The sequence below is a fragment of the Phoenix dactylifera genome, chromosome 14 (assembly GCF_051530095.1).
Source record: "Phoenix dactylifera cultivar Ajwa chromosome 14, Ajwa_hap1_PhDact_Kaust_v1.1, whole genome shotgun sequence".
NCBI lineage: Eukaryota > Viridiplantae > Streptophyta > Magnoliopsida > Arecales > Arecaceae > Phoenix > Phoenix dactylifera.
The window spans coordinates 11,758,604-11,830,692 of record NC_143203.1 but is presented as its reverse complement, the minus strand read 5'-3'; the positions used below and the strand labels follow the sequence as shown (position 1 = coordinate 11,830,692).

The following is a 72,089-nucleotide window of genomic DNA, read 5'->3' as shown; positions in this document are numbered from 1 at the left end:
CTTTTGCTGACTTGTCAACTTATCATTCAACCCCCCCCCCCCCCCCCCCCCCCCCCCCCCGCTATAATGCATTGTCTTGAAAGTTGCATGATTCCCCTTTTGCCTTGTGGTGAAGCGGACTTTTCATGCACACAAAATAAGAGCCTCATATAGTTACTCATTAATGAATTCCCAAGGGACTTTGTTGGGTTGAAAGTTTTTAAATTCGGACATGCCTTCCCACTCAAAAATGCTTGAATTAAATGTATCTAGGTTAGGATTTTTAATAATTGGGTTGGATTTTTGGGTTCTTGAAGACCTTGATTTTTAATGGGTTGGCTTTAGTTTTGGCCCACATACTTGAGAAGTCACCATAGGTTAGACCATGAATTCAAAAATCATTGGAATGGGACAGTGCCATCTGTATTGTATCATTTTAATGTGAAACCAGCACTGGTACGGGTGTTAGGATGTCAAAATCATCCATGCCGGTACATACTAGCTGTATTAGTTTGTACCAGTCTGAACTAATGGTACCATACCGACCAAATCGGTCAGTGCCAGTTGTTTTTCATTATTTTGATTTTGTTAGTTTTGGATATATTGTCAGTACCAACATTTAAAACCTCAGGTTGGACAAACCCTTATAACCTAGTCCCAAGGGCTCGAGGCCCCTTGGATGGTTGTAATAGTGCGATGGACAATGAGCTAGTCAAGGCTTGGTGAGGGTAATTAGGAAGCCCATGCAGTTAACAGTTAAAAGAACAAATATTCTTAGAGAAAAATTGAGTAGATTGCATGTTCAGGATTTATTAGTCTTCTCCACTTTAATTCGTTCTCCTCTCTCTCTCTCTCACTTTATTATGATACCATACCCTATCGCCCCTCTTATTGTCCAGTGAAATCCATAGTTTGGTTGGTGGGTTTGGTATTAAGTAAATCTAAAATAAATGGCTCCCATATGGGTTTTACTCTTTCCAGCTTCATTATAAATGGGTTGGATATATGTTGAGGACTTTTGACCTGAATCTGACCTATCAACATTACCACCCCTAAGCATTTGCTAGTGCAATCAGTGAGAGATCTACAATAACAAGATCTAGACATGTGCAATGCGTGTTTGCCACCGCTGGGTTCATTATAAGGAGCATTTGGTGAATAACTACAATTCTATCAATCTCATTGTTTAGGGTAGATATGCTAACCATACTCTTGTTTAATATATATATATATATATATATATATATATATATATATATTTCTTTATTCTCTTTTGTAAAGTGAAAATATATATTATATTACAAGAAAAGTGTATATAAAATAGGAAAGTGGTATCCATATTTTTCTTTGTACTCTCCAAATAGCATGGGTTTCTTAGAGGGAAAATGAGGAGTTTAGAATGAAATAATTTAGCTTCCCTATCTTTCTATTTTACTGGGCTCCAGAACTACTGCATGGCTGATAATGGAAGGGGATAAAAGCTCGCGGTGGATTGCTTAGGGGGTTGAAGTTGCACCCATGACCATTTCCATTATATGCAGAGGTAAGAAGAATAAGTGGCACAAATTATTTATTTATTTACGAACATATAATGAGTAAGTTGTGAATAACAATGGGCGGACAAAAGCAATTAGCTCGTGAAAGAAAGGAATAATATTAGGAATTTCTCACTCCTCTTTATCTCAGTAAAAAAAGAGGTACTTTTTAGAATTTATTTCTTCATTTGGGTTACATAATATGATTCCTATGAGCTTATCCGATTCTATCTCTGACTGAGATTATATATGTCTATTTGGTAGACGTAACTTTTTAATGGCACTTTTTAATAGCTCAATGCAGAAGATCTGTGACTAATTTCATTTATGTAGGTTTGACAGTTGGTATGTTTTTATTTCCTTTTAGGTATATTGAGAGGTTGCAAAATCCCTAATCCTATATGCATCAAAGGGAATTCTTGTCCAATGTATCTATTAAGTATCGTTTTTAGTGCCTGCAGTTTATAACTTGTTCTCCAGTGTGTGGGCAATTGCAAAATCTGTGACGTTTTTAAGCTGTTCATTTTGAGAATCCAAAGAAAGAAATGGAAATGCAAGATTGCAAGTCATCAACCATAGTTGTTGCTCCAAGATGTGTGCTTTCACAACTTTTAAGATTCTTTGATCAAGACCATGGTTCTTCCCAGAAGTACATTTTGGCTTACATGCTGTTGGCTAGAAATTGGAATTTGTTGCAAGAGGTTGAAAGAAATATATATGAGAAAGAGTCGTATATGCCTAATCTGGACCGTCCAGGACTGAAGAAGAAAAGACATGCTGCAAGGACACAGACTGGTAGTGATTATGGTGATCAGAGATCGAATGACCGTCTCCTTCCAGGACTTCATGATGATATTGCATTAGATTGCCTGACCTGGACATGTAGATCTGACTACCCATCACTTGCTTGTGTGAATAAAAGGCTTAATTTGTTGATTAATAGTGGTTATCTTTACAAATTAAGAAGATTTCTTGGTATTGTTGAGCACTGGGTATATTTGGCATGTAGTTTGATGCCTTGGGAAGCATTTGACCCTTTAAGGCAGAGATGGATGAGGTTACCAAGGATGCCATGTGATGACTGCTTTTCGTATGCTGACAAGGAATCTCTTGCTGTAGGGACGCATCTTCTTGTTTTTGGTCGAGAATTGACTGGTTTCGCTATTTGGATGTATAGCTTAGTCAGACGTGATTGGTCTAGATGCCCACTGATGAACATACCTCGTTGTTTGTTTGGATCTAGCAGCTCTGGAGAAATTGCTATTGTTGCTGGTGGAAGTGACAGGAATGGCCATGTTTTAAAATTTGCCGAGTTGTACAATTCAGAGTTGAGGAGTTGGGAAACTTTACCTGATATGTATTTGCCGAGGAGATTATGTTCTGGATTCTTTATGGATGGGAAGTTTTATGTTATAGGAGGCATGTCAAACCATATAGATTCTTTAACATGCGGCGAGGAGTATAACCTCCAAACAAGGACGTGGAGAAGAATTAGAAATATGTACCCAGGTGGTAATAGGGCCACTCAGTCTCCCCCTCTGGTTGCAGTTGTAAATAATCAGCTTTATGCTGCTGATCAATCCACAAATGAAGTTAAGAAGTATGAAAAGGAAAATAACACGTGGAATGTTGTAAGGCCATTGCCTGTTAGAGCCGACTCTTCTAATGGTTGGGGCCTTGCATTCAAGGCCTGTGGTGACAAGTTATTGGTGATTGGGGGTCGTAGAGGGCCTCAAGGTGAAGTCATAGTGATGCATTCTTGGTGTCCTGAGGATGATAATAATGGTGAAGCAGAGTGGGACATTCTTTCCGTCAGGGAACGAGCCGGTGCTTTTGTTTACAATTGTGCAATAATGGGTTGTTGAGGCATGCACGGGCATGCTGGGCATAAATCAGAGTAGATAGGAGGGCAATTGCCTCATTTAATTGTTGAAGCAACTTATGTTTACTGGGTAGTTTCTGTTTCAAGTTTTTACATTAACTTGTATTTATCAACGACATCTCAGTTATGCTCTTTTAATCGAGGTCTCTATGAGACAGACTAGATCGTTGATTTAATTTGGAGGCTTCTTATTTACTTTTCCTTTAAATTTGGTTTCAGTAGCATGAAATTTTGTGATATTAGAATATAGCAAGGAAGCCTAGCATTGGCATGCACAATTATAATTCTTATTCTTGTAACTTTGTTAGGCTTAATTTACTTACAAAAATTCTCTTTTTCTGCATAGTCCTTGGTTATGCTGAATTTAAACTCTAAGATTACTTTCTGCATATGGAGTTGGTTTGCTTCATGTTCAAGAATAAATTTTTCTGCTTATCGGCAATACTTCTTGTAACTGCTATCTGAGAGTCTTGTCCTTGAAGGGAGACAGGTAAAGGAAGAAAATCAATGGCTGGAAAACTTTAACAGGGTGTCATATTTTTATCACTTTTGAAGATAGTATTACATTTTGACATATGAAACAATTAGTTTTGAACTTTTGATTATATTGGTCCATGACATGCAATTTCATAAAACAAGGAAAGAGAAGAATAAAGAAAAGGAATAAATGGATAAGTTAATCCCATGTTACATAATGAGACAAATTTAGCGACAAGAAGACTATCTGGAAGCTGATAGGACACAGCTCTAAAAGATTATATGATTGTTGTTTTTCTTTATGTTTAGCTCCCTTATTGATGAATGGATATGGGTGCTGCGGCCAAATAGAGGAATCCGCTAGGACAGCTCATTTCATCATTATTCCTGAGTATTTTGACAGTTTTGAATGTTTATCTTTGGCATATCTGAAGTCATTAGACTATTCTTCTCAAATTATTTTTTGTTAACAGTTCAGAGATTTCCAAAATTAGTCACCACCATTATCTGTTTATGCTGCATCTTCTGGTCTGATTTAAGGAATGGTCATCACAAAATGATTTGCTCTGCAAGGATTATTTGGTGACTTTCAGGAAGGTGCAATTCTCTGCATTATCTGGTAAAGGCTATTGGGACTGGATTTTATGTTATAAAAAATTAGAATCCATTTCTTCATTATACTGCTTGATATTTACACACAGGTTTTAGTACAAGATGGATTTGAGATTAGGTGCAAGATCAGAAACTGCTGGCTGAGGATGCCCCTCCTGGAGTTTTGAGTCCAAGAGTTTAAAAAGATAAGAAAGGTGACAGATTCTTGTGCTACATGTTAGGCTTTCACCTCGATTGGAGTATCCATGCTTAGTGAAATTATCCTGCATAGAGGATTTGAAATCCTATTTCTAACTCACAAATTCACATGTTTTCTGTGTCTTGAAGAAATTCAATCAGAAGCATAGAGTTGCTTTTGCTGATATTTTATTTAGCAGGGGGACAGCACGCATGGGGATGATAAATACATAGCTTTATTTTAGACGAGAGAGACTGCAACCTCTATTGTGAAATCTAATTGCTTGAATGAAGTATTCTTTTGTAGTTAGAGGAATGGAGCATCGATAACAAATAGGTGGTCTCGGGGAGTTTACTTTTCAAAATATACCAAATTCGAGTACAGCCAGAAATGATATAATTCATAGGTTTGCCCATCTTCTGATGGAAAGGACATGCCGGACATGAAGTAATATAAATTGTGGAGATGAGAGTGAGGTCTGAAGGACATTTGAGCTGAATTGGTGTAATTAAGCACTCAAAGTTGGTGAAAGTTTCAGTGCGCTCACGTTAGGTTGCATGGATCATTCCAATCCCACATTATGAGATGGGAATACGCTATTTGGTAGGCAGAATTATTGTAATTGGAACATTTTTGGAGCACTACATGTTGTGATCAGCAAGGAAGTTGCACAATTCTAAAGTATTTCATGTACAATTCATGAGAAAGGAAGTTGCTTGCTTCTCCCATCTTGCTCTTTCTTTCAGATCTAGGTGAGTGTATTTTCTTGGACGATGCGATCCCATAATTAAAATGCGGCCCCTCATATTTAAGTTTTTTTACAAATGGGGCAAGGCTAAAATTTATTATTGCACATGTTGTGTAAATGAAGGGAAGACCCTCTCTTACTTCCCAAATTCCTGAAAGGTATTTTAGTTTTGATGCCTCTGCTGGTTACACAAAGATCATCTAGTGGCTATCTCTGCTGTTTTACTTCATTAAGATAGTAGTTGAACACATGCTACTTATCAAAATGGTCTTTGATTGTGGTAGAAAAGACTATATGCAGTTAGATGGGATGGGGGACTCCTGGCCCCTTAAATCCTGGTAATTGAGGGGTTTAAATCCAGGCTCCTAGTATAATCATCAAGAAGCTTTAGTAGCAAGGTAAGTTGGCACCCTTCACTATCTTTAAAGAAGTTAGTGCCTAGTTGAGGAGCTGTATTTTCACTCTATATAATTAGATGGCAAGATTAACCTTAACGTAAGCCAAGCAAGCCTTATTATCGCCCACATATTAATGTTTATATGAATCTCGATGAGATAGATCAATAACTGATAACATTTGGCTCTTTTCTTAGCACTAAACCTAGTGCTAACACCCTAAATTGACTTTAAACCCTGGTAAAGTACTCTTGGTGGAGTAGGGGCTAGCTATGCAACTGATGGGCTATCCTCCAAGACTTGGTCTTGCAAACAGTGTAAAAACTTGACAAAAATTAGGACCCCACCTTGTTCAGTCTCCAAGTCTACATTCTGACAGTACCAGCGCTTTTAAAGATTGGATTAGCTAAGTAGCAGAAGCTGAAAATCACTTTGGCAAAATTGAAGCCTGCCTAATAGGATTTCCTGTCTCTGAGAGCATATCTCTAGTTTTCTGTTTCCCTTTACCTTATTGGATGCCATATTTTAATTATCATAATGTCATTAAACCAGAAAACTCTCCACCTAGAAAGAAAAAAGATAAAATTCTTATCAGCAGAAGAGATTCTATCCTTGTCTCTTTTCTTATTACTAATATTTTCAATCTAGTAGGATAATAGAAAATCCAGTCTGTTAAGCTCACACAGTTACAGTCTTTAGATACTTCCAGTACGCATGGAAATAATGCTTATATTGATAACCTTGTGTTCCTTTTGTGCTCTCTCCGAGCACGTAATATGTGGATTAATTTGTGAGCTTGAATTTCAACTCAAATTCCTCACCAATGAGCTGCGACAAGCCTTCAATCTCTGCGACTCCAAGCCTCCCATTCATTTGGTACCTAGCACTTACCTCTGAGTTACTACTTACTTCCATTCCGTTCACAAATATGGTAGCCATTTTAGGTGTTTCTTTCAACTCCAACCCCAGGAACACAACCTTCTCTAGTATCAATTTCTGATTCAAAGCATATGCACCATTCACAACCTCTGACCTGACCTTGACATCCTTATCTTCTATCACACTGCTGAACCTCACTAAACTCCACTGATTCTCCTCACTTGCCATCTCCACCACCTCTCCATCATCCAAATAAACCTCCCCAGTTGCATTGTTATCCTCGTCGAGCACCACCAGGAGCTCGAATCCACTCTGCCGTGCCAGTTGCAGTGTCATTGCCTCTTCCTGCATTACCAAGATGTTTCCTCCCCTCACATGCACGTTTGTAGTATCCTCTGGTGCATCGAGCGTGACATACTTTCCAGAATCACTACTCACTGTCTGCGAGTGGTTGAAGAGGTTGAACCATTTCCCCTTTGGAAAATAAGCGTCGACTGAGACAACTCCTTGTTTCAATACTGGGGAGACCACCACACCTTTTCCGATCAGAAACTGCATGCTGACATCATAGGTCTTGACATCTTCAGGGAATGAGAAGAAGAGGGGTCGTGCAATTGGTGCACCTTTGACATGTGCCTCATACATCAGCGTGTAGAAGTAGGGAAGTAGGCGGTATCGGAGGCCGAGTGCCTTCCTCGCCGATCGGGCGACGGAGTCCCAAAGATAGAGCTCCCGTCGGTTGCTGTCTATGCTGGAGTGGTCCCTCGCAAAGGGATAGAATGCACCAAGCTTCATGGCAAAAGAAATTTTGATGCATCAATCCCCCCTTGAGCCATAGGATCAGTATCTACAATGTAAGATAATAGACTGTACTATTTGTATACCTGAATCCATCTTCCACAGAGCTCCTCGGTCGTGTCTCCGCCAAACCCGCAGATGTCTGCTCCTACCATTGGAATACCAAACAGTCCAGAGTTCAGTATGGATGAAATTGAGTAGCCGAGATCCTCCCACTTGGCTGCATTATCACCGGTCCAATGAGCTGTATACTTCCCTGAGCCAACAAAGCTCGATCGACTAAGTACAAATGGCCTTTTCCCTGTGGACTTCATCAGTCCATCATGGGTTGCCTTGGCTTCCAAGAATCCATAGAGGTTGTGCACATCATACTCTGATAGGTTCCCATAGTGAAGAGCAGAGGCTGGAACTGTTAAATTGTTGATAGGTCTTCGAACACCATCGTTGTTGATCTTGTAAGGAGGGTCATCCAGGGAATTGAGCGGCGGGGAGGTGATGAAGTTGGAGATCTCATTCATGTCAATCCATAAGCCATCGACTGGAAGAGTCTTGCGGAATATATCGATCTCTCTGGCCCAGAATTCAGCAGCAGCTGGGTTCAGAAAGTCAGGGAAGTAGACAGGTCCAGGCCACACTTTTCCAAGGTAATAGTCTCCATCTCTCTTCAGAAAGATGCCATCTTTCATTCCTCTCAGGAATGTATCATATGTATTATTCACACTGATACCTGCAGGGGTTTGTCATTTGTGAAGAACCATGTCTCATTTCCTCTCTAGGTTGTCAATAGTAAGCACTGATTCTAGAATTGCTAAGGGTTTTACCTGGGTCCAGTATGACCACATACTTCTGTCCATTCTGGTGCAGCTGTTCGACAAATGCCTTCATCTTGTCTGCAGGAAAGTTGATAGGATCAAGTGTGAAGTCCTTGAATCCATCCATGTGATCAATGTCCGTCCACATTACTTCGAGAGGGATCTTAGCCCTGGCATATCCTGCTACGACGCCTTCGAGATCGGATACATTCTTGTAGCCATAACGACACTGATGGAATCCTGCACTCGTAAAGGTATGCAATATGCATGCATCTAATGTCATCCATACTATGGCTTTTGATGTCAAACACTTGGAGAACAAATATTAGTAGGATCACTCACCAAAGGACCAATACGGCATTGGTGCTGGCCGGCCAATGAGCTCAGTGTACTGATCCATGACTGATAGAGGTAATGGACCTGCGAAGAAATAGAAGTCGAGAATTCCTCCAATCACTTTGTAAGTAATGTAAGATCCACCATAGATGACATCCATGCCATTGCTGTTGAGGAGGAGCACGCCATGAGTCACTCCTGGCGGGTGTGTGATATTGGATGATGATGATGATGATGATGATCTCACATCAACGTAGAATGGGTGAGATCCATACAGATTTACATCTGTGTTTGCTGCAGCTATGTCGGAATTCCACATCGTCAACGTGTCGTTGGGGACCAGCCGGAATGTCTTCTTGGTATGCTCCCCGAGACCATAGAGGGATGATCTCCCTGCAGGGAGTGATGATGAGATCTCTAAGTATCGGTCTTTGAAGACAATTATGGGCGAAGTGTCAAAGAGGATGTCGCCAGTGGAGCGGCGGGTGATGGTGAAGGTGAAGGGAGTTGTTGCATGGAGGGTAAAGAGGAGGTCGGAGCCTCCGAAGGAGAGAACATGGCTTTCCGGTTGAGACTGATAGGCTTTCAATGGCTTGCCTTCGGGCATTGCTCGATAGGAGAGATTTGGCTTGCGTGGGATGATGCTCGGTGGAATTTCCCATCTTTGGCGATCGGAATCGGTTATTCGGACTCGCAGGCGATCTTTGGTTTCAAAGCTGCAATCACAGAGAATAAAGTTAGGAGAGTCAAAAGGCTGCTCAATTGTAGCTGAAAGCATGAGAATATGGAAGTCAATAAAAGTTGAGAAATTGCAAAATTTAGCAAGGAGCTCGACGAAAATAAATGATGGTCCCCACGAAGTTTTGGAATCAGTGCTGATGGGATCATGATTTATTGAATAGGCTTCGAGTAATTTTACTGTTCAAAAAGGATCAGTCTGACCAAATAAAAAGAGAGCGAAAGAGAGACAACAATTAGAATCCTCAATTGTTTAAATATGATTATGAGTCTATAATTTATCCATCTTGAGTCCATGATTCAAGGTTATCAATAATTGCCTATATGTTTGGCATTTGCTAACTGTAGTTTGATGATGCTTACTTGAAGAGAAGAAACAAATCATTCACTTACGATGCGAAGAGATTGAGGTTCTGAACATCTGGTCCATAGATCGACGACTTCTGAATAAGCTGAAGCTTCGCAATCAGTGACTTCCCTGAAGGGTTGACATTGATCGATTGGAGCTTGTAGCCAGACCCAGCAGCTGGTTCTTGCTGAGAATGGGATGGAGAACAGAAACAAAAAGAGATGAAGAAGTAGAAGAAGAAAAGGGGGAGATTATCTGTGGATAAGGCTCCCATCCCTCTCACAATCCTCTTTCGGCTTTGTGAGAAACACCACCACCGCAAGTGTAGCTCTATTTCCTGCCCCAAGACCATCCTTTTATAATGGCAGCCAAGGATTTTAATTTTCTTCCTTTGGAACACCCAAGTCCACTGTGTTGTTTTATTTGTTAAACCACAGCAATAACGTAGAGACCAAAACTATTTCCCTGCACCGCAAGCAGGCGAGATAGCATGACCAAAATACTAATATCCTTGTGCCAAGTGGAATGAACTGCTTCGGGGAAACAGTTTGGTAATAGTTTTGGGCCTCGTAGCTTTCTTTTTTTCCCCTCTGAACTCCCGGTCAAATACGTCTGCTCTGGGGAAAAACAAAAGGTCCGGAGATAGGCTTTGATAGGCTGGCTATTTTTACGTGTCACTTTCTGATAGGCTGGCTATTGGCAACACGTGTTTGCGTTGATAAGTGTGTCGTTTAACAAAAGAGATATTTGGGTGTTGGTGGGGTCGGATGAATAGCGTGTGGTATCTCGCGACAAACACGTTGGGCCGGCCTATCATGGCAACTGGACGTCAAGCGAAGTTGGTAGTGTGTTATTCCTCTTATTATTCAGCAGTCGGTCGTGGGAGCTGGACCACCTTATCATTTCGAGCAGGAATCCACAAGAAAATCCATGCTAAGTAAGTAGAAAATTCTCATGAAAACCCGTTAGAGAAGTTATGAAGGTTATTAAGGATTTTTTTTGGTTGGTCGAATCGGTTAAACTAAACCACAAGAGAGTAAAGACACCACCCGTAGGATTTAGAAAATAAAATGCCCGAAAATTGAGATGGAAGATTTGTTGTAGAGTTCTAACATATGGTTGTAGTGTGATTGGCCACACAAGCAGCTTTTCACTATTCGCTTTCTTATAAATATGAGATACCTCGAGCGAGTGTAAAGTGCACATCATTTGCCAATGGTCCAGCAAAAAGGGATAACATCTGACACCAAATGATCGGAAATCTAAAAGCGATCTAATAAATGTCAAAGAATCATCCTCCAGACAAATGTGGGAGGCCCTCAATGTCCGTATAGCAAAAGTTAGCCTCTCCCAAGCCGCACGTAACTCGGCCATTGGGACTATAGTGTCAAAGATTCTGACGTCTCCTGCAGCTAATAAAGCTCAACTAGCGCTCCCTATAACAAAGGCCAATCGACCAAAAGCACCTCTTTCATGTACAGTGTCATCAAAATTAACCTTAAGGAAGCAGGGAGTGGTGGACCCAAGAAAAGTATATTACCTACAAGGACATAAAAACTGCATCGGAAGAGCCATAGGTTATCTCTACTATCCATGGTCTCTCTGAAACAGATACATGTAAAAATTCCTAGGCTTGGACGGATGCTTCAAGGATAATCACTCAGTCTCATACCCTAAAAAATGCTATCATTCCTAACTAACCAAATATGATAGGTAATATAAGACATCAAAACTACGTCAGATCTTCTATCATCACTAGAAGATCTCTCTAATAATCTATAGAAAGTCATCAAGTGATAGAGAAGAAATAGGAGATGAATCACTGAGTGGGGCTTGCCTCCAAACTTAAGATGCCAATTTGCATTGCAGAATAACATAAACTATAGATTCATCAACATGCATGCATAAGTCACAATGACTCGGTTTGTGAAAACCATGCTGATGTAGGATAGCTCGACAAGGGAGCCCATGCCATGCAATCTTCCATATAAATAGAGAAATTGTAGGATGGACACCTAGTCTCCATACCCAATCAATACAACAATTTGATTGAGGTTAAAATAAAGGGATTTTATAAAGATCAGATACCTTGACCCTCAAATCAGCAAATAAACCCCAACCCAACATATCAACACTACACCACTATCAATTTGGATAGAGAGTACCTTGTCGACTAATTCCTTCGCAAAATGTTAGGAGACAAGTGATTGATTCCATTTCTTTTCTTCAATGAGCAAGAGATCCTTGTCTGTAAGGCCTTGTAGCAAATTGGTATCAATAGGAGCAGGCCACCGAGCTAGAGTTGTGGATCATAACCATGGATCATAAGGCACATCAATAGATGCAGAGCAAATATAAGTGGAGCATAAGAGCAGATTTTTGTTGACCTAAAAGGTTTGATTTTGATAATATAAAATGTTTGAGTAAAACTTTACTAATTATCTTTTTGGAGTGTGCTAGAATGCTCACAGGATGCCAAGAATATATCAACTCAAAACTCTTAATATGGAAGAATAAAACTTGGTGCGCTCGCAAAATTGCTCTCCCAAGTGCAGGAGAATCGTACAAGCAGTAAAACTCGGAAGTCCGAGGTCGATTCCTCAGGGAACGGTCTATGAAGTATCAGTTTAATTTCAGATTTAATTTCAGTAGTTTAGAGAAACTAATTAATAAATTAAGTTCGATAATATGGAGATGGTAGGGATCCGGAATCCCCCCTTGACTATATTACTTTCAACAAATAAACTCGACGATTCTCGATTAAGGATCGAATAGATAAAATAGTTTTAATCATGGAATATATCGATTGAATACATGAACTCAATGTCTAAGCTTTCATCGTGCTACTTATGTCTACGACAAATCAAATATCAGAGCGATACATGCATCAATAAATATAAAACATAATTAATTTATCTAATAAATAAATATGTGAGAATCATAACATACCAATGGATATTAAACAATTAGAATACAAGTTTAGAGTGTACTTGATGAAAGCAACATGACAAGGGTTCATCCTTCACCCTTTGCCAAAGGAGTTAGCCTCCCATTACAAGCATCACCTCTTCCTTTTTTTTTTTTCTTTTTCTTTTCGGAAACAGGGCATACCCTGTTTCCTTCTTCTGTTTTCCTTCAACCGTAGCAGCCGGCTCCTTTGTTCTTCCTCTTCTTCTCCCCTAATCCGCCCCCCAAACGAGAACTCCTTCTCCCTTTATATAGATCGCCCCCACCCCAGCGATAGATCCCCTGATTCTGCGTGGAGAGGAGGAGGAATGGGTGCCTGGGATTGTGCGCGGGAGTCTGAGAAGGCAGAAGAGGCGGACACGGAGGGGAGCTGAGAATGCATCGCGTGATCACTAGGATTGGATCTCCGAGAGCTGGCCGTGGGATTGCTGGGCGGATCACGGAGGGGGTCGGTGGCTCCTTCATGGCGAGAAACGGGAGAGGATGATGCGGCGGGACCACTGGGAGCCTCGGTCTCGAACGGCCGCGTGCTGCTGGATGCGGCGTGTGATGCTGGGATTCCGGAAGGAGAATCAAGAGGCAGGGGATGCGGGATGCTGAGAATCTGATCCGAAGGAGCTGGGACGTTGGAACGGAGGAGGCGAATGGTGCCGAGATGCTCACGATTGTTGGAACGGAGGAGAAAGCTGGGCGCTGATCACGGGACCTGCGGGAGGAGCGGACGGCCGAGAATCAAGAAGCTGGGATGCGGATCCGGAGGAGGGGGTCGGTGATCTCAGCTGGGAGGAAGGTTGAGATGCGGATTGAGGCTGTGAACGGCTTGGGACGCTTCACGGATTGCCGGGACGCTTCAACACGTGAGATGGAGATGCTTGCGAACGGAAGGAGGATTGGACGTTGGTTCGTGGACGCCGTGACTCACTTGCGGGAGGATGGGTTGCACATGGGTTCCATCAGAATGAGGTGCACGGGCTACTGGGAATCGGTTGCAGTGAACTGAACGGCTGAACTTAGCCTCCTTCTAGTGTACAACTGGGGTTGACCCATACGGTTGGCTAGTCATCCGCAGTGATGCATCTTTTTGGACCCGATGCGCATTTTTGTTTTGATTTACGATCACCTGCACCCCACAAAAATATAATATTAATGCAACACTTTTATCATTGTTTATTAGCAATAATATTAATTTAAGTGATGTGTAAATCGTACTTTTGTGCTCTCATCACACCCCCCAACTAGCTTATTGCTAGTCTCTAGCAATTAACGGGCAAATGAAAAAATGAGAGTGTAAAAGGTGTGGTTTAAACTATGACTTTTTATTGAAGCTAAAGATAACTAAGATACGTACCCACTTTCGTAGGGCATCACGATTGCACTTAACACGTGCAACAAGCCGTTAAATCCCTAGGTTATCCTAGTGGACGAGTGTTGTCTCGTGAGGGTTTGCAGAGATGTTACCCACAAACATCATGAATGATATGACATGAGATCCTAATAAAAATGTGAAATAAATTCTAAGCTAATACACATGTAATTAATTAATTTATATTTTCAAGCATGGCAACTATCAAAGCAAGGGAAATACTAAAGTGTAGTGTGCATAAACAGAATGACTTTCTTAGAGCACTAATACCTCCACCACAACATGGTACTGCTTGAATTTTTAGGTGCACTACTCAAGTTCACAAGTGTTTACTACAGTTTTTTAGAGCCTGATCCATCAAATTTTCAGAATATCTCATGTTGTCTAAATTTGTCAAAAATGGTTCGCATATAAAGAAGGAGCTATCAAGCCCAGCTAAACATCCAAAGTACACAGAGTTCCAAATTAATGGAGTCAAACCAGCCATTACCACATGTCACTGGGTTCAATCCAACCAACCTTATTCATGCTTATTTTTATTTTTAAACAAATATGACGATTACAATAGTCCAACCCCCTTAGGCTTTAGTAAGGTCCATGTAGCGAGTTTTCGGCCAATGACTCCTGATCCAGTTGGCTCAAGGCATTAGGTGAAACATCCCTCGGGCTTAATTACTCGAACCAGACTATGCCACGAGATCAGACTTGACATCTCTTTCCCTTTTTTTATTTTTATTTTTATTTTTTATTTTTTATTTTTTTGACATAATCAAAAAAGTAGGTAAACTGAACCATATAACGTGACTGCATCGTGACTATAGGTCAACCAAGGTCGGAACATAAGGCACTTAGGTGATCTAGCCAGGGTATTCAACCTCTATCTTTATGTGAAAACCAAATCATGAACCTTATAGTACGGACAAGGATACTCGTACTTCTTTTACAGATACGGCTTAATAAAAATGCATTAAACAAATATGAACTCCTGAGGCCTTTCTGTAATTATTAAGTACATGTGCGGGATCTAATAATAGGTCTCTGATTAGTCATAGTATGCATGTGTTCCATGCCTTAATAGTTACACAAACTCAATATGAAATACACATGCATTTGCTCAGAAAAGAAAGTAATAGAATAAATCAAATGCAGAAATATTTTTTTTTTAACTAAAATATTTCCCTCCCTCCAACTTAAACATTGCATTGTCCTCAATGTAATAGATACAATAGAGAAAATAATATTGGGGAGAAGAGCAATACCTTGAGCTGTTGATATCTAAAAAAGAAGACCTACAAAATAAGAAGAAAACTAGAAATAAAAAAAAAAATAATTCTAACTAATATACAGATACCTTTGCCGTCATACTCAGTCGTAAGAAGGCTTCCCCAAGGAAAAGGAGTCCTCTTCATTTGCAAAATTCTCAAGAAAAGGTTTTAACCTGTGTCCATTCACCTTAAAAGTCGTACCATCTCGTGGATTCTCAATTTCAACCGCCCCATATGGAAAAATAGTTTTTATAATGTAGGGACCTGTCCATCTAGATCGCAACTTACCAGGAAACAGATGTAAGCAGGAGTCGTATAAAAGGACTTTTTGCAAAGGTTCAAAAGTTTTTTTCAAAATTGATTTATCATGTAAGATCTTCATTCGTTCTTTACAAATCTTAGCATTATCATAAGCATCTCTGCGAATCTCGTTAAGCTCGTTCAATTGCAATTTTCTAGCTAGACCGGCATCACGTAAATCAAAATTCAATTTTCTAATTGCCCAATACGATTTATGCTCTATTTCTACAGGCAAATGACACACTTTTCCATAGACTAGCCGGTAGGGAGACATGCCAAGAATGGTTTTGTATGCAGTACGATAGGCCCATAATGCATTTGATAGTTTCAAGGACCAATCTTTTCGTGATGAATTTACTGTTTTTTCTAAAATACGCTTGATCTCCCTATTGGCTAATTCTACTTGGCCACTAGTTTGCGGGTGATATGGGGTAGCAACTTTGTGGGTGACACCATACTTTTTAATAATGTCTCAAAAGGCTTATTACAAAAGTATTTTCCACCATCACTAATTATGACCTTAGGTATCCCAAATCGTGAAAAAATATTTTCTTTCAGAAATTTCAAAACAGGTTTGTGATCATTGGTTCTACAGACGACAGCTTCTACCCATTTGGATACATATTCGACACCGACTAAAATGTACTCATACCCAAAAGATGGTAGGAATGGACCCATGAAATCGATGCCCCATATGTCAAAAATTTCAATAGCAGTAATGGGCTGAAGAGGCATCATTTGCCTACGAGTTAGACTTCCAACATGTTGACATGGGTCACATGTCCTACAGAATTCGTAGGCATCTTTAAATAGTGTAGGCCAATAAAAACCACATTGCAACACCTTAGCTGCCGTTTTCTTAGAAGCAAAGTGTCCACCACAAGCATCAGTGTGACAGAAAGAAAGTACGCTTTGTATATCATGATCCGGTATGCATCGTCTAAAAATTTGGTCATTGCAATATTTAAATAAATAGGGTTCGTCATAGTAATAATTCCTCACTTCGTGCAAAAATATTTTTCTATTGTCGATCCCCAATGCTCCGAAATTCGGTTCGTGACAAGAAAGTTTACAATATCAGCATACCATGGCATAGTAGAAAGTGCAAACAACTGCTCTTCGGGGAATGAGTCCTTGATGGGGAACTGTGGTGCCGAATCATTAAAAACTAATCGTGATAAATGGTCAGCTACCACATTCTCTACTCCTTTTTTATCTTTGATAGTGATGTCAAATTCTTGGAGTAGAAGTATCCATCGTATTAAGCGTGGTTTGGCCTCTTTCTTATCCAACAAATATTTTAGTGCTGCATGGTCCGTGAAGATAACAATAGGAGCACCAAGGATATAAGAGCGAAATTTATCTAAGGCAAATACTACTGCAAGCAATTCCTTCTCGGTGGTGGTGTAATTCATTTGAGCATCGTTTAAGGTTTTGCTTGCATAGTAAATGACATATGGCTTATTATCCTTGCGTTGTCCTAGGACAGCTCCTATCGCATAGTTGCTAGCGTCGCACATAATCTCAAATGGTAATGACCAATTAGGTGGTCGCACGATGGGTGCAGTGCTAAGCATAGATTTCAACTTTTCAAATGCCTCTTGACAGGTTTCAGTCTAATCGAACGGTGTATCAAGGGATAGGAGGTTACATAATGGTCGAGCTATGACACTAAAGTCCTTGATGAACCTCCTATAAAATCCGGCGTGACCCAAAAATGATCGAACATCTCTAACCGTCTTGGGTGCAGGTAGCTTAGCAATTAAATCGATCTTAGCTCTATCTACTTCCATGCCCTTCGATGAAACAATATGTCCTAAGACAATTCCCTTTGGCACCATGAAGTGGCATTTCTCCCAATTCAGTATCAAATTCTTTTCCATACATCGAGTTAAGACTGCTTGTAAATGTGACAGGCAATCATCAAATGTGTCGCCAAAAATGAAGAAGTCGTCCATGAACACTTCCAAAAATTTTTCGTTCATGTCTTCAAAAATGCTGAGCATGCATCTTTGGAATGTTGCAGGTGCATTACACAACCCAAATGGCATTCGTCGGAAGGCAAATGTGCCAAAAGGACAAGTGAAGGTAGTCTTCTCTTAATCTTCTGGTGAAATTTCAATCTGATAATATCCCGAATAGCCATCGAGAAAACAATAGAAATCATGCCCTGCAACTCTCTCCAACACTTGGTCTAGGAAGGATAGAGAAAAGTGATCCTTTCGTGTGACCAAATTCAGCTTTCGGTAGTCAACACACATGCGCCAACTCGTTGGGACACGAGTTGGAACTAGTTCACCTTGTTCATTTTCTACGACCGTCAAATCCGACTTCTTAGGAACGACTTGAGTAGGGCTTACCCACTTGCTGTCGAAAATTGGATAGATAATACCCACGTCAAGCAACTTGAGGACTTCTGCCTTAACCACATCTCTCATCATAGGATTCAACCTTCGTTGCATTTGCCTTGTGGTTTTGGCATTGTCCTCCAAATATATCCGGTGCGTGCAAACTAAGGGGCTAATCCCCTTCAAGTCGGTAATAGACCACCCTAAGGCTCCTTTATGATTATTTAGAACACTAAGTAATTTTTTTTCTTGGGTATGATCAAGTCCAGATGAGATGATTACAGGAAAAGTATCTTCGGGTCCAAGAAAAGCATACTTAAGTTCCTTTGGTAAGGGTTTCAATTCGAGCTTGGATGCTTGCTCATGGGATGGTACTATTTTCGCCTCTCGAGGCGACAACCTCTCAAATTCCCCTACTTTCGGTCTCCACCCATTGACCATCTTGATATCCAGACTATCCACAATAGGTGTGAATGACAAATCATCATCATTGGTGCCATTAGGACACCAATCAATTAAGCCATCATCGGATGGGTTGTTAAATGCTTCAGCTAACAAATATTCTTTCGTGATGGTTTCAACCCAATCAACCTCCTTACTCTCTTCGGGATCATTGGGTTGTTTGCACACATTAAAAATGTTCAGTTCTAAGGTCATGTTACCAAAAGAAAGCTTCATGACGCCATTCCTACAATTAATCAATGCATTAGAAGTTGCAAGGAATGGACGTCCTAAAATGACCGGAATCTGAGACTGTGAGTTCGAAGTCGGATGTGTGTCCAATACGATAAAATCGACAGAAAAGTAGAACTTGTCTACTTGGACTAATACATCCTCGATAATCCCCCTTGGAATTTTAACTGACCTGTCAGCTAATTGCAAAGTGACAGAGGTTGGCTTCAACTCACCTAAACCAAGTTGCTCATATACAGAATATGGCAACAAATTCACACTCACCCCTAAATCTAACAATGCTCACTCTATCCTAAAGTCGCCTATGATGCATGAGATGGTTGGGCAACCTGGATCCTTAAATTTAGGGAGAATGTTGTGCTGCAAAATAGCACTCACATTTTCAGTTAAAAATGCCTTCTTCTTAACATTTAATCGGCGCTTGACAGTACACAAGTCCTTCAAAAATTTGGCATATGAGGGTACTTGTTTGATTGCATCAAGAAGAGGTATGTTGATCTTTACTTGCTTAAAAAGCTCAAGAATTTCAGAATTAGGTTCGAGCTTTTGCAACGGCTTTAACCGTTGTGGAAAAAGTAGAGGAAAAGGACATTCAACTTTCTCGGTAGAAGTCGGGTCTTCAACTTCTTCTTTGTCCCTTTCATCGACTTTGGGAGCATCAGAATTAGAAGTGACCTGCGGTCTCAATGGGACAGTCTGATCAATGACTTTTCCATTACATAAAGTCATGATGCTCTTTGCATGTTCTGTATGTGAACTAGAAGGAGCCGTATTATTACTACCGTGCACTTGTGGGTTAGGTTGGGGTTGAGCTGGAAGCTTACCCTTCTCCTGAGTACTTAGGACGATAGTCAACATTGACAATTGGTTCCTTATATCTTCAAAATTTCGAGTATTTTGAGCATTGATATTAGCTTGACCTTGTAGAAAAGTTTGTATAGATTGCAAGGTATCCTCGATATTCGGCTTCTGAGAGGGTGATGATGCAAAAGTAGGATGTGCAGATGGAGAAGCTGAATGGTGTGACTGTTGAGGATGATCATTTCTCCACCTAAAATTTGGATGATTCTTCCAACCAGGATTATAGGTATTCGAGTATGGATCGTTATAAGGCTTTTGGTAGGAGTTCATAGCATTTGCTTGATTGTGTAAGACTTCTTTGAATGCCGGTATGGTGGGGCAATCTGTAGTGGTATGACCCGACATATCGCAGATACCACAACACTCGTTTCTAAGCTCTATAGTCTTGACAGGCTCAACCTTTCTAAGCTCAATTTCTTCTACCTTCCTAGTGAGGGCTGCCATTTTAGCATGAAGATCATCCTCAGTTCTGAGGTTGTAAAGGCCTCCCTGTACAGAGCTAGTAGGCTTAGGCAAAGACTTATTGTTTCTATCCCCGTTATCCCAAAGTTGGGCAGTCTCAGCAAGGGAATCCAAATACTCCCATGCCTCATCAGGTTGTTTTTCTAAAAATCTACCATTGCACATGGTCTCTACAAACTGTTTCAACTGTGGAGATAAACCTTCATAAAAGAAGTTAATGGTTCTCCAAGTTTCAAACCCGTGATGAGGGCATGAGAGAAGAAGGTCTTTAAATCTTTCCCAACATTCATAAAATGTTTCATTATCTTTTTGTTGGAAATTGCTAATATGTCTTTTTAAAAAGTTGGTCATTTGTGTGGGAAAGAACTTCTTCAAAAATTCTCTCTGCATATCTTGCCAAGTTCTTATTGATGTAGGTCGCAAGGAGTTTAGCCATGTTTTGACCTTATCCTTTAGAGAGAAAGGGAACAATGTCAACTTGAGGACATCCTCGGTGACGTTCGGCACTCTAAATGTGATGCTCAATTCTTCAAAATCCTTTAAATGAAGATACGGACTCTCGAACTCTAACCCGTGAAACTTGGGCAGCAATTGAATTACCCCTGGTTTGATGTCAAAATGTCCTACATTATCAGAAAAAATTATGCATGAAGGTTGACTAGTCCTAGCCGGTTGTAGGTATTGTCTTAGAGTCATAACATGGGGTTCACGTTTTCGATCGTGGTGGCTTCCCGCATCTTCATTTAAATCAGCCATCTCACAAGGTGTGAGATACTGCGAAGGAATTTCAGGGATGTGTCCTAAGGGATAATCTAAAGTTGTACGACTTAATCGACCGGTGTCGTCCCTATTCCACTTTAGCATATAAAATATTTTCTTCTCCTTTTTTTTTATAATATAAGTACCACCTAAAGATATCTAAAAAAGGACACCCTAATGTAGTAAAACAAAAATCTATTCACAATCAAGCATGCATCAAAACATTACACCTCAATTCCTAATGTTTTTCTTAAATTTCTAGACAGCTCCTAACTGGTTTGAAGAGGACACCTAAGCCTCCAATCCGGTTTAGTAACCTAGTCGACCAGGTAGCTCCCAGGTAAGTGGAGGGGTCACGATGCGTTTAGCAAGGGTCCCACTTAAAACCCACTTTCCTCGAATAGAGACTGTCTCCCTTAAAGGGACAAAGCTTGCCTAGACATCGACTGGGTCATAGAGCGAAATTGGTGCAACTTTCGGTGGTCTTCGTCCTATTGAGCTCGAATGTCCTTAGGGGCCAACGTCTAGTTGATTTTAGTTAAGCTTAGGATATTTATGCACTGGGGTGATTTTTGGGCTAAGGACGAGTGATGAAATCCCGACCTTATTTTTTATAATGGGTTCAGCCCTTAGAATATTTTATGCTGATGCCTTATGCTATATGCAATAATCAAGAGATTTTTTTTTTAATGTTTTATGACATGACATTAAATTTTATTGAATAGGTGATCAAGCAAATTATTTATTTTTTTTAAAAAAAATTTATGAGTTGAAGTTTGAAATTTAAATTCTGAAATTTGAAATTTAAAATTTGAAATTTTAGGTTTTTCCTCTTTTTTTAAATTTTTTTGAATAATCATCCTTTATATTTTCTTAAAGTTTTTTTTTTCAATTAGCAACAAGGGTTAATGAGATATGATAACAATAAAATTCTGATTCTAAAAAAAATTAAATACAGAAAATTCAAAACAGAAAGCAGCAAGGTTTCGTATTAATCTAATGGTCTTAAAAGTCTCAGAATGTCAATCAGGTCGTTCAGATTATTGAAAAATGTGTCTTGCACTAGCTGACCAAATTTGAGTCCAATCAGACGGTAAATGTTTATGATATCAGAGTTTGATGCAAACTGTGCAGGAAATTAAAAATAGTAGTAAAGATTTAATTTTTTTTTAAAAGAAAAATACTAACTACTAAGGTAAAAATTAAATCTAAAATTATACTAATAACTCAGCCGTTCCCCAGCAACGGCGCCAAAAACTTGGTGCGCTCGCAAAATTGCTCTTCCAAGTGCAGGAGAATCGCACAAGCAGTAAAACTCGAAAGTCCGAGGTCGATTCCTCAGGGAACGATCTATGCAGTATCAGTTTAATTTCAGATTTAATTTCAGTAGTTTAGATAAACTAATTAATAAATTAAGTTCGATAATATGGAGATGGCTAGGGATCCAGAATCCCCCCTTGACTATATTACTTTCAACAAATAAACTCGACGATTCTCGATTAAGGATCGAATAGATAAAATAGTTTTAATCATGGAATATATCGATTGAATACATGAACTCAATGTCTAAGCATTCATCGTGCTACTTATGTCTACGACAAATCAAATATCAAAGCGATACATGCATCAATAAATATAAAACATAATTAATTTATCTAATAAATAAATATGCGAGAATCATAACATACCAATGGATATTAAACAATTAGAATACAAGTTTAGAGTGTACTTGATGAAAGCAACATGACAAGGGTTCATCCTTCACCCTTTGCCAAAGGAGTTAGCCTCCCATTACAAGCATCACCTCTTCCTTCTTTTTTTTTGCTTTTTCTTTTGGGAAACAGGGCATACCCTGTTTCCTTCTTCTCTTTTCCTTCAACCGCAGCAGCCGGCTCCTCTGTTCTTCCTCTTCTTCTCCCCTAATCCGCCCCCCAAACGAGAACTCCTTCTCCCTTTATATAGATCGCCCCCACCCCGGCGATGGATCCCCTGATTCTGCGTGGAGAGGAGGAGGAATGGGTGCCTGGGATTGTGCGCGGGAGACTGAGAAGGCGGAAGAGGTGGACATGGAGGGGAGCTGAGAATGCATTGCGTGATCACTGGGATTGGATCTCTGAGAGCTGGCCGTGGGATTGCTGGGTGGATCATGGAGGAGGGGGTCGGTGGCTCCTTGATAGCGAGAAACGGGAGAGGATGATGCGGCGGGATCACTGGGAGCCTCGGTCTCGAACGGCCGCATGCTGCTGGATGCGGCGTGTGATGCTGGGATTCCGGGAGGAGAATCAAGAGGCAAGGGATGCGGGATGCTGAGAATCTGATCCGAAGGAGCTGGGATGCTGGAACGGAGGAGACGAATAGTGCCGAGATGCTCACGATCGTTGGAACGGAGGAGAAAGCTGGGCGCTGATCACGGGACCTGCGGGAGGAGCGGACGGCCGAGAATCAAGAAGCTGGGATGCAGATTTGGAGGAGGGGGTCGGTGATCTCGGCTGGGAGGAAGGTTGAGACGCGGATTGAGGCTGTGAACGGCTTGGGACGCTTCACGGACTGCCGGGACGCTTCAACGCGTGAGATGGAGATGCTTGCGAACGGAAGGAGGATTGGACGTTGGTTCGTGGACGCCGTGACTCACTTGCGGGAGGATGGGTTGCACACGGGTTCCATCGGAATGAGGTGCACGGGCTACTGGGAATCGGTTGCAGTGAACTGAACGGCTGAACTTAGCCTCCTTCTAATGTACAACTAGGGTTGACCCATACGGTTGGCTAGTCATCCGCAGTGATGCATCTTTTTGGACCCGATGCGTATTTTTGTTTTGATTTACGATCACCTGTACCCCACAAAAATATAATATTAATGCAACACTTTTATCATTATTTATTAGCAATAATATTAATTTAAGTGATGTGTAAATCGCACTTTTGTGCTCTCATCAAAACTCAAGTTTATGAAGCTCTGAACTAAGATAAGTCGACCCCAAGAACACTATAAGCTGACTTCTGAATGTCTATAGGAAAAAATAGAAGACTTCAATTTTGGGCGGTTTCAAGAGTCGACCCTAGAAAAATACGAGTTGACCTCGGTACATTAACAAAGACTAGCACGCATTTACGAGTCAACCCTTGGATCAGATGAGTCAACCCCAGGATAGTTTCAGAGCAAAAACAAAGAGAGGTAAAAATATGCACTTTCATAAGTCGACCTTTAAGGATTACAAGTAGAATCCTTTTGAAAATGTCGACCCCAAAATGGCTATAGTTAAAAGATAATAAGCAGCCTAAATCAACATGTTTGTCAACCCTAGTGGACAATGAGTCTATCCCTGTCAATAGATGAGTCGACCCCACAATGACCATAGGTGAAAGATAGAACGTAGAAAAAATAAGAGCAATCTTAAGTTGACCCCAAAAGATCACGAGTCGACCCCTGAAGAAGTCGAGTCGACTCGTCTATGCCTGACAATAGTAATAGCTAGTTTTTCTGTAAATCAAAATGGTCATTTTTATCTCAAAATAGCTCTTTCAGCCTATCTAACGACAAGAAATATCTTCCAACTATTTTAGAAGCTATAAATGCATGGGAATACCTAAGAAAGACAACAAATGAAAAAGGAAGAAAGTGATAAGAAGAAGAAAAAAAAGAAAAAAATTCAAGTGTATTCAGCGAGAACTTAAATATCACATCTTTCACTATTAAAGAGGGCTGGTGAAGAGTATTTAAGTCCATTCAAGGCCAATCAACTGCTTTCAAGAGCTCCAATAATTTTATCAACTTTTTAAGGAGCTTTAGTCTCTTTTTATTACAATTTCTTATACTTTGTTGTAACAAGTTTCAGAGATTGAAATTTGGAGAAAAGATCCATCCAAACTATGAATTGGATTGTATTAAGCCTAGGAAAGGCTTGATGGTGGTTTTGGTTAATTTTCAATAAAAATCAACTGGGTTTGTTATGATCCCGATCAAAACAATAGTGTTGTAATATTGAAGGGATTATAGTGAAAATCTCAATAAGGATGTCTTAGGGAGTAGATATAGGTGTAGAATTGGCACCGAAATACTATAATTTTTTTATGTTTGTAGTGTTTAGTTTGTGCGCTCTTTACTTATTTCTTTATTTGTTGCTCGTATCCCCACTGCACATCACATATGAATTAATTTTTTTTTGTTGCATTTTTAGTTTATAGTTTTGAAAAGCCCAATTCACCCTCCTAGGCTGCACAGCTGAGTAACAATCTTTCTCCACAATGGAGAATTGCTTGAAATATAAATTGAAAGAGACAATAGACCAAAACCTTGGGGCTAGACGGCTTTCCCCTTTTCTTCTTTAGGAGGTATTGGTGGATCATCTAGAGGGCGGTAGTGGAGGCAGTCCAGTTGTTCTTCAGCACAACATCGATGGCGGATACGTGGAAGTCAACCTACATAACCTTCATTCCAAAGTGACGGGATACGATGGAGCCCAGTCATTTCAGGCCGATCTACCTTTACACTACTCTCTGCAAGGTAGTGGCGAAGATCATGATGGGCATGATGAAGTCGTTGCTGCCCGACTTATCAGCTAGGAATAGGGGGCATTTGTGGGGAGTTAAAGTATTATTAACAACGTCCTGATTGCCCAGAAGATAATGTGGGATCTGCAGCGTGCCTCGAGGCAGCAGAGCTACATGGCAGTGAAGCTGGATATGGAGAGAGCCTATGATAGAGTCTGCTGGGACTTCCTTATGTTTGCGCTGGAGAGCTTTGGCTTCCACAAGACTTGGATCGGGTGGGTGTTTGCCTGTGTGTAGGGCCATCCTTCTCCATCTTGATCAACAGGACGTCGTCGCCATTCTTCCACTCTACCATTAGGCTTCATCAATGTTGCCCCTTGTCCCCTTACATGTTTATTATCTACACTGATGTGTTATCTTGCGCCCTACGAGCTGCGTGTCGTGAGTGGGAGATGGATGCCTATGTGCTAGCCCTTAGTGCCCGACCGATCTTCCTTCTCTTGTTTGCAGACGAATGTTTCCTCCTAGTCAAGGCAAGGACATGGGACGCGTTGGTCCTCAAAAGTATCTTGGAGGACTACTATGAGGCATCAGGTTAGAGGGTGAACCTTCACAAGTCTACCATTTGCTTCAGTCTGAAGACGGAGTTGCAGATGAAGCAGGTTATCAAGAGACTCTTTGGCATGAGGGACCAGGAGGGGTCATGAAGTTATCTGGGCATCCCCATCATGGGGAGGAGACCATGGGTGTTGGAGTGCCTCAACATGATGTAGCACATCCAAGAGTGGCTAGAGGAGAGAGTCTCGTTATTTATGATGGGTAGGCCAACACTGGTGAGATGCATCCTGAGCTCCATGCCGGTCTATCTCATATCTAACATAGTCATTCTGAAGCTTCCTGTGGGGCTCATATGGCTGCAGACACGGAGTGCACCTGTTAGCGTGGGAGACAGTCTATCATCCGACTCACGAGGGAGGGTTGGGTGTTCAGTCTGTTTTTATGAGGAGAGAGGCATTGATTGGTCGACATGCGGTGAGACTAGTACTTGAGCCGCAGTGTTTTTGTAGTCGGGTGATGATTGCATGCTATGGATCGGTTACAGTAGCCGGTGTAGCTCAGAATGGCCGGAGGTGCTCCTTCCTCTAGTGGAAGATCTACAGCTATGTGCCCATTATCTTGGCTAATACCTAGTGGCTGATTGGTGAAGGGTGCAATGTGAATGTTGTCGAGGACTTTTGGGTAGATACTCTCTAGGTGAGGCTCTGGACAACTATGGTCAACATTAAGGCTGTGGACGATCTATAGGTTTGCGATCTCCTTCGCCTTGATGGAGTAGGGTGGGATACTTGTCAGATCGGCCATCTATTTGGGGAACACCTCACAGAGAGAGTTTAGTCGTTGGCAGCTCCGGAGAGTGCTGATCTAGATGTGAGAGTTTGGTGTATGTCCTATAGCCCCAGGGTCGGAGTGAGAGACTTCTATAGCCTTTTTCAGTATTAGCAGCACCTAACGTAGGATTGCGCCTGAATTTAGAGGTTCAGTTTTCACCCGAGGGTTGTCTTTTTCCTCTAGATGGTGGTTTGAGGCCGGCTACCGACGAGATCTGTGTTAAGTGAGAGCGGTCCGGGCATCCAACCGCAGTACCCTAGGTGGGTTAAGGAGACCGTAGACCACGTTCTATTTTAGTACGATCGAATTAGAAGAGTTTGGAGGCTCGTCAATATCTCGCCATATGCTTGGTGCCAGTTGGCCCCCTTCACCCAAGTGCTCTAACGATGGGTCGTCGCTCCTTAGACCTGGTATGTAGTCATTGGGTGACTTACTTTGCTTACCATATTTGGCTGGCCAGGAATGTCTAAATATTTGGAGAGAGCAACCCTACACTCTAGTTCGTCGTTGAGCGATCCTGTGTACAAGGGGCGGAGATCACCCATGCAGGTCCATCAGACAGGCTCTTGACAACTTGGGGCATCTGAAACTCTACATCTGCTCTTGTAGCGCCACAGATAGTGTTTTTCACCTAGGAGCCTCCACCACCGAGTTTCCTCAATGTCAATTTTGATGGATGCGTGTTGTATTGTGGCATAAGAGGTGGTGCAGGCTTCATGATCAGAGGCTCGAACTCTAGGGTGGTTATTGCTGGTGGGTGCTAGATCTTTGATATTTTTGTTCCTAGGGCGAAGTTGAGGGCAACTTGGCATGATCTGTGTCAAGCCTGGCATGTTTTGCGGGCCAGTGTAGTCCTGCTTTAGGATGACTTAGATACGGTAATCAATTGGATCAGGAGGCACCGACGGTATAGGTGAGCGTGCCATCCGCTACTCCGAAATATTCGGGGGGCATGCTAGGTGAAGATGTTGCCTTGTAGGCCAAGTATGTTTACTAGAAGGTCAATGAAGTGGCTTTGTATATAGCGGACTATTATGAAAAAATTCTCGGATGCAGCTGCTTAGAGTGTTTCAAGATTTATTATTTATTTTTTTTCTGATGTATTTGACGGGAGGTGTATGAGCCATCGTTTGCAGAAGAAAAAAAAGGAGAAAAAAAAGAGCAGCATCATCAGCGTATCACGCTGCTGAGGCCACTTACCTCCGTCTCCTCCGGCGCTGCCGCCTCCATCACCTTCTCCATGAGGGCCGGCGGCGAGCAGGTGGCCGCGCTCGAAACCCTCACAAAACAATCGGCCCTTCGAGTCGTCTAGTTCTTCTACGGCCTCGCCTGTCCCCGAAAGGCGGCGCCTTGGGACGTCTCTAGTCCGATTCCGCATTTGATCGAAATATCTCTTTCTCCTGCAGAGATGGATTGGGTTGTGAAGTATTTTTTTCTTTGGTGGATGGAGCAATACATTCCTTTTTATCTCGATGTTGCGCAGTTGAATCTCTTGCTACATAGTTTGATTCGAAATTTCTTAGGTGAGTGCATTGCTCGATAATTAGCACACCAGCTTTGATTTTCCCGAATGAATTGTATTTTTTTGTTCGAGCATCGAATCTGTTGCGCTCCAGTATTTTTCCTCGAATCTGCTTTCGCTTTTTGGGCATGCTTGCTCTGTCACTTGGACTTTTTTTTTCAATTACCGTGCATAATTTATTTAATTTCGAAATTCTTCACCTATTGATGGTCATGAGAGGCTAAAGAATGAATTTTATTTATTCCTCAATAAATATTGTATCTGATCAGGTGCATCGTGGAAGGCATTGTCGTAAATTGTTTATCTACTTAAGGGTGGAAAATCGGGGTTTGTTTGCGGCATTGATGAACCAAATGTTATTAGAAACTATGTTGAAGTGAAATATGATTTGAGTTCACTGCAGAGCTGCACTTCATTTTTTGCTTCTATTCTCTTGAAGAACATCTTTGAAGTTTTAATAATGTTAAAATAGTTGAAATTATAGAATTTCTGTAAAAAAATGGCATCCATGGGGAAAGGCTAACGATACATAATATCTTGTTTTTATAGCCATTAACTTTCATTATGGACCCTTATTTTTTTTTACTCTATTAGGTGGACATTTCTCCTATAGCCACATAGCAGAGGCAGTGTTCGGTTGCAGGTTATGCAAGGGTTACAGGTAGGTTATCATGCTAACTCCCCAAAAAAGGGCACTTTTTACATGGGTTAAAATTAGTCAGTCAACACCAGAAAATTGTTTTAACCAGGTTGATATCATCTTGCAGGGGATGCCCGGGGGAGGAGTTGAAATGATATTAACCCCCTATTTACTCCACCACCCTCTCTTGTCCATCATACATATCATCTTTTTCCTCAACTTATGTTGCTAACCCCAAAAGTTCAACAAAATAGGGCTTTTTCCAAGGATAAAGGAATCTTGGAGCATTTAGTGTTGGTTAGGGATAGCTAACCCAGGTTGCTACCAATCATGGCCTTAAAAGTCTGCAAGTTCTTTCTCATGAAATACCGTGGCGAATAATCTTGCAAGTTATTTCTTTCTTTATAGCCATCTAAAGGGTTTAACAAAATGAATTATGTATTAGATGAAGGCATGTATCTAGATGCTATTATGCTTTTAAATGCTGTAGTTGCTTTAATGATGCCCACTTGTTGACCCCCTCCTATATTTGGCATTAGTTGTTTACTCATGGCAATATCAAGCTTACACTTTCTCCATATTTTTGGCCTTCTTATCGATTGCCACTGCTCTTTTATATTTTTTTAAGTGTATAGAGAACATGTTCATGAAAGTAAAGTCTACTGTGCTGGAACCGGAGTCTGGACCGGTTGCCCGACGATACTGGTTGGCATGCCCCTGTACCATTCCGTGCCGGGCCCTTACCGACATAGTAGAGGAGGTAGGAGATAGGGAGAACGAGAGAGAGAAAAAGAGAGAGAGAAGGGGGAGAGAGGAAGGAGAGAGAAGGAGAGTGGCGGAGGCTGGTAGAGAGCTGGCAGAGGCTGACGAGCTATGCGGAGGAGGAAGAGGAGGGGTTTTGCCTCTGGGTCCCCTATTTCATTCGAAATAGGGGTCCCGAATGGGGGCTCTTTTTAATTTGGCGATTTTTAAGTAAAGTCGGCAAATCGCTTTTCGACTTCACTTAAAATTGCCAAACTAAAAAGAGGTCTCCATTTTACCGACTTCACTTAAAAATCGCTAAATTAAAATGGAGCCCCTTCTGGGACCCTTGTTTCGAACGAAACAGGAGACCCATAGGTCGAGCCCCTCCTCCTCCTTCTCCGAGCTGCTCGCCGGCCTCCGGGATCCTCTGTCGGCCGCCCTACACCTCCCTCCCTCTCTTCCTTTCTCTCCCTCCCGCTCCCTCCACTCGCTCTCTCTCTCCTTTTCTCTCTTTCATTCTCTTTCTCTCTCTCCGTCGACGGTTTTTCATTTCAGTTGCCAGAATCGTTCTGGTCCGCCGCCGGTATGGCTCCATATGCCCCGAACCGTCCGGTTCGGGACGGTTCTACGGACCATATATGAAAGCTTCACTCTATTGACTTTTGAGGTTTAGTTTTTTCTAAAGATAAAACATTTTCGTCTGGATAGGAACAAGGCTAATGAGGAGTATGGAGAGAAAATTCAAATCACCAAAATAAAGATCCGTTATTGTATTCCAAATGATAACTTTAATTAGATTACTTCTTTGTTTCACTTGGGTTTTCCTCAATTCTACCTCTTTTACTTCTCCTGAGTTTGAGTGTAATTGCTTCATAATTATCTATAGCAAGGTCTGCGGAACCATCCCAAACCGTCCGATTCGGAGCATCCCGAGTCGTACCGGAGGCAGACCGGAATGGTTCCGACATTGATATCGAGACGCTGTCGTCGGAAGGGGAGAAAGAGAAGAAAAAAGAGAAAAAGAGAGAGCAGGAAAGAGAGGGAAAGGGAGAGGAAGGAAGAGAGGCCGACCAGTAGAGGCCGGAGAGCCTCTGCGTGGAGGAGGCGGAGGCCGGGGAGATGCTGAGGTGGGGCTCCGCTTCTGTCTCCTGTTTCATTCGAAATAGGGGCCCGGAGGGGGGCGCTTTTATTTTTGCGGATTTTAAGTTGAAGTCTCTCCGGCCTCCTCCTCCGTATGGAGGCTTTCCGGCTGGCTTCTCTCTTTCTTCCTCTCCCCCTCCCTCTCTGCCCTTCTCTCTCTTTTTTTCTCTCTCTTGTTCTCCCTCTCCCCCGTCTCTACTGTGTCGGTACTACACGACACGAGGCCGTATCGACCCGTACCCCCGGGCAACCGATACGGGGCCTAGTCTAGCAAGCGCACAGAAGGGTCATCAGTCCAGCAGTGTCCGTTCAACCAGAGCTCTCAGCTAGAATAGTCCCTTCCTACCTGTGTGCGTTGGACAACACATATTTTTCGGGTCTCTTTCCGAACTTGATACTAGCTTCTTCTCTGTCTTACCTTGTTCTTGAGCCCACCGAATTCTCCTTGTACTTCATGACAGGTTTGTCTTACCTTTAGAGCATGATTCACCTACCTTTGCCTGTGACTCTGCTTGCTTCGCCAATTATGGGGATTGGAGATTAGCTGGGACGAATAACCAACTGTAGGGCTTGGTCAAATCGATCGACCAGGGAAGGATATGGGAAAAGGTCAAACTCCATATCATTTTTTTCCTCAGTTGACAACAGACCTTGGTCTATAGTATTACTGCTAGAGGGTATGGAAGAATTATTTTTGATAGGTAGGCTTTCGGTCTTATTGTTTATAGCAAATATATTCTCAAGATGATTGTATCAGAATCAAAGCCACTAACTTCTGGTTTGATTACTAAAAATGTATAAATTATGCTATTTTGGGATAGGCTAAGAACATACATTCCATTATTTTAGGGCTCAACTTCCTCTTTTGGTGGATGGAACCCCACCAACAGACTATAAAGAAGTCAAATTTTAATTTATGACACTTCGATAATCAATAGGAAACTTTATCAGAGGTTTTACAGGGGGCATAATTTAATATGTGATAGGCCATTAACAAAGCTACCACCCACAAGTTGTTGGGTAGGCCAAAATTAGCTAACATGGCATTAAGGATGTCAAGAAATATCCTATTCCACTCTGCCATCTTATTGGGTTGGGGTCGAAAAGGATGAGTTATTTCATGGTTTATACCCATCTTCTCACAAAATGAGAACATATAAGTTAAGGTATAATCTCCTTCCCTGTGGGGTCTCAAGATTTTGATTCTCTTATCTGACCAATTCTCCACCTCTAATTTATAAATTTTGAATTTTTCAAGGTTCTATGTTTTTCTTATCAAAAACACATAGTCAATATTCGCCGTCTTAGTATCGGATTCCGTACCGATGCCACACTACCACAATATTGGTATGGTATGGTACGGAGTTTTTGGGTACACCGAATGTCGATACGCCGCCAGTATCGAATACTGGTACCGAATTGGTATGGTACGGTACACTCTACATCGTTCAGTACAGGTTGGTACAGCGTACCTTGAATATCATAGTATTTGGAAGCATCATCTATAAAGATATAAAGTACCTTTTCCCTCCTCTGCTTAAGGTATTATTCATATCATATCTTAGTGTGTCAGCTCTAGCAACTCAGAATCTCTTTCCAAATTTGTTTAGCCTCAACAGATGACATTTCTTACTCATATCCATATATGATGTGGGTATGAATTCCATAGTCATCATCCTTTAAGGTAATTTTGTTCACATGTCTCAAACTTTCGTGACACAAATAAAAACATTTAATATGAACAGCAGTAGAACAATTGACTTTATTATGATTATCATAAACTTATATCCAACGAGACGGTGAACCTTGGATAGGATCCTTCTAAAAGTGATCTTTAGGTCCACTCATTCCTTCTTCCACCACCTTTGCAACACTTGAGTTCTCTGCCCCCATGCCCCTTTCTTCAATACCCTAGTAGTTCACATAAAGAGTGACTAGAAATGATGTGAACACTTGCACCTATAACCAAGATTCGTTTTTTTGGTACCGGATCTCGTACTGGACCCCGTACCGGCGCCACATTAGCACAGTGTCGGTACGGTATGGTACAGAATTTTTTTGGCGTACTGAGTGTCGGTACGCCACCTGTATTAAATACCGGTACCGAATCAGTACAGTACGGTATGCTCTGTACCATCTGGTTCGGGCTGGTACAGCATACCTTGCCTATAACAATCCACCAATCATTAGATGATTCAACCAGATTTTTTTTAGGACAAATTGTTATAACCCCATCATTGATGCTAGCATGGCTAGCAATGGTGGTCACAACATTTGCTTGAGCCGTATGGGTTCTAGTTGCTTGGGCATCACCCTTCTTATCCTTCCTATGGCAACATTATTTAGCGAAGTGGCTACACTTTCCACAAACATAGTATACCCTCTTAATTTGGTCCTTTTGAGTCCTAGTGTTGGGTTAGTGTGCATTCTTTTATTTCTTTTGGGTGGCCTTTGTCTTGGTTTTTGGTTCTCCACTAGATTGACCTTATCAGCCATTTCATTTTCAGATCACTATTTATCCATTTTTGTCTGCTTCACTTCAATTTAAAATGATGCCAAGAGGTCATCTGGGGTAACTCTCCCTATTAGCAATAATACCAAGAGGTCATCTGGTGGAAGCTTGTCAATAAGAGCAGGCACTTGGAGGCATTCACCCAGTGATATCTTATTTGCAATATTGCCTTGGGTGAGGTTCTAGATTTCATGGACTTGGTCTAGGACAAATCTCCATCTACCATTTTGTAGTCAAAGTACTTGCTTACAATGTATTTTTGCATTCAGATGTTCTCTTTTCAATATTTATTTTTTTAAAGAAGATCAAGATCTTGTAAGGATTTGGTAGAATAGAAGATGTCATAGATGGCCTAGATAAAGCACTCAATATCCTACCATGGCAAAAATAATCATCTCTTAGGTATGCATTTGTAGCAAGAGAATATGTCAATTTGGATCATCTCTGGTGGGAGGATCTTCAGAGATGATATAAGACAAGTTAAGAGTGGTCAGCCAAAACTCCATTCTACACCTGCCACCTCTTAAATAATTGGCCTCCAAATCTGTCAGGCCTAGAGGAATTTTCCTCCCCCACAAAAGCCATAATAACAAAAAGCAAAGCAGGTAAACCATAAACGTCTGTAAGATTGTAAAGAAAAATTGCTAAGAATAGCTAATGTAGGTCTCTAAAGGCAAGGACAAACCGAGAGTATGTTGAGGTGTGTGGCAGTGTACACCATGGTGTGTACCACAGTGTACCAGCTTTGCTGCACAGCAGAAAACAGATGAGAAATATGTAGGAGCCAAGGTGTGTTGGGCACTACTGTTAGACAAGTTCTGGCCACATCCCCAAGCATTGGTTTTTGGCTCAGCTTCTCTATGAGATACAATGGACCTGATCTGCACGGGTAATACTGGCACACCATTAGATCCTTAGTAACTCGCATTGATGCACCTTTACCCAAGAAAAGATAGAATAGTGGAGAAAAACTCAGTGTTAGGTGTGTCTCTATATGTCCTCTGCCTAAGGCCTGTCCTGTGTAAAGAAGTCCAGGGATCTGTAACATTCCCAAGTGCTTAATGATATAAGGACCTATTAACACAATAGAGTAATGGCACCCCAACAGTCAAAAACCTATTAACACCTACCCAATGGTCATAAACAATCAAAAACATGATAAAGAGAATTAATATTCACTAATGGTGATAAAAGATAGGGTCTTAGGCATGCATAACCCAAACCTGCACCCACAATTGCAGCAAAGCACAGTGCGGCATGGCTTGTCTCGGCGCGTACTCCCTAAGCCTCCATATTGCTCGAGTTCCCTCCCCTTTATGTGTGGAGGCTTTAGGAGAAGTCTCTATCCAATGTGGGCCTAAACTTTGTGATAGAGAACAAGGACACAAGACTTCCTCAAAAAGGACTCCAAAAGTTTGGAAATCTTGAAATCTTCATCTTGAAAATTTATCTCATAAATCAAACAACATATAACAAAATGCAGGTTCATGTCTGAAATGAATATATCATTGAAAACATGGTATATAATGCCATCTATTTTTTTTACCAATTTTAAAATATAGAGATTTTAAAACTTGTTTTAGTTATTTTTACAGTCAAAAAAGGTTGTTTTTTCATATTCTTTAAGTTGTTGTCATTTTCAGATTTTTCTTATTTTATGATTTGGTCTTCTTATTCTTCTTCTTCCTTTTCTTTTTGGGCATGTTCTTGTTTTTCCTTCTTGGTCTTCCCTTGCACCAATGTCCGGCATCTATCTCTATGCCTATTGAAGTATGGGTGCTAAGACATTAGGATGGAATCTTTTTATTTCCCAAGTTATTGTTTTCGAGCACAATGCGATGAAGATATTCTTTGAGAGTTTCTTATAAAAAGATAATAGAGCCCTGGTTCTTTTTCTTTTCATCTTCTACCAGCAATTATTTCCCCTTCTTGGAAGTAACTGCTTCATGCAGTCTGGATCAACTTCTCAAGTAAAGTGCACTATCACAGGAAAGAAAAATCATTATATCTTGAGGAAATCTACCAGAAGTTTTTGCACCTTTTGCGGTGTATGTTCTCTGAGGACAGCATGTTCTGATGTGCCCTGATCCACCACGCTTCTTTATCATCTCTCTCCCTATCTATTAGCTAGCTCTTGTCTTCTGTCCTTCTCACTGGGATATCATTCTTAACCTAACATTATAGAATATGTGACCAACACTTTTAATCTTGCTGAGGTAGAGTTGAACAATTCTGGCTATTTTTTGATGTACTAAGTATGTCATTCTAGTGAAGAGCTAATATTGCTGGGTCAGAGTATTGATTTACTGAATTTAACATTCAAACAAAAATAAATATTGTGGAAGTATAAGAGATTGTTGTATGCTAGAAGGCTGTAAGTGAGACCCTCAAGTACATTAGTGTTCCTCTTGTGGTTAGGCGCACCTATCAGATGTTATTGTATGACTAGCTTATTCGTGTGGCTTTTTCTTGTTCTAATTATTTAAAGGTTGAAATGTGCATGGGTTGGTCGGCTTAATAACAATTTGTTGTGGGGATGCCTTCCCTCAGCCAACCCTTTCTGGCTTGACTGACATCACATTATTTTCAACCAAGGGTATGGGAAATTTAGGATATCATTAGGTGGACCCGTGGAGAGTTGTATATAGGTCAGTGAAAGAGGGGATAAATTTAAGTTTCAATGTGGTGTTTACGGTTCCTTCTTTGGGATGGTTTCAACACTAAATGTGTTCACTGCATCAGCTTTTTGAAAAACATCTGGGAATACTCAGAAAGTGTTCTGAATGATAGAATGGAGAACTGAAACATGCATATGTTTGAATTTGGGAAGTTTTTGTAGGATCATTTGTGGAGAGCTATGCTTCATCCAGATGTATTAATGCCACCAGGTTCAGTATGTGAGGTTGATATGGATGAGAACTTTGCTACTTGGATTTTGGAAATGTTGCAAAAATGCTGTATTGGTGTAGCTTTTGTCTTGTTAGACCTCATTATTGATTGACTTCAGTCCCTGTTATTATTAGACCAGTGGTGATGGATCAAGACAAGCACGAGTTTAGATGTTGAAACTCCTTTATGTAAAGGCTGATTTTTATTATGAAGAATCTTTCCTGAGGACGAAGATGAGAAAGTTTTCTTGCTTTATCTAATAAGACAAAGATTCAAGTGAATTGGAACTTTAGAAACTAACATGGTACTTACCTTAAATGCAAATTCACATGTTATATGAATGTATTCATGCATGTTTTTTTTAATCACTTGAGTAAAAATGTCCCAATCAATGAAGTTTTGTGCAACCTACAATAAAAAACGTGTACTCTCCACATTAGTAAAACAGAATCTGTACCTGGGAAGCATCTTCCATATATTATACAATCACATTATTCTGGCATTGTTTCCTTAATGCCTCACCAAACTCTTCCAAGAGTTGCTCAATGCTTCTCCATGATATCAGCATGTTATCAATAGCAAATACTCTTAGCTCGTCTTTCAGCTCTGTGAAAAGTAGAAAACAGGATTTTTTGTTGGATGATGAAAGCAAGTGATCCTAAAACATTTCTAATGCTTCATGTCTCGTGTATGTTGTGATTCATATGATTTTGTATGCATAAGCATCCAGTCCATATAGACAACCTTCACCCTTAATGTCTGAATTTTGTCTTCCTTTCTTTCTTCTTTTATCCTCTTCTACTAGAGTTACTTAAGAAAAAAATTTGAAATTGTATTGTTGCATCTGGGAGAACCATTCTTGACTAAACCAACCTTTTTGACTTAATTCTAATATACTAATATTCACATGATGTCGTGAGAAACATAACCGGCCTAGTTGATCTAGAGCTTTAAGGGGAAGATATGTGTTATTGGTATCAAAGAAGTGGAGAAAATTTCTCATAAGCTCTCCAATATTGGTAGTGATCAATATCTCTCTCTCTACAATACAATAACTAGTTAGTCAACATTATAAAATATTCACAAACAGAATATTGAAATATTCTAAGAAAATTGGATAATACTTTGAATTCTTTTGGTTATCATAATACCTTGAACAACCATGAGTAGCTGAAGTTTTTCTGGTTTTGAAGTGTAACGAGAAACCATCAACCAAAGAAGCATAAAACATGTTGCATGGTATGCCCTATCGGTAGGTATTGGTGTGTACCGGGCATACTATACTAGTACCAAATCAGTATGCGGTACTGAGGGCGCACCAAGTTTTGATATACAAAACCAATGCTCATACCGGATAGTACCAACACTATACCAAGATGTTACTAGTATGGAGTCCGGTACCTCAGACTACAAACCTTTGCATGTTGCTTGATAGTTATGTCCTATTAGTGTTCTTTTTTGGGATTTTTTTGTTATGTGGAGCATGCAAGAAGTGTAAGTGTGCTATTAAATGAAACTAGTAATGCTTAATGTAGGAGAGAACACCATGATGTAGAAACCTGTTCTATCTTGTGAAAGATGATTTGAGGTAAATTTACATTGGTTGAATCCTTTTAAGAAGAAAAAATAGTATGGCAACTATTTATTGACAATTAGGCAGTACCCGATAAAGAAAGTAATTTCAGAAGATCTAGTCTTTTAAAAGTTAACCAGGTTAATTTTCCAAAACAGGCAACAATATTTATAATCAAATTTAGATCATGCCAGGCATCATGTCATTTCACCATTCCAAAGGATTGACAGTTAGACAACTATCAACTTATATGGAACGAAGACCTTTTCAATTACAGTAGAAAAGGTAATGCTGAATAATTACTTCTATGATGAGCATAGAAACAAAAATTTCTTCACCTTGAAACTGAATGACCTCCTGAGCAGCCAAATCTTCATGTTCAAGAAGTTGTTCAATTGAGATTCCAATAGAACTCATCCCAATATGGGATACTGTTAATCTAAAACCAGCGGTATTATGAATTCCTGGTTGCAGATGTTATAACAAATGACTGTACAATTAGAAAGATATTTGGAAGAGTTATAGATCATATTCATTTAAGATAACTTGAATAACTCAGTTTCGAATATAATATTCCATATTGCAAAACAGAGGATTCCTTGTAAAAAGGATTCACTCCCAAAAAAGTTATTCCTTACATACTCAGTTATGGGATACTCGGATATTATTTTCATGCAATCAGTCAATGGAAGTAGAAAAATTGTGTAAATGAAGATTGTACCTGCAACTCTGCTCCACTTCTTGAAATCCCTATGGAGTATATTGCTCACCTTAAGATCCGATATATCAAATGTTTTGTATTTCACTGCATATTATATTGTCTTTAACACATGAATATAATAAATGAGAAGTTAAGGATAGGCAAGAAGCCTTTTAAAGAAACAGCATGAGCAATATATTTTTTTTGTATCATACAATGCAAGAACTACTACACATTGAATTTGATTTGGGGAATCATCTTTTAAGTCCCAAGACTCTTCTGTCATGAATAATAGCTTCTATTTTGTACTCATTAAACTTCATTGAAGTTGGCATCTGATTTATAAAATGATCTAAAGCTCATCGAACAAAAAACAACCATATGACATCATTATATGTGGTGATATCCACTAGACATTCTGACTGAAGAGGTCTTATCATTCAAACCAATTTGTTATTGGGATGATACATATGTCTGTACTAAGGTTCGTCGTCTCAGTACTGGACCCCGTTTGGTACCATCCTATAATAGTATTGGTACGCAGTACGGTATGAGACAACTAGGTATATCGAGTGTCAGTGCAGTACGAGCCTACATACCGGTTCGGTACCGGTACAATACGATATGTTTTATATGGTACAATAATGATCGATATGGCAAACCTTGATCAGTACAAAAATTAAATATTAAGAATTTTTAAATTTGGTGAAGTCCATTGCATCCAAATCAGCCAGCTCCTTTAATCAATAATGTTGCCATATATTTATCTTTATATGTGCACTTAGCATTTGTCAGGTTTAGTGTGTTCAAGATGATACCTGAGAGCTGCACCCAGTTAAGATGTACAAAAGTCAGTTAGATAATAAAATAAGATCAAATGAGCTTCTTGACAAAATAAATTGATGTCAAGTATTGTTCTCGTATATCTGTTGTAAATGTCATTATCTCAATTTAATTGATAAGAATTTAAGCTATGAGGTTATCGCTTGCAAAATATTGGTATTAATTGACCATAAATTTGTACGAAATTTCTTGAAATTTGCAGAATTTGAGGTAAGTTCTATTCGAAGTTGAATTGGTATGATTTAGTGAAAAAAGAAAAGAGTGTACGGAGTTATAAACAGCATATCCATATAAACATGGGATTTTTGTTAGCGATATATGGCCAAAAGACCTAATATGTACTAGAAGTCTGCTGAATCCCTGCCTAGCTAGAATTCCAGGTGATGTATCTGCAAACTTTTCAGCAACAAGTGTACAACACGAGCAATCCTATTTCAGCAAGGTACGCAAACTGCTCTAGATCATGCAAAGTGTAGAACAAGTATGATATGCCAAACTGCTGAAAATAAGTGTTATAAGCTTTTTCATTTGTCATTACGTGAGGTTCGCCATCTTAGTAGCGAACCCCAATACTAATACCATCCTATTACAGTGTAAGTATGCCTGATACGGTATCCGGTTCGGTGTACCGAGTATCAGTACGCCTTCTGTACCATGTACTGGTATGGAATGGTATGGTTGGTGCATATTGGTACCGTCCGATATAGCAAACAGTAAACAAAATATTATTTGACTGACCAACCCATCTGCTAAAAAAGCAAGTACAGCCACTTTTAGATTTGAAATATAAATGATTAATTGTGGTATATTATATAAAAGTCTAATTGGGCAAAATGTGGACAAATAGATAGAAATTTCTTGCAAGGTTCTGGTTTTCTTCCTGTGATCATTCTTTCATATGGTATTCATACTTTAATAGGTCTGATAATAGTACTTAAGAACTTGCCTTCACCAGCATATGCTAACAAGTTAGTGTTATTGTTTATCATTCTTTTATCTGCTGTTCTTATTGTTACTATTGTTCTTATTACTGTTACTACTATTACTACTGCTGTTGTTATTGTTGTTGTTGTTGCTGCTGCTGCTGCTATTTAACAATATGTTGTTCCTTCAAGGAGGAGCAGTCTATTCTGAAGGGCTAACTCTTGGAGTACAGATTTAGATGATAGCATCTCAACAGTGTAAATGTTCATGTTCAAGTGCTTAGCAAACTGGTAGAGTTTCAACTTTCAAGGAAAGAAATTCACTGAATCCGATTCCTGTGATTGCTCTAATCTCTTCTTGTATGTGTTTATAAAGCTGACAAACTCCCAATCTCTCTTGCCTATCAGACAGTTTAGCTGAAGGATCATGAGGAAACTTATGTTGAATCCTAAATGAACATTGTGCAGTGTTGCAACTTGCAAATGAAGTAGAACTTCCATCCTCAGTCCCCAACCAGACTGATATGATGTAGGGAAAATAACACAATTATAGGAGACTTATATGCTACAAAAGAAATGTTGCATGTCCCATAGTAACATCTTCGACCTAAGGACACTAAGAGAAATTAGTGAAACTACCTCTGCATTTAGTTACTTCAAGTGCTTATGTACCTGTTTTGTAGTTAAAATATTTCAACTAATGCTTCTTCCAGTCCGTCCGAAGAAAAAAGGTCATTCAAAAAAGTGCAGTTACTTGAGTTAATAAACATCAATTCTTTGAATTAGTCATCACCTCTTACTTTGGTAGGAGCTTGTCGCCATTTAGTAGTACTAGCTAGACTGCTATCTAGATCGTAATAGGAAAGCTTGATCTGCTATACTCTGATCAGTTTTCCATGTGTTTTGCATCATATCACTTCAAAATTGTAAATTGATTTCCTAAGAATAAAGTTTATCATCTTGTTGTTAAAGAGACTCAACCAATTTAAATTAACAAAAGTCAAACTTTTCAGTGAGGAAGAGGAGAGTTAAAGACTTCAGCTTCAGATTGGGTACCAATGGTCAATGCAAGTACACGAGTTAATTGAACAAACTAGGTCTAACATAGAATGTATTCAATCGGACATGAAGGCTAGGAAATTCTTGGCTAGGTGGAAAAAAGGTTAGACTACTTACATCAACAAGGGAGATTGTAAAACCAACTAGATATGGTGGATTCCAATGCTAAGCAGTGAGAAGGGCCCCACTGTCCAAGTAAAGCGGGGATGGTGATGTTGATGTCCAGTAAACAAGAAGGGATAGAGTTGAAATTGATTATACTAAAGATGAGTTAAAAAGGGATTTGATAATATAGATTCTTTGGCAATGCATGTAATAGGCCAAAGTCAGCTGCTGATGGAATCCTGGTGATCATCAAAGCACTTTGTAGCAGAATTTCATATCTTTGTTGATGATTACCATATAAAGAAGCACACATATGGGTTACTATAAAGATGATCTTCGTGTTTTTAGGAGATGCTAATGCCGTGAAAATACACGACTATCTGAGAATTACTATTCTCAGCCAGTTCAGTCCACGTACCTATCTCTAGAGCTTTGGAGGCTCTAAATCTCAAGGAACCGCAAACCAAAGGATGCTTTGCTAGAAGAAGTTGTCTCACAATCTTTCTTCTTGTCTCTTTCTCTCTCTCTCTCTCCTTTAGTTGGAGCAGGAAATCCCTAGGCCTTTGTGCATGTTTTTCTTGGCTGGAATGAATAGATTTAGGATGCCTCCTTTTATAGAGGGAGGAAATGCCTCTTTGTTGGTGTCCTACCTGGACTTGGAGAGAGAAGGGGAAGGAAGAGGAGGTGGGCGGCTCCCTAATTTGGCTGCCACCTCTCTAGTAGGACTGACCTGAAGAGAAAAAGGTGTGTTGGTCCCTTGCCTTCTAGATGCACAACCCCTAGTAGGATTGCGCCATCTAGGTGGCGCACGTATGGCAGGCGTGCCAGTAGGTGGTTAGCCTCCACTTGGATCCCATCCAAGTGGCTGTAGTTAGTCTAAGTTGGGTCTTCCTTGACCTAACCTAGCTCAATCCTAGTATTCATGCTAATGCTCTAATTCAAATTCTTCTCCAATTAAATCTGTATTTTTTTTAATCCATTTAATGAGAGAACATTTATCTAAAATTTTATTCCAATTGATCTGAAGATATATGGCACATGCTAAATGCATATTGGTAAGAAAGGAAAAACCATCCTGAATCCTGTCCAGTTCGGGGCATACCAAACAGTACCGCCAATGGACCGAGATGGTTCCGACAACAAAATAGAGAAACCAGTGAGGGAACGAGAGGGGGAGAAGAAAAGAGAGGAGAAGAGAGAGGGCGAGAGAGAGAGGGAGGAAGGGAGGGAGAGAGAGGGAGAAGGCAACAGTGATTGACATTGTTGGAATAGGGTTGAGGGAGGAAGAGAGGTCCTTTATCCTCCATGCATCAGAATAGGGGCCGAGCTCCAACCTCTTTTTCTTTTTTTATTTTTATTTTTTAAGTGAAGTCGGTAGCTACTGCCGACTTCTCTTATTATTTTCTTTTTTTGAAATTTTTTAAGTGAAGCCAACAACGCTGTTGACTTTCTTTAAAAAATTTCGAAAAAAGAAAATAGTAAGTAAAGTCGGTAGTGGCTGCCAACTGAACTTAAAAAAAATAAAAAAATAGAAAAAAAGGGTTGGAGCCTCTTTTTTTTTCTATTCCGATGCATGGATGAGAGAAGGCTTCGAAAGTTCTCTCTCCCCCCTCCCTCGGCCCTGTTCCTGCATCCGCCAATTGCTGTTGCCCTCTCCCTCTCTCTCCCTCCCTTCTTTTCTCCCCCATTTCTCTTTCTCTTTTCTTCTCTTCCTTCTCCCTTCCCCCTCCCTCCGCCTTTGTCTCTCCACTATTCTCTCCCTCTCACCCTCCCTTCCTCCCTCCCCCTCCCCCTCCCTCTCTCTCTTTCTTTTCCTCTCTTCCTCCTCCTTTTCTAGCAGTTTCCCTATCGGTTCACACTAGAACGGCATAGCACGGGAGCTTACCGTACTATATTGTCGGCCTCCTGGCATGGGTGCCGGTTTCGGTACTGCGGATCTTGATTACAGGGTTAGATCAACTCAGATTCGTACTCACCAAGATCTGTTCCTTCAGGTCTGCCTTAATCATGTATTAACAACATGGTCCGGCATAAGGATGTAGAGCCCATAATACATTATTGAATCTTTTGGTGAGTAGGATTGAAATTAGTGGATCATGTATTAACAACATGGTCCGGCATAAGGATGCACTCTTTTGAAAATAATTAATTATTAATTATAATAATTTATAAAAGATAATTATTTTTAAAAATCTTTCGAAGTATTACGTAGGCCTTAGATTTTATATGCCTAACCATGTCTCTATTTTGATATAGATACTATGCTATTGTGATGGTATTCATGTTGGATAGCTTGACACTTACATTTAGACCTAGTAAACCCCTATGCTCCTTATGAAGGATCTAATCCAAGGTATCATTGTCGATTTACAAGTTGGTCATAGATTTACTAACTCTAGAATATAGCCTTCAGATCAAGGGACTACTTGCAAGTTCATGCACCCGTTTCACACCTTTATCCCTATTAGTGCTTTACGAGGTGAATTGGCAGTATTTTCCATTTAGTATAATGCAACATTCAGGTATTAGTGTGAGGTCGCCTCCGTAAAGGAGGAATTCACGAAGTCACTATTCACCTAAGCAACATTACAAGTGGAGGAATTTCGAGTATCTAGGTCTATCCAATCCTTCCTTTGGAAAACATTCCGTCCACTTAGATAAACCCCCAAAGTATTCGTGGATTCTTTTCTAGTTCTCTAAGGTCAATTTCTGGCATATATCCCATATTATTTATAATCATGGAAAAAAGAAAAATCCATGCATTAATCCAATTAATGTTTACAATTATAATTAAACAGTTCTTAGCGCATACAACTACTCTATCAGCTACAGGAAGAGCTACCAAGATAAGTCTACATATTCGCAGACAAAAGAAAAGTAGACTTGGAAGTGGTGAGATTTGGATGCTTTCCCTTTTTTGCAGAGTCGGCCTTAGTAGAAAAAATGTTGAAGTAGGATTCATTTAGTTGTCCTTGACGTCTTATGCTTTCAGATCTTAAATATGGAAAAGGGTCTTTCTCTTAAAAAATAAAAGTCCTTTTAAGTTTCGGATCAAAATTTCAGTTGTAAAGTAGAGAATCTAACACACATCTCATCTATGATGACCAGATATTCTTCCTCAACATGACATGAGTTAAGAAACAATTTTAGCTCAGGATGTATATACAAATCTGCTCATTTCATGTTGATGACTGGGACTGTGCAGAGCTGGCTGCTTGTTTGAGTTTCATTCAAGAAAAAAAAATACATGATGGATGAAACAACTGATTCCACATCTGCAAAATCCCATAATCAAACGCTAGATAGTAAAGAGAAGTTGAGTGTAAAATTTTCAAACATTTCATGTATTGTACTACCATATGGACATACGAGCAACTTCCTACCCCATCACAGGATCCAAGAACCTTCCTGAACTCCAGCTTCATGTTCAGACTTTTTGGCTTTCAGATATTAGTTCAAGTTATCAATATTTCCACAGTATTTCACATGCAGGTAACTTCCTGCCCCATCACATGGCATGCAAGAACCTTCCTGAACACCAGCTTTGAGATCAGACTTCTTAGCTTTCAGATATCAGTTCAACTTATCAATATTTTCCACACGTTTCCAAAACAGAGACATTGGTTTGTAGCAAATTCTTATCATAGAATGATGTGGAAGACTGAGATGATCTAGAATGACCTGCATTTTGTTTGCTCCCACTGTTTGTTCTTTTGAGTTTTGTTTCAAGATTCCTGTCATCAACTAACCTATCTTTGTCAAAGTTTTATGACCTAACTTTGACTGTATTTCTAGTAATAGCAGCAGGACATTTTCAAGCTGCACCAGGGTAAATTTTGGGTATCAAATGGATTGAACCAGGGTACTTAATAATAAGGTAAACAGCCTTGTACCTATATATGATAGATCTCTGGGTTACTAGGAAGAGTGCAGATCTTCTTCCCTTTAGGTTCTGTTTACTGTGAGCATTTGATCTGAAGACTGGATAGTCTCTGCTCCAGAGAAGTTGCCTGCTGCCTTTGGAGGAGACCAACATAAGAGAAGGATTCGTTAAGAGCTTATCAGGTAGGCTGGTGATGTTCTTAGAATTGTTATATATGAGTATTTGACTGGAGTTCTATGATGCTGCTAGGTTCTGGGATCTTGACTCGTGTTCTTTTCCATTTTAATTCTTGGAAATATTATCATTTTTAAAGCTTTATTGCATTTATTTGATTGGTGGAGTATTTTTTTTCATATGGTAATTATACAGCTCCTCCTGAATCATAGAAGAAACCTGCAAACATCATCACAACTAAATCATATACGGATAGATTGACTTTTCTTTAAAAGTTTCCAAATTACTCCTACTTACATCCTAATGTATGTCGACAACATATATACTCGCCACATTTTGCCAGGTGCACTCACATTCCCTTGGATTTCTTGCCAAGATATGCTTTTACACGATCAAAAGGAATGTCAGTCAGTATTCCTATATTCACAATTTTGCATTTTCACATGGTTATGAAGTTGATGCCTCCAGATATTTCTTACTTGTAGTTTCAATTTAGTTATTGACTTAATAAAGCATACATGCAGATAGCATCCGCTGCTTTTTAAGAACTCTTCATAGCATTACGTTAAAGATTTCACTTTGAGACTCCCTCACAACTGCTCATGTTTAATTGCATTTGAGTCATGTGCCTGATATAACAACTATTTTCCGGAACTCATTGAATCTACTTGACAAATACTGATCTGGTTCTTTTCAGTAGCCACCAGATTCAGGTGGCTCACCGCATATTCTTTTGAAGCAATGGTGAGTCCAATAGCTCTCTTCTCCTCCTTCTAGTTGGATAGAGTTGTAGAAGGAAGGGTTAGTAGAGGATGGAGAAATTCAGTAATGTATTCATTGTAGTATCCACCTATAAGCTTTGGACCTACTCTTTCTTATTGTCTGTATATGTCATTTGCTGTTGCTTGGGACAAGGTTAAAAGTCCTTGATTGTGGCCTGAAACTCCTGGTGGAAAGGATCACCTTACTTGTCCAGCCTGATTGGGATCTGTCTTATAATGAATTGAACTGCAAATAAATTGCAGGCCTGAACTCCTCCTAGCATATGTTGTTCACTGTCAAAAATTATAAGATGATCACTTCCAACAGGAATAGAAGGTAATCCTTTTATAGAAAAATTTGAGTTTGAAGAAGCCATTGGTGAAAGATGTGACATCTAGGAGAGCCAGTGGACAACATAGTGGCATTGATGTGCCATTGATGCCAACAAGGTGTTCCTTTTTCTTTACCACTCTTTTTTTGAAAAGGATGCCACCAACGTGTTCATAGCCATAGTTTGTATTGAGATTACGAATGGCCTGTCTGCCTATTTGAGATTTTTGTATACACCTAATGTGAGGCTTGAAATGACATACTTTGTCAATGAGTTGCCAATCATAATAGGGTCGGCCAGTTGGAACTCCTTTCCTCCGCATATGTAGAGGAAAGGGCTTTCGAGTTCAAGAAATCATGCTATTATTTTCAAGAAGATATTGTGACACTTGGTCTGTCAGTCCTGAGACCTGCTGCATCGACACCCTTAGGATGAATGTCATGCAGCAAGAATTCATCAAGACAGTCACTTCAATAGCAAGCACATTGCCGGTATATAACTGGAAAGAGCTTAAAGATTCATATTTATGTTTTGTCATCTTTTAGAAGGCTGTGAGGAGGATAGACCTCTCTTCGTTGTTCATGAGCAAAGGTTCCTACCATGAACCTGGAAGTATATGGTAATAAGCATATAATGAAGCTTGAGCTCTACCTTGTTTATTTTTTTGATGCCATCGTTTGATCAAAAACTTTAATCGATACAAGAGAAGAACAAGGGAAATGAAAAAATGAGTGAGGCAACCCAAAACAAAAGGTAGGCTCTCACCTCAGAGCATCACAACAGACTCACAGCAGAGATACGTACTCTCCTAAATACCCCTGGTGGTATCTAGTTCAATCCTGGTAAAGATGGCTTTTGAAATATAGGTCTTTGGAGCAAATATCAAGAGATTTTACTAGCAACTTAAGCTGGTACTTTTATCATACATATTTACCTCATCTAATATTTAGGGGCCTTTTACCGCAAACTCTGCAGAGAATAAAATAAATATAAGGGGAAAGATGGAGTAAGAAGCAGTAAAGTTTTGCTGTTGAAGCATGTGCAGGTAAAGACTCTTATCTTCTGAGCTATTGGGGAAGTAGTAATTCCGAAAGAGCCTAGGAACATATCCATTAAAGATGAATCGAGTTTTTGATTGTGCGGTAAAAGATCCTTATTAAGTGTTTTTGCAGGATTTTTTTTTTTTTTTGGTAAGAGTTTTTAAAGGATCTTTGACATTGTGTCCTATTGAAACTAATTCTATCCATATTTCCAGCAATAAGGAAGGTTTTGGGCCATGTTCACAAGTATTTGAACTCAAAATTGTAAGTTTTTAGCTGTCAGTACCCAATCCAGCAAAAAAAGCATGCTTTAACTAAGCTTAACTATAGTATCTCTTAACTTTCCTTCATTATGTTTCCTAGGTATGAAAAAGAATGCTTGCTTGTAGACTACAAACAATTCCATTTTGGGTAACATCTGAAATTGTTCTTTTAGTAATTGAGGTATAGAAATCTAGTAACAAGGCTCAGCCTGAGAGGACTCAAAGTAGGTTTAAAATCCAAGCACAAAATCTAGAGCATGTTAGTACCATTGTTATTTTTGTCTTTTAGCGCTTACAAAATAGTGGAATGCCACATATTTATTGATGAATCTAACATTTGCACAAAATTTATGCTATTGCATACTTTTATTTTCACAAAATTTATGATATTCCATATTATTTTCACTCTTCTTGACATCCAAACCTCAGCTCATCAAGTTTGGGAGAGTTAGAGGTATTCAAGGGAGGTTACTAATTTTGTAACTCATTGCTTACGAACCTTTTCTACCATAAAAAAGAAAAACAAGCAAGTAATCTTTGCTACCAAAAACACAAAAAAAAATTTACAAACAATTTAAAAAGCAACATGTTCACACATACCGTTCGGTTTTAGTTCATTTTTCTTTGTAGATTTTTCTTAAAAACAAAAGCTATACAAAATGGGCTTTTAGTTTAAGGTTTTTTTTCTTGCTTTTTTATTTTTTTCTTTGAGAACTGGTTCAAGGCTTTATTAAATCATTCAATTTTTTGCAAACGTTGGTGAGGGCAGGTTAAAGGGTAGCTCAGTCTAATTTTAAGAATTTGCTTACTCTAATTATATCATCTCTTACTACTTGCATAAGAGGGATGGATTTCGACTCTGGTTGGAGTCAGCCTGCATAGCGGTATGGGTTAGAAAAGGTAGGAAATAAACCCCGCTAATCTTTAAAAAAAAAAACTAAAGTTTTACTTGTTTTGATTTAAAAAAGTCTATTATTTTATTTGTGGACCCTTGAAATTCAATACCAGTTCAAGTCTGCAAGTTATTTGTCCCTGCAGAAGTCCAATTCAGAATAAACTTTCTAGATCGTTAAGCTATTATTTATTGCACCAAAAGATTGGCCATGCATTTTCATTCCTTAATTTCAACCAAAGCTACTTTTTGAACATTCTTTTTTTCTTGCTTAAGCTTTAAGAGCATTCCTTAGTTGACCAAAGGGCAAATGTAAAAGTCAAATCCAAAGATTTTTGGCAAAAGTTGAGAGCACTGAATTACACAAAAACTGACTTAACTATGAAATATGAATATTTTTTTGTTGATAAAGATCTTATCATCATGATAGAGATTTGATGCCTTATCTTCCTAACTTTTCTAGTCTTCCAAATTGATATCTAACTTCAAGTATCCCCTATATTTTAACTCTAAAATGGGGCGAGACATGATTTTGACACTATCATCCATATCACTGAATAGCTGTAAAACTTGAAATCTGTTGCATGGTCATCAAAAATTTCACTTCTGAACATTATCTAATTAATAGATCAAAAATCTTAAACCTAAGATGTCAGCCGAAGTGGAAACTTATGTAAAAGTCATGGATTGCAAAGTAAGTGACGTAACTTCAAAGTTTCAGCTCTTGAAGATTTTCTCACGCTAGAGATATGATGTCTTTTGTCCTCGTCTCTTTCTAAAGGAATACTATAAGCCAATAATGTGGACTACAAGGCATAGCTAATGCCATTTACCTTTAACAAAATTCTTCTCTTCCAACTTCCAAATAAACTATGAGGATAGGCGATGTTTCAATGGTTCCTTGTACACATGCCATGCAAAGGTGTCCACGCCTTCTCCAGTCAATTGGAGAAAAGCTTATGGTTGGAGCTTTCCATTGGGTTGATGGAAATCACAAGGTGGATGGATTTCTATGGTTGCTTGTGGAAGGAAGACTAGGCCAACATGGCTGTACCTTTTGGAAAAGCTTTTGACTCCAAAGTCGAGAAATGGGAAAGCAGATAAAAGATGGGAGGCTTTTTTGTGATTGATGGAGGTGGGTTTGTCCTAATGGACATCACTAAGGTGTCAACTTTGGCTAATCAAGCCACGAAAGGGATTCAAAAGAGAAACTACAGCCTGTGCCTATTCATTGTCGGGCAAAGAATGGACACATCCGATTGACATCTGATAACTGAAGTTGATGCAAGATTTTCCATGGCTTAAAGAACTAGTTGTTATCAACACCAAATTTTAAAAAAACAAAAACTAACTAGTTGTTAGGTATGTGTGTTACAAGTGTCATGGGTGAACAAATCAATTACACAGCCGAGCTTATTCATAGTTCTTCTATATATGAATAATATTTAACAGAAGAAACTAAGAGTCTGCAATAAACTTACAAGTGTATGTGGTTATTCAGAAACATCAATTGTAATTTGTGATATAGTCGCAAACATTCTGTAATTTAGAGGAAGTACGGGAGTTGACCCAGAAAATATGCCAAAGCCTTTTTAATAAATGTGGTGGATACATACAGATACATATAAATATATATATATATATATATATATATATATATAGAATAACCAGACAAGCAAAATATTATGTACAAATGTTTAGATTTAAACAATTGGGGTTTTATTAATTTTTGAATAAATTGTATTATTGAGTTCAGAGAGAAATAAAATTAGTTAGGGACAAATGTTTAAGTGTTAGTTAACTACAATTTTTTAATATATAAATTTTTATTAAAAAATAGAAATTCAAATTTTGCTAAAAAAATAATAACTCAATATGTTGCAATAACAAATTTTAATATTTATTACTTACTTCATCATCAATACATATAAGCCGCCTAAGCTTAGGATAAGTCATTGCTAATCTCAAGTCTATCCAACTATCAAAATAAAAACAATACCAAACAAGTTAAAGCAATCTTATGAAATAATGCCAAGTTAATTCAATGTTGGTAAAATTGCTGGGTCTCAAAAACTAATGATTTTAATTTTGAACCCAATCTTATTTCTGCTTTTTTTCCATCCTCACTCTAAAAGGAGACATTAAAAAAAAATAAAAAAAAATAAAAAAAAGAGAATGAAATTGCCCTCAAATCACTCCTCAAATTTCAACCATCAAAAAGAGAAGCCAGGTCCATCCAGGTGCTGGCTAGGCCACTCATTTCATCACAAGATTCACTTGGGCCCCACGAATCCCATCAAAGTGATGTGGGACCCAGTCACCTAGCTAAATTTCAGGTTCTGCACGTATGGTGGGACCTACCTCGGGTCAACTGTCGTTGATTGAACTGGACAGAATTAAAGTGATGGTCGGAACTCAATCCCTACATCCTATTTGCACTCAAAAAATATTTTTATCACTTACGACAACAAAAAATATTCATATCCAGTGGCTCGATGAACCAAGCTTCCTTTGAGAGGGTACCGTTCGGGTGATTTTTTTGGTGCCTCAAGTCCAGCGGACCCCTAACGATGACATTCCTTAGGGAATCTCCCAATAAACAAAAAAAAAAGCTTCATCATTTTCGAATAATTTAATCTGAAACGAATATAAATATATTCTAAAAATCAAAAAATAAAAAAAATTAAAAATGGCTACCAAAAATATATAAGAGAATCTTTTTCGCCAGCACGCATAGATTCATTATGGGTAGCATGTAACTTGCATCCAATTTATAGTATTGCTTAAAAAAGTTAAAATTTTAGCTTTCTCTTTACAAAAATTGGTAATAGTTTAATGGATCTCCCATTGTGGCTCCGCGTGCATATCTTAGACCAAGGAATGGGAATAAAGTTATGCGTATTCCAATTCATTGAGCAAGAATCTCCTCATTACCTCTCTTCTTTAATATTTTATTTAGTTCTTATTCTTTTGTTAATATCAAATTTGAGCCATCGTCATCATTACATTCAATTCGATTTGCTTATTTAAATAAGAAAATAAGTCATTATAACCTGGTTGCTTCCCTTGGAAATTACAAAAGTTACCTAGGTAGAATAACGAGGATTAGCTCGACCAAATCATTACTCTTTGGAATCCAATTCTGAAATCCAATTCCTCGATCCGGTAATTGCGCTCAAATGTTGGAATTTGTGGCCGTCTTATGGGTTGTGTTTTTCCAACACTAACAACGTGAGAGCCGTGATATCCAAAAAGAAAACCGCATGCGAGCTATACTTAAGTGACGTAAGACATGGGAGAACCACGTACTTACAATGGAAGAAGGTGATTTTTTTTTAATGGTACAACGGCTACTCATACGGTTTGTAATCTAAATACAACCAGTAAAATCAAAAAAAAAAAAAAAAGTACAGAGAAGGAGGAGCCAAATCCGTACTCGTGCAAAAAACCTCTCTAGAATATTGGATAACGAAGGAGGCGACCCAATCAGTAGCTCTGTTCACCTTCAGATACAGGTAGGCAGTCTGAAAGAAGCCCAGATTCCTTGCCAATCTACGGATTTTATGAACCAGCGGATGACCATTTTCATACCAGTTATCATTCTGTATTCAGTCAATCATCGTGGCGGAGTTCCTCTCAAGATATACACTGTTTTCATTGAGTACGCGTCTCACAAATACGATACTCTTCCAAGCTGTTATAAGCTCTGCCCAATAATTGTTGGAAGTCTCCTTTCTTTTGGGTAGTTTGTAATGTTGAAAGAGGTTTTAGTCCCATATTGCTTGTGTAGAGTTTTTTAGATAGCTTTATAAGCATTCATATCTTACACATATTGAAGTAAGATTTTGGTGGGAATTTGTGGAGGAAAAGTCAATATTATATTAATCAAAGATTGATACTTGGCACATGTTCAAGTAAGGTTTTGGTGAAAATTTGTGTCATATGTAAAATTCAGATCGGCTATGAATTTATTTATTTTATTTTTACAAAATAATCTGTCAAAGGCAGTTTTTATCGGTTTTGTACAAAAATAACTGCATGAGCAGTTATTTTTTAAACAGACACTGTTTCAATAGTTGTGTTGGTTTAGGGTTATAAATAGCAAATGTTCTTAACAGATTTCAGTCAACTTCTTCTTCTTCAAAACTTTTCATTCAGTTGTTTTGGAGAATTTTAGTTTTGCTAGCTAGGATTCTATTTCGATTTTGTTTATCCTGAAGCGAATTTGCTGGATCCGCAATAGTAACATAATGGAGGCAAAATTCGCTTAAGCATAGTGTTAATTCATGCTTTAAGACCGGTTTCAAATACTATATATTCTACAATAACAATCAAATCAGAAGTGTGTCACCCCTCTACAGCAATTAACCTAGAGGTGCGTCCCCTAATCACAAAATCCACAGCTCCATAAGCTCCGTCAACTAAGGCACCACCATCAAAGCACATCTTAAGATGGGAAGAAGGTGCTTTTGACTAATGGCTCATAGCCGTGATGGCATGATTTCTTGAATCTTGGAGTACTCGATAAGTATGCGCCCATCATACAATATTATTTTATATTCTTTGCTATTACATATTAAAGAGTGCACATTAGAAAAATAAATTGATAAAAAAATTCGGAAATAGAAATGGATGAATATCTCACATAGAGATTAAGAAACAAAGCCAATCATAAGTATAACTGTTTTTTCAAGTAAAATAAAGTTTTGAAAATATTTTTTCTTCCTTCAAACCTTCTCGAAACTTGTTCAGCCTTTTTTTTTTTTCCTGAATAAACAAGCAGCATTTGTGTATTGGCTGCAAAAATTAACAGTTAGTTCTTTATATATTGTATTAAAAAGTTGGGTTTGCACCCGTTCTTGAAAGTTTGTTGGAGAAACATAATAATATCTGAAAGACAAAATTTATTTTCTAAATAATCCAAACTTCTAACGATAAAATTGGAACAAGAAATCCAATACACTCAATCTCCAAAACACCCAATGTCTCCCCCCTTGCCTTGCTCTCTCACCTATAAATATGGCGCTCACACCACATAATAACAAAATAGTTTTGCTTTAATGTTATGATTACACACCTGAGCAATAAAAGTAATATTATTGCTCTTTTGTTCTTACCTGTTATTATTATAATATTATGATAGTGATAATTATCTTAATATTACCATAAAATCTGAATAGTATATCGAAAGAAACCAAAATCTGATTACCCTCTATTATCATAAATTGGTTGGATAGTTTTTAGAAAGTTTATGAGAGTTGTACGAAGTATTTTAAATAGATATCACCATGAAATAACTTTTACATGAATTAGAGCTCAAAATAGGCTTCGGCATACCCTCCTGAGCACACAACTTTGGTTTCCAACATATATTTTAAGGAAACCAAGGGTCATTGGTTATAATCCTTAAAATTGACAGACAACAACTTGAATGGAGATCTAATTGGTTAATATATATATATATATATATATATATATATATATATATATATATATATATATATATATATATATATATATTGTGGTTCAAATTTGGCCCAAGGGTGATCACGCCGGTTGAGCTGAGGGAGCCGCCGGTGAGGAGAGAGGAAGACGGAAATCACCTCCTGCGTAACGGCCGCGGACCTGCACAAAATCTCACCGGTTTTTTCGGTGAGGACCCTCCAACGATCAAGTTAGAGCAGGCAAATTTTAGACCATCCAAGAGAGAGTCCCCTAGGAATTACATGACCAAGCTATTTATAGCCTCGGTGGAGTGGCCCGGGTGTCGGAGGTACTGTCAGTCCCCATCATGAGGGGGTATGACTCTAAATCGGATAGCGTGCAGCCTAGATGGGCAACTGACGTACGATATAGCCCGTTCTTAAGGACGGTAGGGCATTGACAGTCACAGCAGGGCATGGCCGGAGTAGTCCCGGTGCCGTCTGACTGCTGTTGGCCGGTTATGGAGGCATGACGTGGTAGTGTGGTGGAGTACAGCCGCATAGGTGGGCGTGGGCCTGCACGTGGATGAGGTTGTTGGCGAGGCCGAGCTCGTTAAGTAGTCATGTCAGGCATTTTTGTGAGGCCGGCTTGGTGTAGGCTGGGAGGGCTCGGTTTCTCAGGTTCCGAAGTGTACTCGAGGGAGCGCTCCGAGCCCGAGGGTCGGAGCGTATGCTGTGCATTGCTGTGGTTGGCATCTCGAACTTGGTCAGGACGAGTCGACATTTATCAAGAGGCATCCCGAGCTCGGTCGGGGGAGTCAGCAAATGTCCGGAGTTGGTGGAGTTTCGAGAACGAGCTGGCTCTGGGCCGAAGTGAAGGTTTAGTCATTCGTTGTTGGTATTTACTGGGCCGAAACTAAGTGGCCTTTTAGTTGTAGGATGGACGATCCGTTTTGCTCTCTATCATTTGCCCCTCATTTCCGAGGTCGAGCTGCCTTGCCGCTCGAATAATGGAAGAAATCGGACTCCTGATCGTCCACTACTTTAATTTCATAAGAAGAGGCGCGTACTGGACTGGGTAGGCTTCGGCGTACTTCTTGGTTGAGAGCTCCGCGCCGGATTCGTGGTGTCCGAGCTACTAGATTTCTTTTTGGGAATAGAATTCGCCGCAGAAAATTTCCTCCTGCCTTGGTCTAGCTGCCGTTACCGGAGTGTTGGAATTCTCTTCTGAGCGTTCCTGGGAGTTCTCGGCTAACCTTCGCATCATCCGTCGTTTTTCCCTTCCGGGGGTCGTTCCTCTTCTTTTCTCATCCATCCTTTCTGGCAAGTTTTCGGGTAGGCATTTTATCCTTTCTTTCGGTCGCTTGGAGAGTTTTTCGATTTCCTCCTCCTTTTAGTTTCAGAACCTGGGCAATGGACTCGCCGACGAGGGCATCGATGTTCGATGCAGGTCCATCACAAATTCAGGCTTCCTTTGAGGAGGAAGAGGTCAGAATTGAGGTGGGCCCGAGCCCATATGGAACCGGCTCGCTTATGACCGATGAGGATGTAGGCTCGGTTTGAGCCCAATTTTTCATTCCTCTGGAGTTCGTTCTTGAACTCCCGGACCTTGGGGGCCGAATTATAAATCCCCCAAACGGTTGGGTCGGAGTGTATGTAGATACACTCCAAGCAAGGCTGAGGTTTCCTCTTCATAAGTTCGTGGGCGAGCTTCTGACGGCGTATGGCCTGGTGCCCGTGCAGCTTGCCCCGAACTTATGGAGATTAATCATCGGTTTCCTTGCCCTCTACCTGGCGCACGGCCTCCCCCCTTGGTGAACGTCTTCAGGAGCTGCTTTATATTAAAAGGCAACTCTGTAGATAAGAGGTGGTGGTACTTCTCCCCTCGAGGGGGTCGCAAGTTATTTGGAGGCCTGCCCACTTCCATCCACGGATGGAAGGATAACTTTTTTTACGTTTGCTCCGAGCGGTCGTGGGGATTTAATCCAACCTGGAGCTTTCCGTTGGCTTCGGTGAATAATAGGCTTCCACAGTTGTTGTCACAGTCCAAGCAGAAAATCCTAGATAGTTTGCTCAGACTGAAAGAGACTCCTCAACTTACCGACCTGCTCAGCGAGGAGGCTTTGGTGAATCTTGGCCTGAGTTCGGCCCGTCCCGAGGGTAAGAGCGATTTGACTCTTCCTACTTTCCTTTTTACGTCGAGGATGCTGATAAGACCTTTTATCTTTAGATATTGCAGGGATGATTTTCGATACCAAGACGCTGGTGATCATTTGTAAAAGGAAGAGGGCCGCCCGCGAAGGGGTCCGTCTTGAGGGAAGGCCGAAAAAGGCGAGAGTTGCTTCCGACCATGAGGTTGGGCAGGAAGGAGTTGTTGCTCCCGCCTTGGCCGGGTCCAGCCGGGGGCCCGTAGGGGAGGCCGAGGTACCCCAGTCGACGACTGGGGGTATCTTCCTACCCGGGCGGTGGTCGCGCCAATCGACCAAGTCCCGGAGATTGCCGCTGCAGCTCAACCATCCGGACCGGACTCTGAGCCGAGGTGTGGGCCTGGGACTTCAGTTCCTCCCACATTCTCGGCATGTGCCGAGGCTGTGATTCCCTTTGAGGCTCTAGCTTTGGGGGGAATTGAGCCGATGATTCCCCAGTTCAACGGGGAGTCATTGCGATGTTTCGTTATAGCATATATAACTGCCTCTGGTTTAGGTAGGCAGCCCGGCAAATAGACATCCACAGGAATTACGGCAATAATTCCCATTAAAAAAATGGCGATAAGAAAGCTGAAAAACAAGCCAATAATTATGGCAATAATGGTTCTTACACTAGTCATCTTAGCCACAGGCGAAAAAGTCTCTCTCGGAGTGGTAACTGATAGATAGAATTTCTTTTTATAAGCCTGAGGAGTGGCTCGCATAAAGCAAGGATTTATGACACCTGAGGGCGATTCGACCCTCGGATCCGAAGAGACCGCTTGTGAACTCGTGCGCAGCATAATGCTTCCGCGCGACCTTGCACTGATGGAGGGCGATCTTGGCGACCTCGTCGATCATGTCTATTCAGCGAGCATACGGGTAAGTGATGTTTATTCTTTCTTCCTTTTTGTTTTGTGGGCATTTAACTCTCATTGATACTTTCTTTTTCATGCTAATCTCTTCATGTGGTCGACGTGTTGATGTTCCACATGCTCGCCGATCAGAAGGAGCTGAAGGTACTCCGGTTGAGGACGGAGCATGCCGAGCTCCAAAGTCAAGAGGCTGAAGGCCGGGCGGCATCTACTGCGCAATACCGGCAGGAAGCCGAGGGTCGAGTGGCAGCCGCCGAGTAGCAGCGGCACAAAGCCGAGGAGAAAGCTGCTGCCGCCGAACAACGGCTTCAGAAGACCAAGAAGAAGGTACGCGCTTTCGAAGTCGTAATAAAGGATAAGGTTGCTCAGATCCAAGTCATGGAGGCTGAGCACTCCCGAGCCTGCTCTTCTTTAGCAAGCCATATTGACAAGCTTGAAGCCACTCTAGCCCGCCTTCGGGGCGAGGCGGAAGAGTGGGAAGCTCGAGGGCTTGGTGGAATTGTCCGCCCGCGAGGCCATCGAGAAGTTCCGCTAGTCGGGGGAGTATATTTTCGAACTGGCGGAAGGGGCTGCTGCCGCCATGATCTAAGGTTTCGACAATTGTCGTTTCCAAGTTCAGCAGCTCTGCCCTGAGGTCGACCTCGGCGGCCTTGAACCGAACACGGACAGCGCTGCTGAGGAAGGAGAGGATGCCGCCGAAGTTGCTGGCGAGACCGGGCCGGAGACTGCCTCCATAAGGGTCGATGGGATGGAATCATCAGCCATTCCTAAGGTCGGCCCCGGAGCTGAAGCCACCACAACAGGCGGGGATGGTGCTCCCGAAGTTGCAGCTGAGCCGGAGGCCGCGACTGATATTAGTGCGGAGGTCATCCACGTCGATTGATTTTTATTTACTTTTGTAAGGTTGGCCGTTTTGGCCCTTCGTAGCTCTCCCGACCATTAGGTCAGGTGCTCTTGTATTCGGCCTTCGGCCTTTTCTTGCAATAAAGTCCCCTTTTTCTTTTAGCAAGTATTTCGAGTTCGCTCTGTCTCGTGCCTGGATATAAAGATTCGAATTATGTGACCCAAACTACGGTCCGTTTTGCACAGCAAGAGGTGTGCTTAGTACTTGGAGGAACTCCAAGTTTGGTATACCCCTAGGAACGAGCTCGCAGCTCTTTGTTTAATAGTGTGGGCCGTTCTAAGTCTTGTCTGGGAGCACGAAAGAAGCGATCATAGATTATCTTAAGGATAAAAGCCCGTCCGGGGGCTACTGTTAACTTAGGGGCATAGATGAGTTCCATCCGAACGTAGAAATTTGCTCGAGGGGCCGAAGCCACCTCGAGACATAGAAATCCACCCAAAGGGTCGAAACCACCTCAGAAATAATAAGTTCGGAGATAGACATCTATCCGAACATAGAAATTTGCTTGAGGGGCCGAAGCCACCTCGAGACTTAGAAATCCACCTGAGGGGCCGAAGCCACCTTGAAAATAATAAGTTCGGGGATATACATCCACCCGAACGTAGAAATTTTCTCGAGGGGCTGAAGTCACCTCAAGACTTAGAAATCCACCTGAGAGGCCGAAGCTACCTCGGGAATAATAAGTTCGGGGATAGACATTCATCTGAACATATAAATTTACTCGAGGGGCCGACGCCACCTCGAGACTTGAAAATCCACTCGAGGGGCCGAAGCCACCTCGGAAATAATTAGTTCGGAGATAAACATCCATCCAAACGTAAAATTTTGCTCGATGGGCCGAAGCCACCTCGAGACTTAGAAATCCACCCGAGGGGCCGAAGCCACCTCGAGACTTAGAAATCCACCCGAAGGGCCGAAACCATCTCGAAAATAATAAGTTCGGAGATAGATATCCATCCGAACATAGAAGTTTACTTGAGGGGCCAAAGCCACCTCAAGACTTAGAAATCCACCCGAGGGGCCGAAGCCACCTCGAAATTTAGAAATCCACCCGAGGGGCCAAAGTCACCTCGAAAATAATAAGTTCGGGGACAGACATCCATCTGAACGTAGAAATTTGCTTGAGAGGCCGAAGCCACCTCGAGCTTAGAAATCCACCCGAGGGGCCGAAACCATCCCGGAAAAAATAATTTCGGAGCTAGACATCCATTCGAATGTAGAAATTTGCTCGAGGAGCTGAAGCCACCTCGAGACTTAGAAATCCACCTAAGGGGCCGAAACCACCTCAGAAATAATAAGTTTGGGAATAGACATCCATCCGAACGTAGAAATTTGCTCGAGGGGCCGAAGCCACCTCGAGACTTGGAAATCCACCCGACAGGCCAAAGCCACCTCGAGAATGATAAGTTCGGAGATAGACATCTATCCGAATGTAGAAATTTGCTCGAGGGGCCGAAGCCACCTCGAGACCTAGAAATCCATCCGAGGGGCCGAAGCCACCTCAGAATGATAAGTTCGGGAATAGACATCCATCCGAACGTAGAAATTTGCTCGAAGGGTTGAAGCCACCTCGAGACTTAGAAATCCACCTGAGAGGTCGAAGCCACATCGGGAATAATAAGTTCGGAGATAAATATCCACCCGAATGTAGAAGTTTGCTCGAAGGAGCCAAAGCCACATCGAGACTTAGAAATCCACCCGAGGGGCCGAAGCCACCTCGGGAATAATAAGTTCGGAGATAGATATCCATCCGAACATCTTCTGGATCAGGGGCAAACTTGTAGAATCCTTCGGTCGGGGGTGCTTTGCCTAGGCTCCCCGTTGATGCTGCAGGCCACCCCGAGCTGAGCTCAAAAGGTAACTTTGTAGATGCCCCCTACTCAAATCAGGGGAGAACTCGTAGAATTATGCGGACAAGGGTACTCTGCTTAGGCTCCCCGTTGATGCCGCAGGGCACCCCGAGCCGAGCTCAAAAGGTGACTTTGTAGATGCCCCCACTCTAATCAGGGGCGAACTCGTAGATGTTGGGAATTGTGTCCCAAAGCCAATTTTTATTGTAAGAATAATGTATATGTTTTATTTAATGAATAATAAAATCTATTCTGGCATTCTTTTCATCACAAGTGTTGCATCTTCAAATAGGAACTCCTGTGTATTGTAATGAAGTCCTTAGGACTAATTTAGTGGATAAAGGAGGTTTTATCATTTAGTCCTTAAATTGGTTCGCGACCGATTGACAAGCTATTAATTGGACAATAGCTATGTCAAGTATAGGTCGTTGTATGCCATTTAGTTGGTTGTCCTCTTAACCAAGGAGTGTGGAGACACTGATATGGCATATAGGTGAGATGTAGGAGTACATCGTCGCTAAACAGTGACTCACCTGTTGAGCACTCCACTGTTAGGAGTTAGCTCACAAAGCATATGGGCATAAGTATCCCTTAGACCTGAGACTATCACGGTGACTTGCAAGCAACTCACTGTACTTGGCACTGAACGATCTGAATTTCTAATTCAGATATTGAAAAGTTGCTGGGTGCAGTCAAGTACTTGCGAAGTCTGTGTATGAGTCAAGAAGGGATTGACCGCTCCAGATTATAGGAGTTGATGTTTCGCTGTGTTTCAATTTAGTAAAACCTTGGCCAGGGTAAACCAAGTGATTGGTCACTCGAATTTAATTAATTGAAATACAATATGGATGACCGGACCAAAGTGTGACAGTTCACTTTAGGTCATCTTGAGCATCGTTGGTCAAAAGGATGAATTATGCGGTAACCATATGAATGGGTTTTTTGAATGTTGCTTTGCATATTCGACCTATCCGGACATCGGGTATCATTGCTAGATGGTCACCTCGATTAGTGCATGGAGTAGTTCATGTACTACCGGCTTAGTGTTCGAACCTATCGGAGTCACGCACATAAGTCAAGTTAAGTAGGAAGGACTTGATCCAATTTAATTGAGAATTAATTTGTGGGTCATTTGAGATTTGGTTTTGTCTATGTTCAGCTAGCACTGAACATGAGGTACATACTGAATTTCATGGATGTGTATTTAATTATGCTCTGATACCAATTGAAGGAAAAATATCCCGCAAAATCCGATAAAATCGGATGCCAGGTCAGAAAATCAGTTTTAAAATTTTATCTATTTATTTATAACAGGTATAAATAAATAACATAACTATATTATGTTTACCATACCTCGATCCCACAGCGGAAGATGGTCAAGGTACTCAGGAACAGAATCTGGTACAGGGCCAAGTGCTGGATCAGATACTGGATCAGATGCTAGATCTGGTACTGGATCGGGAACTGGATCTGGAACTGGATCTGGTGCCGGATCTGGTACTGATGGATCTGGTGCTATGCGAGGCCCGGATGTACGGACCCTCTACTTCACACGCACGCCAAGAAATGCAGGAAGGTAGGATGATGTCTGTATAGTGCAAAAACCCTTTTGCAAATAAACCCCTGGAAGAAAAGAATTTCAAAAATTCCTTCTTCCCTTTTTCTTTTTCTTTCTTTTCCTCTTTCTTCCCGTTTCCTTTTTCTCTCTTTTACAGGCTACTCAAAAGATCATGAATCTCCCCTCTCCCCAGATAAAATCTCTAGCTCAGAATGAAGAGAAAGCTAGCCTATTTATAGGCAAAGACAAGGCTGAACCAGGGAAGAGTAAACGCCAAAAGGGAAGAGTGAACGCCAAACGTTTCATGATTTTATTGAATTTTTTTGAACCGTTTGATTTCAATTAAATCAGTCCTATATTAAAGAGGTTTCAAAACCGAAGAGACACGTCTCTTCGGATCTTCAAATGGTAGCCGAAAGAGGGAAGATCAAGCGGCCTTCGATGTGTTCGGAAGAAGAAGAAGAACGCGGTCCACGGGAGAAGGTTTGCAGAAAAAAAATTGGTCCACTGGACCGAGGAAGAAACCAGAACCAAAAACGTGTCATTCAAATAGAGGGACAAACAAGTAAATTTCCAAATCAAATTTCACTTTTCTTAAATGGGTTAATTCAAATGGGCTGAATCAAATGGGCTTGGGTCCATTATTGGTTCTAAACCAAATTGAAGACCAATTTGAAAGATTTTGGATCCGAAAAAATTCCACATGAATCTGATTCATGTGAACTCCAATTAGTTCAATTTTCAGATCAATCCGAGTCACACTTGGACTAGAATAAATATGGAATAAATTCTAATAAAATCATCATTAAGCCCAATTACATTCATTTGAATCCAATTCAAAAACAAACTCAACAAATGAGTCCAAATCAATTTCAATTACATTAATTGAAACTTGATTAAGCCAGAATACAGACATAATTAAATACACATCCATGAAATTCAGTATGTACCTCATGTTCAGTACTAGCTGAACATAGACAAAACCAAATCTCAAATGACCCACAAATTAATTCTCAATTAAATTGGATCAAGTCCTTCCTACTTAACTTGACTTATATGCGTGACTCCGATAGGTTCGAACACTAAGCCGGTAGTACATGAACCACTCCATGCACTAATCGAGGTGACCATCTAGCAATGATACCCGATGTCCGGATAGGTCGAATATGCAAAGCAACATTCAAAAAACCCATTCATATGGTTACCGCATAATTTATCCTTTTGACCAACGATGCTCAAGATGACCTAAAGTGAACTGTCACACTTTGGTCCGGTCATCCATATTGTATTTCAATTAATTAAATTCGAGTGACCAATCACTTGGTTTACCCTGGCCAAGGTTTTACTAAATTGAAACACAGCGAAACATCAACTCCTATAATCTGGAGCGGTCAATCCCTTCTTGACTCATACACAGACTTCGCGAGTACTTGACTGCACCCGGCAACTTTTCAATATCTGAATTAGAAATTCAGATCGTTCAGTGCCAAAGTACAGTGAGTTGCTTGCAAGTCACCATGATAGTCTCAGGTCTAAGGGATACTTATGCCCATATGCTTTGTGAGCTAACTCCTGACAGTGAAGTGCTCAACAGGTGAGTCACTGTTCCGCGACGATGTACTCCTACATCTCACCTATATGCCATACCAGTGTCTCCACACTCCTTGGTTAAGAGGACAACCAACTAAATGGCATACAACGACCTATACTTGACATAGCTATTGTCCAATTAATAGCTTGTCAATCGGTCGCGAACCAATTTAAGGACTAAATGATAAAACCTCCTTTATCCACTAAATTAGTCCTAAGGACTTCATCACAATACACAGGAGTTCCTATTTGAAGATGCAACACTTGTGATGAAAAGAATGCCAGAATAGATTTTATTATTCATTAAATAAAATATATACATTATTCTTACAATAAAAATTGGCTTTGGGACACAATTTCCAACAGTAGAATCATGTCGACGGGGGTGCTCTACCTAGGATCCCCGTTGACGCCACAGGGTACCTCGAGCTGAGCTCAAAAGGTAACTTTGTAGATATCCCCCACTCAGATCAGGGGCGAACTTGTAGAATTCTGCGGATGTGGGTGTTCTGCCTAGGCTCCCTATTGACGCCTCAGGGCACCCCGAGCTGAGCTCAAAAGGTGACTTTGTAGATGCTCCTCAAGGTGTATGATTCGCGTTGCCGGGATATCAAATGTGTGCCGAGCCTCCTAAGATACTTTAGAGACACCTCGGAAGAATTCCAGAAGATAACTTCATTAGGTTACGGCCTAAGGGAGAAAGCCCTGACTTGAAGGGGGCCAAGGTCCTCCCTTGGGGGAGTAATTTACAACCAGGGTCATCAACCTCGGGCCGGTGAGCATGGCGTCTCCCTGGCCCCTCAAGGCCAGGGAGGCATCAACGTGAGGCTCATAGGCGGAGCGTTAGTAGTGTCTGCACTGGGGCATCCGTCATCGGGTCCGTCGGATGGTTCCAAAGTCTGTCCCTCAAGCTCCGCTCTGCTGGTTGGCCTATCAACGAATCGGCTCAGATGGCCCTGGCGGATGATCACTTCGATCCTATCATGGAGCTGATAACAATCCTCCATGTCATGGCCATGGTTTCGGTAGAAGCGGTAGTACTTGCCCGCGTGCTTCCATGATTTGGACGGTCGCATCTTCGGAGGAGATTGGAGGTAGCCACAACCCTCGATTTTCGTGAGGATTTGGGCTCGAGAGGACGTAAGAGCAGTATACTCCTCAAAACTTCGGTGGGAGAGGTATCTCCCAGATCTTTGGGGGGACCAGCTTCTCAACTGATAACACTCCTCGCGGAGTTCCGCGATCTGATCCCAAAGCATGTGAATTTGTCGCCCCGCTTCCTCGAGCTTCTTGTCGAGTTCGGTGATTGATGGAGCTCCAGCCGGATGAAGAGTTTGGATAACCACAGCCAGGGATTGGACTTGCTGGGCGAGTAGATAAAACTACCCTAGCTGGATCTGAGAGGTTTGGTCCCTAGGGACGGGTGATGCAGGAGGTGGACCTTGGAGAGAGTAGTCGGGCATTGATTCCCGGCTGCTCGATGCGTTTGGGGCCCCTTCGCTCATTATCCTCGTGATCCCAACTCAGGGCCCTCCTTCTAGCGCCAAAAATATGTTGTCGTTCAAATCTGGCCGAGGGTGATCACGCCGGTTGAGCTGAAGGGCCGCCGGTGTGGAGAGGGGAAGACGGGAACCACCTCCTGTGTGACGGCCGCGGACCTGCATAAAGCCTCACCGATTTTCTCGGTGAGGGCCCTCCGATGATCAAGTTAGAGCAGGCAAATTTTGGACCAGCCAAGAGAGAGTCTCCTAGGAATTACCTGACCGAGCTATTTATAGCCTCGGTGGAGTAGCCCGGGTGTCAGAGGTACTGTCAGTCCCCATCATGAGGGGGTATGGCTCTGAACTGGATGGCGTGCAGCCCAGATGGATAGGTGATGTGCGGCACAGCCCGTTCTTAAGGACGGTAGGGCGTTGACAGTCACAGCAGGGCATGGGCGGAGTATTCACGGTGCCATCTGACTGCTGCTGGCCGGTTATGAAGGCATGACGCGGTAGTGTGGTGGAGTATGGCCGCATAGGTGGGCATGGGCCTGCACGTGGATGAGGTTGTTGGCGAGACCGAGCTCGTTAAGTAGTCATGTTAGGTATTTAGTGAGGCCGGCTTGGTGTAGGCCAGGAGGGCTCGGTTTCTCGGGTTCCGAGGTGCACTCGAGGGAGCACTCCGAGCCCGAGGGTCGGAGCGTATACTGTGCATTGCTGGGGTCAGCATCTTGAACTTGGTCGGGACGGGTTGGCGTTTATCGGGAGACACCCCGAGCTCGGTCGGGAGAGTCGGCGAATGTCCGGAATTGGTGGAGTTCCGAGGACGAGCTGACTCTGGGCCGAAGTGAAGGTTTAGTCATTCATAGTTGGTATTTACTGGACCGAAACTGAGTGGCCTTTTAGTTGTAGGCTGAACGATCCGTTTTTCCCTCTATATATATATATATATATATATATATATATATATATATATAAAATATATATATATATAAACAATTTATGTCCTATGGTAAACATTGCTACTAGAATTTTAACAAAAACCGTGTGATAGGCGATAGCCTTAATTATCTCCCCTGATAATTGCTTGCGCAGTAATTCTTAAAAAAAATGAAAACAAAGAAATAATTGCCGGCATGGTAGTTCCTGCTCGGACACGTGTTGCCATGCTGCCTCTCCACGAAGACATATCATACGCTCCTGTACGTACCTTCTTCCCATCCATCAAATTTCTTGTCGATCCAAATCGTGTCACGCTTGCTGGATTTCTCCCATGTTATTATCACCATAATATTACGCAGAAACTTTTCTATAAGTAGGGCTTTGCTGCTGTCCATCCTTGTTCGATATCTAGATCATGGGGTGTTTGACGGCAGATTGGAGAGCTCGCCTAGAAAATGGTATACGATCTCGCATAGAAGAAATGACTTTTGTGGGCGGGGCCCGCAGAATCTCATTCGGGGAGCCCATTGAGATTCCGACCAAATAGATACCAAGTTTGACTCTCTCCACCTAATCTTCCTGGAGCTCCGGTCATTGTCACCATCCGGTGACAAGACCCCTCAAATTTCACCCGTAAATATTGATTTGTTTCGCTTCAAGTTTTCCCATGGCGAAACCACGCTTGTAACCAAGGAAACCAAAAATGGTATGCAAAATTTAATAAGAAGTGAAGAAAGAAATATAGGAAGGTTTTCATTTTGAGATGTTTAAGATAGTTCTAGACTTGATGGTTACATGATTGTAAGTAATGCTTTAAATCTCGGTATGAAAATTTATATTTATATTTTATTCGTGCAAATCTCTATGATGCAGGATTTTACTCGTGCATTTTTTAAATTAAAATAATATCAAATTTATGTGTTGGTGCATTTTTAAGTGATGTTTATTCTCAAATTTGTATTCCAAAATATATGTATGGTAAAGATGAGTTCCATGTGATGGAATTCCAGGAATGATAAATTGAATTCTACTTAACCATGCATGATATTGACGAGGAATAGCTAAGAACAAGAAAAGCTGAGGTGGATAAATGCGTGATAGATTTTTTTTTTTTTTATGAAAGAAAAACTGAAAAAATTTAAAACTTTTGTGCCGGAAAGGAGCTGAAATAGGTGCGCTGCTCAGGTAACCACCATGTTACTATGTTGTTTGGTTACGAGAGAATCATGTCCCAATCAGCCATGATGCAAGTCAACTGCGAATCTAAACCAGTATCTATGAAAGTTGCTTCAAATAATTCTCTGGATGTTGTTAGTTAGTCACATTTGGTGCGTTGATTAACTACTCATGCTTTGGCAGTACTATCAAACTCTTAATATTCTGATTTCAAGGCCTTAATCGATTATGTAATTCTCTCTCTATAGGATAACAGTCTGCTATTTTCTATTATACGTCATCGGCATGAAAAGAGGAGTTTTTTTGTGGCTTCTTTGGATGCAAGCCATGCGAAAAACCATCTCTTTCACAATTAATTTGGAGGAGGTGAGAGAACATTATCTTGTCTTACCTTTTGAAAAGTTCCCAAGCACTAAAGCCATGGGATAGTTCCAAGCCATGGTTGACCAGAGCCACCAACTCCAAAATGTGACATTAGATGTTACGCAATTCTGTTGTTTTTTGGGCTCTAAATTCTTGCACAAATGTTGATGCTATGTTTAAATCTGCAGGGGTCATGCAAATACATGGGCCCCTTCCCTTCTGCGGAGTTGTTTAGAAGGCGCTTTCCCCAGTATTCAATGATGAAAGATACTCAGCTCTGGTACAGGGTACTCAAAAACATATTTTCACTTCATGTATATACTCTCTCTTGCTCTCTCCAGAGAACGAACCATGATGTGTTTATGAGGAAAAAAGGAGTCCTTCTATCAATGCCCTCACTTTACCCATAAGCACTAATAGAAGCTTCAAAAATTGAACTATTATCAAGTCCTAAGATTTTGTCCTAGTTGTGTAATGCTGGGAATTAGTCCAGCGTGAAAAACATAAAGTGGATTAAATTAACTACTAAGTAAGCCATCTCCTTTAGTAATATTGCAGTCAAAGTATGAGACGAGGAAGGAATTAAGTGGACAATTTCATGTTCTTATTATTTTTCTTCAAAAAGAGATTGTAGAAAGCCATCTATTCATTAGATAATATTTGTTCTATATATTCTTAGGTAACATCAATAAGGATTTAAACTTTAAGAAAGTAAATATTAGATAGAACAATTTAATTCTTGTAAACATCGAGGAGAATTCATTCCAAACTTATGTGAGGTGAGTTGTTTGCTTGCTCTATATTCTTCTGCGTAGGATAGAGGGAGAATGAGAGAGAAAAAGAGGAAGAAGAAGAAAAAGAAAGGGAAGAAGACAAATAGAGGGGATAATTTAATATTCTATATTCTCAAATTTTAATAATGCAAATTGTATTCTCAATTAACATAATAATCGATTTATATAACCAACCCAAAAACCTAATAAGAGTCCGCAGAAAAATAAAATGCTGGAGTCCTTATAAAATTCTGATTCTAGAGTCCACATAAAAATAAAATTCTATTATTTCAAATAAAATAAAATTTTTAATTTTTATATTTGCGCATGAAAAAAGTGCCCCTAAATTTCTTATTGGACGATCCTTTATCATATTCTTTCAGTTGGAAAGAACCCGATTCCGAAAAGTTTGACTGCAAGTACCGCTTGAGAAGCGTGGGATCTAAAGCCCAAAACTCATCCTCTATAATCCAAGAAGTATCAAATGAGGTGCAGCTTTATCATTAGATAAGATAACAATAAAAACTATTATCAGAAGAAGTAACAGTCTCATCATTTAAAACTGCTTCAATCTCATCTCTTTGCTGACAAAAATATGGTGTCTTAGGGACTAAAGTAACTACAGGAACACTAGATAGCAAAGCAGGAGGCTCAAAGGTGCCTCAGTAAGATAATAAATCTCTTCATAAAAATTAAATTAATATTCACATGGCCAAATAAATTAAGTAAATATGCATCAGGTCCAAATTTTCTAATGATGAAGATTGGGCCCATGGCTCAAGCATGCAATTTTTGAAGGAATGTTTAGACAAGTATTCTGGACAAATGCAAACTCTGACATTATCTCCTACATTAAATTTCTTAGCTTATGATGCATATCAACAACATGTTTATAACCTAAATTGCTCTCATTGCAATTTTGTGCATAAATTTATGATTCAGGATAGAGATAACCATTCTAATAGGAATTCTAGGGAGTGGTTTATTTTTAGATCTAGACTCTTTACTTGGGGATTTGGCAGGGGCTATAATAATATTCCTCCACTCATCATTATTCACAATAATGGATAAAACACATCTCATTACATTGCAATGTTGGTCATCTACAATCTAAATCATCCTCAAACTCTTTCTCACACTTAGAATATTCCATGAGATCTGCTACCTAATTTCCAACCTCTTGTAAATCATTTGACTCTTGTTCTAAAGCTAAAGCTTTTAGTGCTTGAGCTACCTGTTGACTTAATTGCTCAAATTGTTGTCTCATTAGCTAAAATTTTTGGTCTATTAAGTTCATAAAGGTTTGCCGGTCAAATTATAGTGTAGAAATGGAGAAAACAATATCTAACTTAGTGTTCCATAGTGGAGGGGTGGTCACTCTATTTGTTGTTGGTCATGGTTTAATGTAATCAAGTATAGAGGCAATGAAAGTATGCAAAGATAGACTAAAAATTGCAATAAGTAATCGTAAACTCTAGACAGCTATGATGCATAGACACAAGACTAGCACGTTTAATGCAAATGATATGCTGAAATTCACTTATGCATCAAACTAGTCTTGGTACAACAAATAAGAAGACTAGATGCAAATAAAGGTTAGCTGCAAACAAACATGAAAATGGTTTTTTTTGGAAGAAAATGATAAGGTTAAACTAAAGCAATTTACTAAAAAAAATCTTACATCATAAAAGAACACTTTAAGCTACTACTTCATCTTCTAGTGAAGAAAAACTCACTATAGAGGTAGAATTTGCAAAAATGGATACATAGAATTAGTATATCGAAATTAGCTAGGAACAAGCTTCTAAAAATTTCTGTAGAGGTTGACATAACTGCTGATATGGCAAGGACTATTGACATGGTAGTGATTTTGAAAAATGATATAACAACGTATGCTAAATCAGGCTGGGTTGGATCTAGGTTTAGCTATAGATCTGAATCTAGGTTTGAACCCAGTGGGTTGGATCTAAATTTAGATCTAGATCTGTCAGTCGGATCATGGCCAAACAGACCGGGTTGGAATTCTGAGCCAAGGATGCCTTTGCCTTGATGGTCTCGAGTGTCTAAAGCCAAGGAGGGTTTCGATACCATCATACACAGGTTTGGTGCTACTTCCAAAGTTGGTGAAGAAAGTGACGAAAGCCTCATCCTCAATGTAGTTGGTGACGTTGGAGCTTGAGGTGGCGACGGAGAGGGGGATCAAGTGACGATGATGAGAGACAATGAGAGATTGGATGCCAAGGAGAAAGGTGGCCCATAAAAGCGGGGTGAACATTTGTAGAGAGTAGTGGATAATAGCAAAGAGGAGCAGATCACGGTGGATCAGTGGAAAAGAGCGGATCTGAATGTTCAGCATCAATCGAGTGGCCGAGACCAATCACAATGCTAGCGATGGTTCTATCTATGAGGCATGGGTTGAGAAACTAGAGAGATGGGGTATGACAGCATTCGGTGAGGTGGCAAAGCAAGATATCCAACGACCATAGTAGTAGTTAGGCTTTTGAAGGAGGAGAAGGAATTTAGGAGGTGAGCTAATGATGGAAAAGAATAGAATTAGGACGGTGGCAGTTAGAGAGAAGGGGGGGAGTGGTTGTGGATCAAGGGCAAAGTGAGTGGTAGGGATTGGGGGATTAGGGCAAAAGATGACGACAAACAAGAGAGATTAAATCATGAAACAAGGGATGGGCAATCTTTTTCCTTTTCTTTCTTTTTATTTCTTTCTCTTTTATTTTTTCTCTCTTGTTTTTTATAAATTTTTCTCTTTTTTTCTTTTTTTTATTTTTCCCTTTTTATTAGTGTTGGTGCAATAGGGCGTGAACAACGATGGTGATTGCAGCGAATCTAGAAGGATAGTGTATTGGGTTGCTTGAGCTGTAGTGATGTGGCAATGACGCTATGACAATGGTAGTGGATTGAGGTTTTCTATAATAATAACTAATACAAGATAAGAAGGAGAGAGAGAAAAAGGAAGAAGAAGAAGAAGTGGAGGGAAGAGAAGAGAAAAAGGAGGAGAAGAAGGTAGAGAAAAAGAGCAACATAATATGTTGTATTCTGAAATCTCAGTAATATAAATTGTATTCTCAATTAACATAATAATCAGTTTATATAGACAATTCAAAAACCTAATAAGAATCCTCATAAGTATAGAATATCAGAGTCCTTATAAAATTTTAATGCTAGAGTCCATAAAATTCTGGTCCTAGAGTCCAGATAAAAATAAAATTTTCTAACTTCTATATTTACATCTGATAGAAGTGTGCCTAGTTTTTTTATTGGATAATCCTCTATTAGTCACTTTTCATATCATTATTGGTCAAAAAACATTAATAAAAGATTAATTGGCTTTTTTATAAAGGCTATATATTGAGTGAATCTTTTTTATATAAAATAACATAAGGAATTCTATGGAAACAAACTATGTAGAGTGATATATGTGGTCACAAGTCGTCGAAAGCAAATCAAAATAAAAGGAACAAACTACTTACAAAAATCTTGTTTTCTAAAAGTAACAAAAAAATCCATTAAATTATTTAGCTATAAGGACTTAATTGGCCTTGCCAAACAAATCATTGTGCTTCACAAACAAATTTGTTACCTATAATTTTATGACAATTATTTTAAGATAAACTACAAATTGGAAGAGTGAGATACAAGAACAAAAGCAAGCAAAAAAAATTGCATTATTTTTACTTTTTGGCACTTTGATTATGTCCATGAATGAGGTTTTTATCCTACAACAACACAAGATAATATACATTTATGGAAAACTTGTGTCAATGAATGATTTTTCTTTGAATAAACTGATTTTTCATGAATCATGATGATGATGTCATTTAAATCTGCTCATTATGACATATTTTAAACTTTGTTAAATTTAATAAGAGAAACTCTCTAGTACATACTGTGTGTGCACACACATAAACTTATCTTTCTATAGCCTCTCTTTTTTTCTTTAACCTAGATTAGTTGAGGAACAAAGTTATCATGATTTAATTGTCCCTTTCTTAATAAGTGACTTGATCCTGAGCCAAAAGGCAGAGTAAATATAATAAATAGTTGGCATGATTTTTAAATTTATATGAATAAAAGAGAGAGCACATTATTTCTAATTTCGATAAAGCATGCAATATACCACTTAATGCTTTGTTGAATTAATAGAGAAAGGGGGGAATTTTTTTATCTTAAGATTGAGGGGTCCCTTAAAAGTAGGACAACTTGAGACTAAATGGTACGGAGAGCCTTTAAGATATTGTCACTAGTTTCAGTAGACGTCTATTATCTTAATGTAAAACTCCACTTTTGAGAAACATCAAAAAGAGATTTAGAACTAAGTTAACCTAAAGTAAAGGCAGAGTAAA

At 40.2% G+C, this 72,089-nt stretch overlaps 1 protein-coding gene, 1 long non-coding RNA gene, 1 other non-coding gene and 1 pseudogene across 11 annotated transcripts in view; 3 read left to right on the top strand and 1 right to left on the bottom strand.

Moving 5' to 3' along the window:
- Positions 1–5,359, top strand: part of LOC103697881 (F-box/kelch-repeat protein At5g60570 pseudogene) — a 13,746-nt pseudogene extending 8,387 nt beyond the window's left edge. The window contains exons 3-4 of one of the 4 annotated variants that reach the window (XR_015972897.2): positions 1,425–1,522; positions 1,882–3,572. The product of XR_015972897.2 is annotated as an F-box/kelch-repeat protein At5g60570 pseudogene, transcript variant X3 (transcript). Of the gene's footprint in view, positions 1–1,424; positions 3,573–4,346 lie in introns of those variants that run through there. The other 3 variants (XR_015972898.2, XR_015972895.2, XR_015972896.2) reach the window with 3 other exon arrangements.
- Positions 5,360–6,397: 1,038 nt separating this feature from the next.
- LOC103697882 (Glycosyl hydrolases family 31 protein) lies at positions 6,398–10,187 on the bottom strand. The gene is made up of 5 exons (XM_008779825.6): positions 9,763–10,187; positions 8,638–9,347; positions 8,305–8,535; positions 7,570–8,210; positions 6,398–7,474 (listed from the first exon to the last, which is right to left on the bottom strand). The coding sequence occupies exons 1-5, from the start codon at positions 10,068–10,070 to the stop codon at positions 6,590–6,592; spliced, it is 2,775 nt and encodes a 924-aa protein (XP_008778047.4). The 5' UTR covers positions 10,071–10,187; the 3' UTR covers positions 6,398–6,589.
- Positions 10,188–20,212: 10,025 nt separating this feature from the next.
- LOC149751345 (small nucleolar RNA R71) lies at positions 20,213–20,322 on the top strand. The gene has a single exon (XR_016398397.1). It is a non-coding gene; the product is annotated as a small nucleolar RNA R71 (small nucleolar RNA).
- Positions 20,323–27,369: 7,047 nt separating this feature from the next.
- Positions 27,370–50,381, top strand: LOC103696055 (uncharacterized). 5 transcript variants are annotated; one of them, XR_016398298.1, is made up of 4 exons: positions 27,483–28,138; positions 28,407–28,464; positions 28,732–28,798; positions 28,905–50,381. It is a non-coding gene; the product is annotated as an uncharacterized LOC103696055 (long non-coding RNA). The 5 variants fall into 5 exon arrangements; XR_015972966.2 differs by having other exon boundaries at positions 27,582–28,464; XR_602346.6 differs by lacking the exon at positions 28,407–28,464 and having other exon boundaries at positions 27,585–28,138.
- Positions 50,382–72,089: the final 21,708 nt, after the last annotated feature.

What these genes read in the sequence shown, in the direction of transcription:
- LOC103697882 (XM_008779825.6), bottom strand. Translation starts at nt 10,070, where the DNA reads ATGGTCTTGGGGCAGGAAATAGAGCTACACTTGCGGTGGTGGTGTTTC. An exon ending in AACCTCAATCTCTTCGCATC is followed by an intron (nt 9,348 to 9,762) that starts GTAAGTGAATGA and finishes CTGTGATTGCAG; the next exon opens with CTTTGAAACCAAAGATCGCC. An exon ending in TCTGTGGAAGATGGATTCAG is followed by an intron (nt 7,475 to 7,569) that starts GTATACAAATAG and finishes TTTGCCATGAAG; the next exon opens with CTTGGTGCATTCTATCCCTT.